This window comes from Callorhinchus milii, unplaced genomic scaffold (assembly GCF_018977255.1).
Source record: "Callorhinchus milii isolate IMCB2004 unplaced genomic scaffold, IMCB_Cmil_1.0 Scaffold10, whole genome shotgun sequence".
NCBI classification, from domain to species: domain Eukaryota; kingdom Metazoa; phylum Chordata; class Chondrichthyes; order Chimaeriformes; family Callorhinchidae; genus Callorhinchus; species Callorhinchus milii.
The window spans coordinates 18,056,788-18,128,876 of NW_024704751.1; the positions used below are offsets into that span (position 1 = coordinate 18,056,788).

The 72,089-nt window shown below is 40.6% G+C and overlaps 1 protein-coding gene and 1 non-coding gene across 4 annotated transcripts; one reads left to right on the plus strand and one right to left on the minus strand.

Annotated features, from left to right (window-relative positions):
- Window positions 1–15,026: 15,026 nt before the first annotated feature.
- LOC103179593 (protein tyrosine phosphatase type IVA 2) lies at window positions 15,027–57,630 on the plus strand. Of its 3 annotated transcripts, none has more exons than XM_042338415.1 (6): window positions 15,027–15,147; window positions 39,005–39,603; window positions 42,451–42,543; window positions 52,308–52,438; window positions 56,900–56,974; window positions 57,142–57,630. In XM_042338415.1, exons 2-6 carry the CDS (start codon window positions 39,508–39,510, stop codon window positions 57,248–57,250), a joined length of 504 nt encoding a protein of 167 aa, XP_042194349.1. In that variant the 5' UTR covers window positions 15,027–15,147; window positions 39,005–39,507; the 3' UTR covers window positions 57,251–57,630. The 3 variants fall into 3 exon arrangements, with proteins under 3 accessions (XP_042194349.1, XP_007893155.1, XP_007893154.1); XM_007894964.2 differs by lacking the exon at window positions 15,027–15,147 and adding an exon at window positions 36,557–36,614; XM_007894963.2 differs by lacking the exon at window positions 15,027–15,147 and adding an exon at window positions 36,673–36,802.
- On the minus strand, window positions 44,174–44,245 carry trnae-cuc. The gene has a single exon. It is a non-coding gene; the product is annotated as a tRNA-Glu (tRNA).
- Window positions 57,631–72,089: the final 14,459 nt, after the last annotated feature.

Sequence of the window (72,089 nt, forward strand, 5' to 3'; positions counted from 1 at the left end):
CAGAACACATAATTAATTTAAAAGCCATAGGAATCTGGAGTGGAACATGGGGGGGTGATAAACCGGCTACAAAATAGAAAATAATGAGTTCTCATGTGAGATGCAATGACAAGACTGGAGTAGGAATGTTGAGTGGAGTTCCCACATGGTCAGTTTGTGGATACGTATTGTATCCAATCTATATAAATGACCCAGAGGACAAATTAAATTTACTAACAACATGAACAAGGGGAAACGGTGAAGACGGAGAGTGCTACAAATGATTTGCAGAGGGGGTGTTGATTGGCTGCGTAAGAAGACAGATACATGACAAAAAAAATAAAACGCTAATAAGATTTGTGCAGGTAGAGAGATGTGCAACATAAATATACAATGAATGAAATTGAGTTAGAGCAGGGATACTTAGAAAGGGATAATAATACTAATTCTTGCTTTTCACATAGCATCTTCAACATCAGGACACGTCAAAGCACATCACAGGATTTGCTGTAAAGTGTAATGACTGTATTTTGTAGAAAAATGCGGCACGCGATTTGCACTCCGCAATCGCTCACAAACAGCGGTGAAGTGAATGACCAATTGTTTTCTGGGGAGTTGTAGGCCAGGGCACTCGGTTTAACGGGGAAAATTTCTTTCACTTTTCCACCAGTGACGTGGGATCTTTAACGTCCACCTGAACAGATAGATGGGACCGTGGAACTCCAATGCAGTATTCCCCCAATGCAGCGTTTTCCCTAGCAGTGAAATGGGGGGTTACCCTGGACTGTGAGTTCAATGTCCCTTGTCCCAACATGAGGCAAGAGTGAGAATTGTAATACTATTTCCTCTCCACATCAAGAATTAGGCAGTATTACTTTAACACGGCCTGTAATAGGCCTGGGTGAAATTTATGTTGTTAAACAGCTGTCATCAATACTATCATTTGTGTTGCAATTATCAGCATAGCAGATCAAATGTTATGACTGGTATGCCATCACAAAGTAGGTTTAATGGTGCAATGTGTAGTTCTAAAACAATTTAGTGGTTCAGCAATCAAACAGATTAAGTCACAGCTGGTGTCCTGACAAAGGTTCTGTCTTGAACGATGCTTTTGCAACATGTCGTAGTCTCAAACCTTGAAAAGAGGGAAATGTAAAGCCTCTTGTGTCTGAAACTTTACTCGTGAGCAGGGCCAACGGTACTGGACATGAAGAAACATTTTCTTTTGCCGTTTTCTTTTGCAACTTTCCAAACCTGTTTCAGTAAGACTCATCAAGCACTGTCAGGTTATCAATGTGAGTGTGCTTGATGGGGTTGCAGATGCATTGTGAATCAGTTAAGAAATAGAAACCTGAAAGCCTCGAGTATTTGTAATGATGCTGTCAATGAGACGTGTGAAGCAGTCAAAATAGAAATGGAGTTTATGTCAAAGCCAGCAGCGTGATGTGATAAATATCTCTACAAGGCAGCCTGACCAGACAATTCCAATTTTCCAATTTTCTCCTCCCTTTTTCTACTGAAGACAGTGACTTATCCTGGAGTTCAGTTCCACAAGCTCCAACTGGCCTTTGATACTTTGCCTAATTTTTCCACAAGGAGTTTAGACAGTGAGTTATTCAACCATCTTAACTTCGCCCATTATACACGCACACATACTTTCCAGCAGTCACCAATGAATAGAGATAAAGAACAGCTATCCCAAAATTACCATTTTGTCTGGCGAGCCCAGGAAAATTGAGTTCAACTTCAGTGTTTTCCTGGTTTGGAGCAACTAACGAAGAACAAGATGGGAAATCAACCAGAGTGAGATTTTCATGAGAAATATCCCACAAAGGGAATGCGGTTTCTTCCAAAGATGTGTTCCGTCAATGTAAAATGGAAACATTCAGGGACACAAGTGATTCTTCGTTAACATTGCATCAATGTCAGAACCAGCAAAAGGACCAGCATTTGCCCACCCGCTACACAATCAGGTCCACTTTGCATATTTTTATCTTAGCTTGCCTTAGTTTTGCCCACAAAATACACAGTCAAATCACTTCACAGTATATTCTGTGAAGCACTTTGAGACATGATAAGGCGCTATATCGAATGCAAGGATTATTATTATTATTAGCTTACTTTTACAACAACAACAGCTTGCATTTATATAACACCTTTCACGCATGGTAGCATCTTGGAGCACTTAACAATGGGGGACCCTGACCCTAAGCAGGGGATAGGGGGGAGGTGACCATACGCATGGTCAAGAGGAAGGTCTAAAGGCATGATCTGAAGATGGGGAAGGAGGGGGCAAGGCAGATGGGTTGAGGGAGAGAGTTCCAGAGTTTCGGCGTGTAGTGGCTGACAGCAGAGCCGGCAATGGTGGAACAGAGGGAACGAGGGCAGTGATGTGTGGAGTAAGCAGGTCAGAGAGGTAGGGAGGTGCCAGGACGTGAAGGAATTTGTAGAGATGTGTGAAGATACCTTACCTTTCACACAAAAGAAATATCTCAAAGTGTATTATAGAATTAGATTAATCAAAAACTAAGTGATGTTAAGCAGGCACATGGAAATGTAGCCTGCAACTGTACACAGTGTGTGAATTCTTCTTAAAATAGCTGGCATACTTTACTCTTATCATATCCTAAGAACATTCCCTCCATTGAACCCTTCATGAACTGCAGCATTACCCTTCATCCAGAGCCAATTGCACACAGAATGCATATATCACACAAATTTGTTTTTTATACATTTTTTGGCATACCAGTCTATTAATCAGCAACAAACAGTGTTAACAAGCAGAAATAACATCTCTGCTGACCCTCCATACAAGCCACACTGCTTACTAGATTCTACTCTCCAGTCGTTAACACATGAGCTACTGCAACTCTTCAACATGTGTACTATTAACCCATACAAATCCTTATTTTATGTTCATTTAATTTAATTTAAGTGTCTAGAAGACATGATAAGGCGTTATATCAAATGCAAGGATTATTATTATTACTATTCACCTCACTGTTCTTTGCTGGACATTGCTGGCGCCAATAAACTGGTGCATTTGCCTGCCCCCTCCCACCCCGAGGCTCGATGCCAGGCTCCGAGATGCCATGGTGGAGTTTTATGATGTTCACGATCACTTGTAGACAAAGGGTTTCAGAGTTGAATGAAGGTGATTCATTGCACCAATGCTGCCAGTGCCACCTTAATATCCAACCGACAAGTGGGAAAAGCATTGGAGGAACTGAAGAACAATGCCAAGGTAAGAGCCACAGCTTAAGGTGGTGTGTGTTGCACACAAGGAAAACAGCACCAACAATTTGTATTTATATAGTAAAGGATGTGTCTTCGAGTGCCAGCTGAGAGCCGGGAAGCAGAAAGATACACCTTACTGGACTGACGGTAGACACATTGGCAGTAGTTGTAAATGTGTTAAAAAAATCAACTGTAAAGAAGGAATTAAGTGCCTTTTGCTTCCTCCACTTACATCTCTATTATATGCTGCACTTTCCATTTATGTTTTCAAAGGGTCTTCAGATATTGACTGAATCACAGTAGATGAAAAAAAAGATACATGCAACAATATTGCTTTATTTAGTTTATGACTGTAGACATTACTTTGATCCATATATGTTTCAACACTGTCTACGCAAAAGGTACTATAGCTTCAGAGGTGAAAACCAATGAAATAAAAGCAGCAATACTAACCTTTGTTATCACTGCACTATATTTTATATTGGGGTAATTGATGATTAATTCATTAGTCCTTAACTGTATTTCAACCTTAACAATAAATTTAAAATATGGTGATTATTATTTGTGTTTCAATGGTGAATGTTGCGATAAAGGCTTGTTATGCAGCAACTGTTGCTAAAAACTCACAGAATAATAATTTGATATAGTGCCTTATCACGTCTTCGAGGCACCTCAAAGCGAAATTCTGCAGCCAATTGTTCTCGGCAGTTTCTCCACAAACAGTCGTGGATTGAGTGATCACATTATTTTAATTATTTTTCTTTAGGAATTATTCCCCCGGAAAAGCGATCTGCCAATCGACCAACTCGACAGTGATTCCCACTCAGTGCCAGGCAAACAGAATGTGTGCAATAACATTTATATTCATCCACACTTTCACAGTGAAAGACTATTGATTTTGTTCAAGAGCATTGATCAGGCTTCTTCACTCTTAAAGGTCTGAAATAATTTTCTACATGTAGTGGATGTTTTTCTAACATAATCACAGGTGAGCATTCCACACGGCTCTTAGTGATATTTTATGTGGAATTTCCTCCATTAATTCGATTTATTATCATAAGCACAAAATAAACCCAATAACAGTCTGAAAATACTTCATTAGAGATTTGCAATGGATTTTTTTTTAAGGATAGGGGTGATAGGATCGCGGAACCTGACGCGGGAGAGTTCTGGATGATCTGCAGCCTGTGGAGGGAGGAGTTGGGGAGGCCGACCAGCAATGAGTGTGCATAGTCGAGCCTCGATGTAATGAAGGCGTGTATGAGGGTTTCTGCGGCCTGCAGTATGAGACAGTGTCTGGGCCGGGCGACGTTGCGGAGGTGGGGGAAGGCAGGGCGAGTGATGGCGCAGATGTGGGGTAGAAAGGATAGTTGAGAGTCAAACAAGACCCCAAGGTTCCGGACTGGCTCAGTGAGGTGGAGTGTGCGACCATGGATGGTGATGCTGTCAGCGCCTGAGGTGAGGAGGCGCTGACGGGAGCCAATCAGGAGAGCCTCAATCTTGTTGACGTTCAACTGAAGAAAGTTAACTCTCGTCCAGGACTTGATGTCTGACAGACATTCTGTCAGCACAGCAGTGACCCTGGAGTCCAGGGACTCTCCAGGCAGAGAGGTAGAGTTGGGTGTCATCCACATACATGTGGAATTTGACCCTATGTCTGTGGATGATGTCACCAAGAGGGAGCATATAGATGTTGAAGCGGAGGGGACCAAGGGCAGAGACCTGAGGAACACCGCACGAGACAGTCCGGGGGCGAGAGGAGAAGCCATTTGAGGAGATGAAATGCAGGCGGTGTGAGAGGTATGATCTGAACCAATCGAGGACAGCACCGTGGAGGTTGAGGTGAGAGGAGAGGCGGTGGATGAGGATAGAGTGGTTGACCGTGTCGAAAGCAGCAGAGAGGTCAAGGAGGACAAGGAGGCAGAGGGAGCCCTGGTCGCAGATGGACAGAATGTTATTTGTCACTTTGACGAGGGTGGTCTGTGCTGTTGACGGGTGGGAACAGTACCAGAGGACAGGGAGAGGTTAACAATGTCAGTGAGTAGAGGGACAAGGAGGTGGAGCTGGGAGGTAAAGAAGGGGGATAGGGATGGGGTCGAGGGAGCAGGTGGTGGGTTTCATACGCGTTATGGCGGTGATGAGAGAGGAGAGGGAGACGGGCTCAAAGGTGTGGAGGGAGGGGTGGGTAGGGGCTGGGGTGGGAGGGGGAGATAGGAAGGGGGTAGCAGTTGCAGTAGCAGAGGCAGCTGAACGGATTCCCTCAACTTTGGATTCGAGGATCTCCAGCACCGCCTCGCAGTTGACATTTGAGGTGAGGACGGGTGAGGCGTGAGAGGGTGGGCGGAGGAGTTGGTTCGTGATGACAAGAGCACAGTTGCAAACGCTTGTTACAATTTCTACGAACCACAAATGTATTAGGATTCAGAGGCACCTCACTGCTTCCACCGGAACTGCGAACTTTGGGCATTTCCAGACTGTCAGGTTTTCTGTGGTAAATTAGACACATAGCTTAGCTGCCACCTTGTGCCAACAGCCGGAAGTAAAAAGCAGCCGACTGCATTTTACACATAGACAGGAACAGATTATATATCCAAGGCTCTAATCAGAGTTTGCCTTTTGAAGTGGTTGCTCCAAGCCAGGTATTTTATTCTGTTATCATTACCGAATAAACATTTCTCAATATAAGAAAGTTTGATTTTGCTTCACCCTGGAATCGTACTTTCAGCTTCTGAGTGGAAAGTTAATGACTGCTGAGCTTTGTCGCAGTGACTCTATGGACTCTATGTTATTCGTATGCAAATGACACCTCATTCAAACTTTGGACTCTTGTTATACGAATTTCGCAATGTTCCAGTTCATGGTTTCGTTTTGATCTGTCTTCATTTATTTGCTCGCTTTCTGACAAGTTATTTTGCTTTCATCGGAAATGTTGTGGAGACCACAGAATAATATACGAATCATGTTATTAATTCCTGAAAAAGTGATGCTATGTCAAAAGGTGATTGTTGCAAAAGGTTCCAGTTTGTATGAGGCTCAGTCTGCTTATGTAAATGGTATGTGCACCTTGAAACAGGATCCTCAGCAAGAATTTTAAAACATTTGAGTAGTATATATGGAGCTCTGTATTCCCCCAACTTCATAATTTGAGCAGGCAGTGAAAATGTGACTTATTTTTGCATCCTGTAGCTGTAGGTCAGTGGTTAGAGCGCTCGCCTTGGAAGCGAAAGATCTGGGTTCAATTCCCGGGAGGGTGAAATATTGGGCAAGTTTCCTTACTCCACACACCTCTGTTTACATAGCAATAAGTAGGAACCCGGTTGTTAGTCGATTGGCGGATCGCTTTTCCGGGGGTAATAATTCCTTCAAAGATAATAATAATAATAATAAAATTTGGTCACTCAATCCTTGACTGTTTGTGGGACACTGCTGTGCGCAATTGGCTGTCGCGTTTCGCTCAGAAAATATAGTTAATTCACTTTACAGTATATCCTGTGAAGCCTTTTGAGACGTCTCAAAGACGTGATAAGGCGCTATATCAAATGCAAGGATTATTATTCTGTAAATGTTGAAACCACAATGCTATTCTCAGAACTCAGTAAAAGCAGAATTATTTTTTTGCCTTACCCGTTTTGCCCCTTTAATATTTTCTCTCTTCTGTTTAAAACAAGCTGAGGACTCTGGAGCAGTCTAAAGTCAAATTGAAACAGTAAATCTTTGACAACCCAGAGCAGTTTAATGGTAAATGGTTGAATTATAGTATTTTCCCAAACAGCTAGGGGGAGTACTTTGAACAAAAAGTGCTAAACCAAGACTTTCCAACCTCTGAAATCATTCCACTCCTTTGGTCTACATGTACTAAATTGCTTTATTTAATGTCAGTCTGGATTTTTGTGAAAAAATTTAAAATTTTATAATAAAAAATATTAACTTGCAATGTACCAAAGATCGTTCACTCAGCAAAACTTGCAATGACATCCTCATCATAAACCAGGAAGGAAAGCAACTTTTCCACACCTGCAGAATCAGGAAAATCCAGGAAAGCCAAAATAATATCATTCTTCAAACATAGGAGTGGGTCGAGTGGCCAACACTGAAGAGATGCATAGATATATACAGTACTGTATTATGTGGAAGGGGTTCTCCTGGGAACAGATTTGATTGACTGCTTTTTAGTTGTTTCTTGTCTCCGTATCACTGTATCCTGTCTAGGACTTGCACCTCCTTCATATTCCACAAATTCCTCCCCCCCAGGCAGAAAGCACTGAACCGAGAACGCAGACAATTGCTGGAGGCTAAAGGCAAAAGGTAACTCATGCCTCAGCGCTCAATCATCTTCTGACTAGCACAGCTGTTGGCTGTAAGGTGTACCCATTACAATGAAGAAGATCACCCATCCCTACATTAAACAGGTAAATAAAGCACCTGTGGGCTAAGTGTCAATTTGAATGGTTGATACACATCCTCACATCCTCCTTACTTTTTTTTAAATTCAGCCGAATGTCTTGCACAGGCAGATTGCTTAGCGAATATTCAAACCAGATTGAGAAGTTCCACGAATCTTTGCCACTTAATCATTGGAAATTTCTCTGTGTGGGACGGAATTCACACTCACTCCCTGGAGGGACTCATCACGCTAACCTAATTCTGGAGAGTATTAAACACAGGTTGGCAAAAGGCAAGGCTTGGGGACCTAAGGATGTGCACACTGGGGGTAATTGCTGGAGTTAACCAGCTAAAGCCGCACAGCTTGGCATTGTGTGTGACAAGTTTCCTGTTACTTGTCCAACTAAAAACCTCCATGCAGAACAGGGAGCGAAAAGAGAGAAGCAGATTTTATACTGAGTGGAAAATGAATGGAAAAAGGAGACACTGATAAGTAATAAGTAATTCTTTCCTTTAAGGGTAAGTGTTTAGTGGCCTTGATGTGTTGTTTTAGACTTGTAGCAATGCAAAAGGTGAGAACTTGTTGGTGATCCCAAGCTGTGGCACTCGTTCTATTCTCAGGTCTCTAGCTGCATCAAATAACAACTGGTGGAAATTCTTTTGACCTTTTCTTTGATTTAATTAGAGAGCAGAGGTTCAGGGTGTGAAAGGTAAGTTTAGGATATATTTCAAGGTTTTTTTTACTTAGAGAATAACCAACAGCTGGAACTGGATGCCAAGAAGAATAGTTGAGGCCAGGACATTGGACTCTGAGAAACAGTTTTGTTGCAATGGGAAGATCTAACTTTGAAAGGATGAAATCAATGAAGCCAAAAAGTATTTTTGTTGTCCATTTTTTGTCTTGTGATCTCTACTCATTAGTGGGCTCAGTGTTCCCCATAGATTACTGTAGCACCATGGTGCAGTTTCCTGGCATTAAGAACTTTAATAATACTACAGCAGTAAAGTTAAATATATTTTTATATATATATATATTTTTAAAAAACTTTAGATAATCATGATTTTCTGGTTTGGAAAATAACTGATCTTGAAACTCTGGCATATTTCAGGTGGTTCTGAAGCCATGTGTCAGTTATGCACAAATAAGTCAGTGTATAGTGATGTAACGTCTGTCATTAAAGTCGTCCTGCATCAATCCAGGTCTTTCTCACTTACGACCTGTCTAAGACAGCTTCTAAGACAATGATCACATTGACTAGCTCACATTTCCAGTTCATTCCTTTATTCCAAGAGTAAAAGAGAGGTTAATAATGCCTATTTTAAGGTACTTTCTCACCATTCTTTAAGGGGGGATCTCATGAGCAAGCCGGCCAGCAGGAAACATGCTCCCACTCCTTCTCCGGTGCGGATTTCAAACCAGCTATTAGCGGGTGCTTGAAATAGCTGACGACTGAATTCCCTTCCTTCTCTGAGGAAATGCTTGGGTCGGACCTGGAGTACGCTATACAGCTCTGGTGGCTGCTACAATAAGGAGGCTATTCAGACCGAGAGCTTGTACAGAGGAGAACAATAAGGATAATTACCAGTGTTAGGAAGAATGAGCCATGAGCAACAATTAAGACAAGCTGGAGCTCTTCAACCTTGAAACAAGATGTCTCAGAGGGGATCTTACAGAAGTATATAATTTTGAATGGGATTACAAAAGTAAACCCAGAACAATAGTTTAGGATACACAAAGCCAGGCCAAAAGGACATAAATTTGGAGTAGCAAAGGGCAATTTCAGGACAGACACCAGGAAGTTTTTCTTTACTCCGAGGGTGATCAACGACTGAAACAGATTGACATTGGTTGAAGCCAGGACACTGGACTCATTGAAGATTGATGTTGTGATGGGAAGGTATTAAAGTGGGTATTCTGAAAAAAAGTCATTCTTTATTCTAAACTAATCTTATTATCTTGTGCCTCTAAGTTCTTGTGCTCAGGTTTGGGGCTGGAACCTAACAGCACAACTGAAGTGCACTGATTTTTTTTTTAAAAAAGGGGAAAACTTGAGTGGTGTTTAATAACAATCCTTGCAGTTAATATGGCATTTATAATGTCCAAAATTCTCAAAGCACCTAATAGGGAATAGCTGTCAGCTGTAGTGACCATGTGTAAGTGAATGTGATGCACAGTGTTGAAAAGTTCAGAGAAAGACTCACGGAGAAAGATTGACAAAAGAGAGACTGACAGAGTGTCAGAGTAGAAAAAAGCTGAGTTGAACACGCACGTAACAAGCCTATAGGGTCATAGAATAGGGATAGAGAAGGAGACAGAGGCAGGATCTGAGGAACAGAAAACCCCAATGACACATAGAAACAAACAGAAGTTAGAGTCTCATTCACAAAGTGTAATTATGCTCATTCCAATAGCCCTCCTCTCTACTACCTATAAGGTATGAGCCACTTTTCTAGTTGCTATATATTAATGCTCATAAAAAACACCTGTTACACAACTGTCATTTCAATTAATCAGACTGCCAGACATGTGTTTCTAGAACCTGTTGAAGGTCATTTAGTCTGGCAGTGTAATTAGCTGACGTAACTGAATCATATTTAGATTAGATAAGTATTAGAGTGGAGAAGCAGGAATACTTCAATTCGATTCAAGTTAAACATTTTATTAAAGTGGTGGAACCATTGCTCTATGGATAGGGATGTGTATCAAAGCTGTGGACAGGAGGATGGTAGCAATGCTCTCATACTTTTCATGTTGGCAGTTTCTGCTCACCAGAAAACTCACTGGAAGGATCACACGCTCATATATTGAGACTCAGTGGTTACCTTGATTAGTATATAACAGGTCAGCTGCTGCTGAAGCTTCACACGTCCAACTGATGGAATGTCTGCTCAATAAGTGAGAGTCCTGACCTGTCATAAGGAGTGATAGTGTCAATACCAATTTTATTGCTGCAATGTGCTTCTCGCCATAATAATAATGTTTGCATTTGATATAGTGCATTGTTACGTCACTGAAATATCTCATGCGGTTTATGAGGCGTTCCTGTTACCTGCTATCACTCAGCGAGTCTCAAACCTACACTTGTCTTGTAACAAATTTAATGACTACCTTATGGGGGATAGGTGGTAAATGAGGGTGTACGTGAGGCTGAGGTGCTTCCAATGTGACACACCTGGTAATGGAAGATCAGAAAACATATTTAGAACTCTCATTAGTTTGGTTGGAGACTTGTAAGCACGGCGATTGATTTGTAAGACACCTGACTGACCAAACAAAAATATAAATACAGAATGTTTGAAAAGAAAATTAGCTTTGAATTATGGATCTTTTGATCCAATGAGTTGGGTTTTACATTTTCCTTGTAGGGATGGGAGGACAATAAACTTTGCCTCCCAGACTCTCAGCAAAAAAAACCTTTCTGCTCATTTAGAATTTGTTTTCCAGAAAGTGGAAAGAGAGAAAAAAAGTAAACTTAGAATGTTAGCAAAAAACTGAGTCCAGCAATCAAACCTGTAACCTCTCTGGTCTGACGTGTCAGTTATTCACTGGAGCAAAGAGGATAATCCCCAGGGTTAGATGAATGTACTATGAGCAACAATTAGACAAGCTACCACTCTTCAGTCTTTGGATGTAGGGTGTGTTTGGGACACTTGGGTGGGTTCCTGTTGGTAAAACCAGACAGTCTACCTCCAAATGTCTACCAATGCCTACTCTGGCCAGCTGCCAGGATGAATGTCATGCCAACCTGAGGACAATACCTTCATCCAAAAACTAGATCACAAAAGGAGTGCTTTGAGAAAATGAACGAGAGACCCCACCCCACACGCACACACACACACACTCTGGCATCACTAAGCATCGATGCTTTGACTGTAGTCCAGTGACTATAGGCAACACATCAGTCAAATTAATACGCATTCATATTTTTATGTCTACAAACAATGGACAACTAACATACAGAAACATTTTATAATATATAATACACAGGAAGATTTTATAATATTCCGGAAAAGTCTAATCTTGATCAAGGTGAGCGATTCTCCCTTCTGAAAGTTACTGTCGGCATGCTTGGCATGCAGTACATTTAATATCCTTAAGCACATGATGACAATATGCAATTTCGGGAATCAGGATGCAGTTCATTGATTGCTTAAAATTTGACGTGTGACCCTGAGGCACCTTGTAAGTTTCCACTACACATGCTTTAGTCACAATTATACCCGTAGAACTCGAGTTGGAAACTGTTCCAACGGATGATGAATGCCGCTTCGCAGACGATGCCGTGGTGAGTAATCAGAAAGCTCCATTTGACCCATATCGTTTCATTTCTTACATTGCTGAAGGTTGTGCTTAAAGCTGATGGAGGCAAATGAGGGCTGGATTAATAGTCTAGCTTTCTATGTGGCATCAAGATGGTGGTGGAGCGTGGTGGAACGTATGCTGGTGGTCGGAGGCAGGGGGATGGTGGGAGAAGAAAGGTCGTGGTCGCAGTGGGTGGGAGTGGAAGATTTCGCTGAGGAGGCGGTGGAGGGGGAATCGTTTTGGAATCAGTGATGCGCGTGGCAAAACCTGTTGGACTGACACATTGTTAAACCCTGAGTGAGAAGTTGGTAACTCTAGGCACACTTGAGGAGGTGGGTTTTCAGGGGATTTAAAGACAGATACAGAGGGAGCACGTGAGGGGGAGGGGTTTCCAGATGTTAGGGACATAGTTGATCAGTTATCGATAGTGGCTTTGAAGGGCACACAGCAGGACCAGGGTAGTTAAGCTGAGGTGGTAATCAGAACTGCTGTAGAAGATCGCATAATGCGAGGGCATGAAGGGAATTATAGTTGATGGTGAGGACCTTGAAATTCATCCAATAGAAGATGGAGAAACAGTGGTGTCTGATGAGGATTGAGGTGAGGGGAGTGAGGTGAGGTGTGGAGTTTGGTGTGGGTGAAGTGGGGATACTGAGGCATTCCTGCCCGGAACCCTGCTGTGCTTTATCTGCAGGGAGCAGTTACACAGTGAGGCTACTCATCTCTTCACCATCTTTAATCTTCAGGATGTCAAGCCACGATTCCACTCTCTGTTTCTCCCCGCTTTATGGAGTGGGACGCAGAGGAATACATACATTGCAGGACATAATTGAGTTACATGGTGAGCTCCTGTGTATATCACACATTATATATATATAAAATATACACTCTTATATTACAAGGCGAGTGTCTCCTGATGCCTCCCTTACCATGACAGGGACTTGGTAAGTGGGGATATGATGCTGATGGGAACAAGGTTATGACAGGAGCGTCTCCGGCTGTGGCCTTTCCCGTGGCTGAACTGAGCTTCAGCATACCCTTCGGCACGTTAGCTCAGCACGTGTCCCTCTGATAGTTTCCACGACCTGCCGTGCAGGCACTCGGTGACAATGCGGGGGACTTGAGTGTGTCAAGGAATATCTCAACAAAGAACAGAATGGGGCGTTCTGAGGCAGGTCTGCCAGATTCATCCTTCTCAACAGCAGATACAAATAGAAGCCCAGCATTTGGTGCCACACAGCGGGGCTCCATCACAGCTTCACACAGGCGGCCCTGAACCAGGTGCCAAGGACCTTGATATCGTCTGGCCCACCCGCAAAATAGGTGCATGTGGGGGGTCACACGCCAGTCACCAAAGTACATCACCTCGCTTTTCCAGCGATTGACCTCGGCGCCTGCGGCCCGTTCGAACCGGTCGCAGATGCCCGGCAGGCTCGGGACCGAGGGTGGAGCAGAAACTGCACGTTTGTCAAATTGTCAAAGACGCTTGGGTTCGTGAGGCCTTGTTCAAATGGTACCCAAGCCTCTTCCCACCTTGGGCTGACGGCTGGGAGCAGGGCATTGACGGACAGTCGGGCGGAACAATGACAGCACCCCCCAAAACCCGACAACAACTTGCACTTATATAGCGCCCTTCACTCGCCACTGAAAAGGTCCTGTCGGATCAAAGGGGCGATTTCTGCCATCCTTTATTTAAAAGAAAAAGATAGAAAGAAAAGTGAAAAACAAATTTCAAGCACCCTCTCTCTCTCTCCCCCCATCCCCCCCCCATCCCCCCCCCCCCCCTCCCGCTGGTCAGACACCTGCTGATTGTGACTCTGACCCTCACAGCTTAGGGCAATGGTCACATCTTTGAGCCTCGCCCCCCCCCCACCCTGTGTGCCGGTATTTTCTCTTGGACATACACGAAGGCTGTGTCTGGCATGTCCATCGGCGCACGGCGGTGAGGTAAGAGGACCGCGAAGCTCCGCGTTCTTCCAACGCTTCACTTCGTGCGATGCTCCCTGCCCTCGCCCTCCAGGGTGGGGGTGGGGGTGGGGGTGGGGAGACGGGGTGGGGGTGGGGGGGAGACGGGGTGGGGGTGGGGGGAGACGGGGTGGGGGGGAGACGGGGTGGGGGGAGACGGGGTGGGGTGGGGGAGACGGGGTGGGGGTGGGGGGAGACGGGGTGGGGGGAGACGGGGTGGGGGGAGACGGGGTGGGGGGGAGACGGGGTGGGGGTGGGGGAGACGGGGTGGGGGTGGGGAGACGGGGTGGGGGTGGGGAGACGGGGTGGGGTTGGGGGGAGACGGGGTGGGGGTGGGGGGGAGACGGGGTGGGGTGGGGGAGACGGGGTGCGACAACACATTTGTTGCCTAAACTCCCAGCGCCTCGGGACGTCCTCCCCGACGTGAAAGCCGTCATACTTATGCAATTTTGTATTGCGTTGTAAACTCCGCCAGACACCAGCCCCCACCCCCCCACTCCCCTCCATCCCACCCTCCCCCCAACTCCCACCCCCCCCCACCCCCACAGAAAAAAAAGTAGCCCGAGCTGACGTGTCCGCCCGCTAACGCTGAGCGGACCGTGTGGGTCAGCGGTTGGTTGTTTTTTTTTTTCTGAAACCGTCCTGCGAGGGGCCGGGAAGAAAAATGGAACATTTTGCAGATTTTTAATGGAAAAGGGATAAAAAGCGGACCCCCGCCCAAAGCACCCGCCGCCTAACCAAAAAACACGCCCAATTGGGCGTGAACCAGCCCAATTCCACAACGTTGCCCCCCCCCCCCCCTCCCTCCGACACGCACTGACTGACACACACACACACACGTGGTGTTCGGAAGCGCTCGGGAGGCCGTCCCACCGCTCGCCCGATGCCCGACAGATGTTCGGTCGCAGTCGGGTTCCTTCGGGGTCGCCAAGGGGGCTGTTCAGGGACCGCTCGGGAGTGTTCGGCCGCCGCCGGCTTTGTTCGGCCGTCGCTCGGGAGTGTTCGGCTGCCGCTCGGACGCGTTCGGCCGCCGCTCGGACGCGTTCGGCCGCCGCTCGGGAGTGTTCGGCCGCCGCCGGCTTTGTTCGGCCGCCGCTCGGGCGCGTCCGACCGCCGCCACCTCCGTTCGGCTGCCGCTCGGCAGTGTTCGGGAGCCGCTCGGACTCGCTCGCGCTCGGCAGCCGCCAGTCTTGCTGAGACCGTGTGAGACGGAGACGCTCGGGAGTCGCTGCTCGGAGCCGCAACGGTTTTAGTGGTTTTCAATGAACACGCCGACTGCTGTGAGTGTGCATTAGTTCGGTAGCCGGTGACCGGACACGGGGGGGTTTTTTTTTTTCGTTTCTTCTCTCGGAAATAAACGTGGGGTCCGCGCGGGCGGCCATTTAAGAGCGTGGCGGAGGGAGCCGCCGGATCCGTTGGCCTACCGGCCGGCGCGGGGCGCGGGGCGCGGGGGTCGGGGCGCCGGTGTGTGTCAGTGCCGTCCGGGGTTCTGAACCCCCTGACTTACAAGGACTTGGCGAAGGGCTGTGTACGTATGTACGTGTGTGTGTGTGTGTAGGGCCGAGATTGTGGCGAGACCATGAGGCGAGGGACAACCGGTCAGTTGCTCGAGCAGAGGCTGAGGCCGGGAGGGAGGGAGGGAGGGAGGGGGAGGCCAGCACGGCATTAGGGGCCTAGAGAGGTGGAGAGGCGCCGGGGCCAGAACAAGGGGGGAGAGAGAGAGAGAGAGAGATCATGACTGGGCGGAGGGAGGGAGAGAGGGAGGGAACGTGTGTGTGAGTGAGTGAGTGTGTGGTTGAAAGGAGGAGAAGGGGAGGCAGACAGAGACACACACACAGACACAGACACACACACACACACACACACACAGGATTCAAACTGAGAAAGGTGTTGGTGATGAAGGGAGGAGACACTGGGCCTGAGAGACACGTTGTGAGAGAAAGGGTTCGTGGAGAGATATAAAACCTTTTCTTTTAACTGAGTTTGATTTTGGAAACGGGTTTGGTGAGGGGTGAGGGTGTGTGTGTGGGGGTGGGGGGTGGGGAGAGATGTGGTGAGGGGGGGCTTGAAGAGTTCTGTGTGAGAAAGGACAAAAGGTTGGGTGCTGAAGGAGAGGCAGTAAGATTGTGTGGAGAGGAAGGTTTATTTGGAGAGGGAGGAAAACGAGGATGTAATAGTACGAAGAAGCAATAAACCTGGCAATGGTGGTTCTAGGGAGAGTCACCAAAAAAATCTGGAGGGTCCTGGATATACAGAGTAGGGACGGTGGTTATGTGTAGAATTGGGTTGTGAAGAGAACGGTGGGATGGATTCGGAGCTTAGCGCGGACGAAAGAAGGAGAAAGGAAGATGCAGACAAGTTACAATGCGAGCAGGCAGAAGGAATAAAAGCACAGGAGTTGGGTCCAAGAGTGATCTGGGACTGAAAAAATGCGAGGTTGGAGTCATGGAGTAAGGTTAAGGGTCAATATGAAGGTCTTGGTGATAGAATAGGGGTTGTTGCCATGAACATGACATTAGCGAACAACTGTGGATTGGTAGAAGGGCATTGAGAATGTAGAGAATGAAAGTGGCCTCAATTCCGAATGTGATGGATTCTGTTTTGGGGATATGCAGAAAGCGAATAATACAGCATTAGGCTAGTCTGATGTTTTGTTTCCTTAGGTTATGGGGAAAATAGAGGAGAGGGAATGGATAGGAACGCGCAGCACTTTGTTAAATGTATTTATGGTTTAATTTGATATGGAATTATGTTGAACAGTCATTTTCTCAAGGGGCAATGATTGACACAAAATGGAGACTGATGCAATTTTTTTAAGATTTGGAGTTTGAAAACTGGGAAGTGTATGGTGGTATGAGTGATAATTCAAGTGCTCCGAGACGTTGTCTGGCGTGAAGAGTGCTTTACAAATGCAAGTTGTTGTTGTTGATTTTGAGATTTGAAGAACCAGGCTAACTATTCTTAATGTTGAGATGCAAAGAACATTCAAGTTGAAGCTACAGCTTGAGAGTTAACGATTGGTGTTAATATTTAATATACAGTGTTTCAAGATGATGATGACCATCGTGTGTCTTGTGACATCACAGAAATACCTTTTTTGTGAAAAACAAATATTATGTGGGCCCTATGTACAATAAATTTGGACTTTCCACTTTGTGATTGTGTGTATGTGTGCACAGCACATGCATGTGCTTCTGGTAGTCGAGCAACATCTGAATTTCAATCTGCTGCTTCAGTGTGTGAGTGCAGTGCATATAGCGTGCCACAGAACATCAAGACCAGGAAGCTCCTAGGATTCCTGGTTTGTGCTGAGCTTGCTGATCATAGTATTGGGGCTGTTACAGTTAGTCTTTGTATTTCAAGGCTAGAGAAGGATTGCTGCTGATCACTAGGCAGAAATCTCTGCCAGAAGTGAATGTCGGATGAGAAAAGTAAAAGAAACAATTGGCTGAGGTGTTTGGATTTCTGATGGTTGTCCAAGCTTTAATTGGGTCCCAAAACTGCAGTGAAACTGTACCCCAGAACTATTAGCTGGAAAATTAATCTTGCACAGAAGCATTGGCATTCCACCAAATATGAAAATAATAGGTGGTTGTATTCAGTTTCTCTGCCAAGACAGCTGGCAGTACAGATGTTGACTGTCGGTATATTTTATATTGTATAGTGGCACTTCTAATGGAGGATTAATGATTGCATCAATACAGCAAGTGGATGGAGCTACAGTTTTTAGTTAATACTAAATTTTACAAATCATAATACATTACATATTATAATTTAGTAGAAGATATATTTAGATCTATGAGGAGATTTAATAAATGGATACACAAGTGAAATAATCTATGTATCCGAATAACTAGTTAAGAAATTTGAAATAACAAACTTATTTCATAGAAGCCTATTCCAAGAATGGGTCCAGAGGCACATTTTGTATGCACAGTGTCACAACAACAATAATAATGATAATGCAATCACCTGCAAACCAGCACAAGATTAGGAGGTTATCTTTTAGCATTTGATTTGTGCGATAATTGCCGCACATCTTGGGTATCAAAAAAGTGAGAAAGTCAGAGAATTTGTTTCTTTTTACATAGAATTTTTAAAAAATATTTATGATGTATTGAACGTATTAGGACTTTAAATGTCCTATCAAAGAAACGTGCAATTGCAGATATGAAATGAATCCTCTGAGTCAATCTTTATAGAATTTGCCATCCATTTTAGTGTGGTCTACAAGAATTTTTTCATAGAACATGGGGAAGTTCTAGCTGAAATTTATGACCAGAACAGTGTTTGTTTACCCCAGATTAGACAAACCATTAATTTATTTTCTAGCCTCTGTATATTCCTATGTTAGAGGAGAGACACACACTGGGAATTATGCACCCCTGCCGTGCCTCACAGTCACCGAACATATTTGTGATTGCTCTTGCTATCAAAATTATTGCTCTGCATGTGTATCTCCAGCTAGGAAGTGGTTCATTCACACAAATAAGTGAGATTGTATATCGGAGAAGCTTGATTTATAAGATTTTTAATTTTAATGGGTCCACTATATAACTGACTAGCACCTGACTAAGTGCAATTAACATTGTGCTGTAAGTGGTTAGCATGAATACCGTGTGTCATTTATATGGGTTGTTAAAGTTGCACTTAAGAATGTAATACGTGTGATTTACCGAAAAGCTCTGACGAATCCACAGAACAGATCTGTTCCTGTAAAAAGAAAAAAAAAATTGGTCATTGCTTTGCTTCGTTTCTGAAGGTGTGTCTTTGTGTAAATCTTTTGCCAATAGCTGACCAATTCATATGTGGAGCATATTGTGAATGGTATGAAATTAATTAAAATATGATAAGGGCCACTTTCTTGTGCAGGAGTTTTATAGTAAAATAAAGCATCCAGCTGACTTTAATCAGACCACATACTGCTGTCTGTTTTGAAAGGTGCTTGTCAGTGATGTAGATGCTGTTGACGTGGCATCAATGAACACTAGATGCTTACAAACATTTAATTGTAAGGAACTCCCAGTGCCGTGTATGTGTGGCAAAATAGATTTGCTCCTCAGTTACATATGAAGGCTAGCTGGAAAAACACTTAGTTCATATCTTTTATCGTGGGTGAGTGTCAGGCTCACCCATGTGCGGGTGATTCATCTATGATGAAAGATGCTAAATATGGTGCACTGGGCAAATTCCAAAATAAAAAGGGCTGTCCCAGTGAAACGTGAAATATTGAAGTATTCAGTGCTCTTGTATACCAGGAGAACACTGTGACTTTGAGTCATTTTTGCCCATTAATAATTTAGCCTGGAACACCAGGTTCTTAAGTCCAAACTTAAGGAGCCAAATAATGTTTTGTATATTAACCATAGTCTGGATGGAGGTTATGGAGAGCTGAGAAGCCATCAGCAACCTAGCAACATTGAGGTGTCAATTTCCCTTTTTTTTTGCAGCCATAAAATTATGATAAAATTGAGGTCTGGTTTTAATTTTTCAGTGACTTAGTGTTTCATGAATTTGTAAGTTTGGTTGTATTTGCTGAAAGGTAAGGAAAAACACATTATTTAGTGTTCCAGGAGTCTAAGGACACTGAACGCTCCCAAGTTGATCTTGGAGTAGGATTTGTGACCAGAAACTCCCCAAAGTAGAAACTTTGATGACTGATTTTACTGTGGAAGCTATTAAAATGTAGCCAAATAATGATTTTTACTTTGCCTGTAACGGTTTTTATAGAAAGCTGATAACTGTAACCTTTGGTGTAACACTCTGATGATAGAAATAATTAGTTTAGAGTGCTACAAGATTGGTACATTTTTTAAAAAAAAGTTTGGTCTTTGCGCAGTGCTACAGAAAGTTCATGGATGTGAAAATTGATGGGATAAATCGCGAGAAAGTGATAAATGTTTCATGCTTTGTTTCTTGATTTAAAATGCTGTGAAATTATATTTCAAAATTTGATGAGGACTGAAAATGTACTGTATGTTAAATTTCAGGTTTGATGAAAATGTTTCCAACTGCTTGTTCACCAGATATTAATCTAACATTTAATATCAGACGCATATCAGAACTTTAAACACAGCCTGGGCTCCATTGTAGCGCTTGGGGTGTCTTCCTTCGGATGAGATGCTGAACTTTCTGTTTTGGAAAGTCCGTTCAGGTGGATGTTAAAGATCCCATGGTACTATTTGAAAAAGGGAAGTTTCTCTCAGTGTCCTGGCCAACAATCCCCCTGGTAAAATTGGCCGTTCGTTTCATGGCTGCTTGTAGAATATTGTTGTGTGCAAGTTAGCTGCTGCGTTTGCCTACAATTGCACAACCGCTGCACTTCACAGTACAAACGTGAAATGCTTTGAGAGGTCTCGACAAGGTGGTAAGGCGCGATATCAAATGAAAGGATTATTTATTTCAGTTGTGAAAATGCATTAAACTCTATTTTCTGATTATAGTAGAAATGTTCCAGAGTTGACTACATACATAGTGGCTACACTACTTTCTGTTCACACGTAAAGAAAGCCCTGTAGCTAATGTCATGTAATAAGCTTTTGGGTCAGTCCCTGGCTACACTAGGATTGACCTGCGCCACAGAAATAATCAGTAAAGCATATGTGTTGCACTTAGATCAGCATACTTACTTGGAACAGTTAAATCTCTGTATATTACAAAGATTGAAATGAAACTCCCAACATTTTCATGCACCGACTATGCTGGAAGCTTCTTGAGAAGCATATTATAAATTACTGTACTTGCATTAAATTCTGTGTAAGATGTGCTGCCTTTTTTAGTTTCTATTATTTTGAGTAACATTTCTTACTGCTGAATATGAACATGCTGTTGTAATGATTCAGTGGCCTTTATGTTCAGTTGGTGCAATATTTACCACATCTCAACAGTATGCATCTTCTTGACATTTTACTATGTTGCTTCCATATTTGAGATGTAATTTTAGACTGAACAGTGGATCTGTGTTGATGCCCCCTGTACTTGTCTGGTGAGCAGAATCTTTCCATGTACGGGAGTGTGAACTGGTTTTGGAATGCTTGCACTGGTATATCAGACCAATTGGACTCGCACTGTGATTGTGCGAGGCGTCTAGCAGTTCAGTGTTGGAGCGGTTTGCCTTGACAGAAATACCAAGTGTGGCAGCTGCAGCTGTTAATGCAGGTGATTCATCAGCATGTACCCGACTGAGGAAGGAAAGGTCAGAAATAATATTTTGGCTGTAAGGCTGGCTGCCTTCAGGTAGATCCTGTGGAAAAGAGCTGGTAGGTTCTCAGAATAGAGCACCCTTAGTTCAATTGTGCTACATGTGCATGTTGAGTCGATAGTTAGGATATTCCTTGCATTTGATATTGTACCTTATCACATTGTTTGAATACCTCAAAGCACTTTGCAGGATTTATGTAAGGTTTCATGACTGCATATTTCGGAGCGAGTGTGGCAGTTGATTTGTGCTCAGCAATGTCTCACAAACAGCTAGAACAGCACCTCCGACAATGCCCTGGAGGATTAGTCTAAACTGAGCTCAAAATCCCGATATGGGGCTTGACCCCACAACCTTCTGCCTCAGAGGTGCTCAGTGAGTGGGCCAACTGAGCCAGGTTGACCCTACTTCAAAATTTGTCCAAATCTAATTTTTGGTCCCCATATCATGGCTAACAGTATTTTTAAAGGGATGACCCCAAAGCTTTGACTGTATTAGCGTTCACTGGTATTGTCCTTTGCACCATCTACACTATTGGGTAAATATTTAATTTTTATCAGTACCTTGATTAATTTTTTCAGTGTACTAGCTAGGAAAGCACCTTCAGTGATTCACTATTCTTGTCCCTTCCCCGAAAAGGTCTTCATTTATCAAAGCAGTGAAAACATTTTGAGAACTCTTAATTTTCCATGGAAAGAATAATTGATTATTTGGCCCATCCAACCTGTTGCACCATATTAATTCATGAGAACTATTTTTCTTGAATTCATTTCCTTGTTTATTTTTTCATAGACTATCTTCTAAAATATGCATCTCCCTTGAAACACCTCAGTTGATTCGGTTTCTTTGGCTTTCTGGGCACTGCATTCCACATTCTCACAATCCTTTGTGTCTCTCCATTCCATTTTAATCAGGTGCATGTGCTTTTGATCACCGGGAACTAACTGCATTTAAGTGTTTAAATGGAGGTGGCAATTAATCTGTTTTTTTTGAGTCAGTTGTTTTATCCCTCGGGATACTATTTCATTCAAGTTTCATAATTAAGTTAAAATTATATTGAAACCAAACAATCACAAAACTCACGGTGACTACCTTTACAATACATCATGTGAAGCGATTTGGGACGTCTTCCTGACATCAAAGATGCTATACCAAATGTAAGGATTATTATCATAAACTGAGCATCATAAATCCAAATACTGTAGCACAATATACATCTTCTATACATTATTGTACAGCATGCTTTCCAAACTTGGGTCCACAAGATGGTTCAGTGGAGGGCGCAGAGAGCCAGGAGACACCGGTGGTGGCTGGAAATGCAAGGCTGCTGAAACCTCGTTGGACTACGCAAGCCCGTGCATCCCGAGGAACGGATGAGAAATGCCATTCCCAAAGTTCGCATGCGATAGAATAGTCAAGTGGTCAAATCGCTGACCTGGACATGGGGCTTGACCAACTTTGCAACTTTGAGATTGCTACCAAGTGAGTCAGGCTGACGCCTACAGTTTAGATTGTGGACTTGTTATCATTTAAAAAATCTTGTCCACCATAATTGGTTCACTACTTGTAATCGGGAGATTTTGTTGACATGTCAGTTTGTATTTTGTATAGTTCGCGAGGGTCCAAAATGCAGCTGCAGTACTATCAGCAGCAAGCTGTTAGTTGACTAAGTTACTGGACTTGCTTGTGCACAGAGAGTTAACTGTGAGACATTAAACAGCTCTGTGGATTTAATGTGGTTGTGAACTGTGAGGGTAAACGGTCCTAGTTTGAACAAGAAGAAGGTGTGTTTGTGAGTGAGAGAGATAGTCTGGGACCAATTTTGCTAGTTTGACAGTATATTGAACAGTGTTAAAGATACACTGGAAGCTCACTTTATGAAGACTTAATCAGATGACTATCCAGCCATTTTTTTTAGCGATTTCTGTTACATTTTGCATTTGATAGTGACCAATATCCGAAACTCACTGGTGAGGGCGCACAAAATTGCCAATTCACCAATCCATTGATTGCCCATAATTATGAGTTTCTGCTGGATTGCACTGCAGTGCTCTAGAGATGATAGCCGTGATGTGTGTAAACACGTTGCAGTGAATAAGGCATTAGGCCATCAGAAAGTGTGTGGATTGTAAAGATAAAAGCCTGAGGTCTGAGAACTACCTCATTTTTATAGTTGAGCGAGTGTTGGCTGTTTTCAGATCATTCTGCTGTGATCTCAGTAATTGAATGGATTTAAACATGATGGTAGAATAGACTATAATACTAATAACTTTTGTGAACTTTGTCATTAAAAAAAGCATGAGATTACTTAATTTGGCATTGGACAATCTTTAGTACTTCAGTTTTGTTCTCTTTCTGAATAGATTTGAGAGCTGATTTCAGTCTGCAAAAATAAAGTTTTGGCGTCCATCACAACACCTCATTAAATCTATTTCTGATTACTTTATTCTATGCTTGCTTTCAGTCTCTGTAATTCGCTGTTGAGTCAGTACCGCTAAACTGCGGACAGGAAACCAAGAAGTAAAATTTGTCCAGATGACTTAAGTAAACCTAGAATAGATATTTTTTTGTAGAATTAGGCTTGATTGTGTTTTCTTCAGCAAAATGTAATTGTAATTTTAGAACTTTCATTATTTAGAAAGCACTGTTTTTAAACCTGATGCTGGCAATGGTGCACGTTAATATGTTTCAAGCTGGTAATGTAATAAATTGACTCAGTACATCTCCAGATTTTCTGGAGGCAGGATGGGTGGGGTAGTTGGGTAGTTGAGTAAGGAGGTGGTTGCCAGAGCTGAGAAGGATGGCTTTTGTTTTGCCAGAACTAAAGGAAGTTGAGATTATTCAGGACTTAATGTTTGATAGGCAAGTGGTCAGAATGTCAATGGATATTGAATCAAGGGTGGAGGCACATAAGTAGATTTGGGTGTTGTCAGCATACATGTGAAAATTTACGCTATATCTGTAGATGACATTTCAAAGAGGGAGGAGGGACAGATGATTAATTAGTAAATATACTTGAAAGGAGACTACGGAAAACTCATTTTTACGCGATAAGGCTCTGTATCAAATGCAAAATTTATGTAAGCTAACATTTAAAAAGAAGTTAAGCAAGGTTTGGCAAGCACTTGCGGTACTGACTCAACAGCGAATCACAGTAAGAGAAATTGCTAAGATTGTTTGGGGACATGGTTGCTGGTTTCTTTACCTGATCAGTTTAAATGCAGAGAATAGGGGCTTGTAACTAGTTCATTTTTAAATTGTTCAGTTTGAGGCAATTTTTCAAATTGAGGTGGTCTAGACAGGCATTTCTTTGTTCTTTTCTGCTTGTCTATTTTATTCCAGCAAGATAGATGTAAACTAACAAGTCTCACACAGCAGGGGCCTGAACTCATGACAGTCTTGGTAGTCAAGAGCACACAGCTTGATGTACTGTGTTGTTTGGTGATGTTGATGTTCTTTGTTGATGCTGATGATGTTAAAGACGAGGTGAATTTAAGTGAATCGCATGTACACTGTGTGAATTGTATGCATTTAGCTGGATAGTGGCGGTGATTCATTGCAATCTTTCTGAAAAACGTAAATTCCTTCATCTTTTTGTCATATTTTGCACTTATCTTCCTTTTGAAGTTTTCTGTATTCTGCCTCCATCATAGTTTATGGCATTGTGGAAAGTATCTTAGCAAAATCTATTAATTACGTGGTAAAATATGATTCTATAACTGGCAACAGTTCTGCTTGCAGACTGAAGTAAAATAGTATAGTAAGAAGTTGGCGAGAGTTCCAAGGGATACTTGTTCTATTATAAATGATTCACTCAAAAGGGAATCTATTGTAAACTTTTGCAGCTACTTGTCTCTGGTAAGGTAAATACTAGTTTGTGCTGGACTCTGAGGAATGTGTTAATTACTCAGGGTCCAGGGTCAGGATTGTTAATCTAGTAATTAATTGTTTTTAGATGTTATTGGTTATTTAGTTTAGAGGACTTTGAAACAGCAAAGTGCTGACTTGCCCGTGTGAATAATGTGGCATTGTTCAGTTAATTGAATTTGATTTTAAAAGAATGTACTCATGATTTTACCAGAAATCCACTTCAAGGATAAAACAGAGGCTGTCATACATAATTGTGTTTTGTGTGAATTCATTTTATTAGTCACGTAAAAAGCCATAAAAAGCAGTCAATATGAGTGAATGGTTCCTGTAGAGAGACATTATATTGGCCAGTGTTAACCTTTACATTACAAATAAAATTCCACTCCTTGTACTTGATAAATAATAATAAGCCTTGCGTTTGATATAGTACCTTAGCATGTCATTGAGACGTCTCAAAGCGCTTCACAGGATACATTGTGAAGTGGAGTGACTGTATATTTTGTGGGTGAAACATGGCACCCAATTGCCCACAACAGTCGTGGATTGATAAAGCATCTATAATTGAAAATACCAGGTAATTTCTGGTAAACATGGCAGCTATTGTACACAGAAAGATTCTTATAGAGAGCAATGAAGTGAATGATCAATTTACCTGTACGATTGTTGGATGGAGTGCCAGCAGTAAGACCCTCCTTGATTAACAGTACTAGGAGGACTGATTATTCACAGTGGAAAAATTACCAGAAAGATTTTTTTGGTAATTTATGTGATTTGCAGTTTTATTTTGGTGACTGCTTTTTTGGAACGCCTGCTTTATTTGCATGTTAATATTGTAAGGTGCTCCTGGACCTGGTTCTTTGCTCTTGAAAATTGAAATCCTCTTTATAATTGAGCAGTCATGACAATATAACAACACACATTTACATTTATACATATCAGGAGGTTGTTCCAAAGCACTTAACACTCCTCGCTGGGAATTCGGGCTGGAGGTCGGAGCAGGTGAGGGAGGAAGGGCAAAGTGAACCAAAAATGTGGTCAAAGAGATACCCCTTGAGACTGACGTTGAACCAGGTGAGGAAGGGAGTGATTTAGAGGGACATCCAGACAGCGGGGCAAAAAGACTGAAAATCTGCCTGCTGATAGTGGGCAGATGGGGCACATGAAGGGTCAGTAGGGTTTCAGGAAATTGTGGAGGTAAGTGGGATATGACCATGTAGGGATTGAAAGGTGAGGATCTTGATCTCGATCTGCTTGGAGATGGGGAGCCAATGGAGCCAGTTGCTGTGGCACTGATTGTATAGTATCCTTCTGCAGTTTTGGCAGCTGTATTGCATTTAATATGAATTAAATTTACTCAATGAGTGCTCCAAATGTAATTACAGTGCTTTTTTATTATAGCTTCAATCTAGGTCTGAAGTGGATTATGTGAATGGACTACTGCAAGTTAAGTAGTCTACTACTGACCCTACAAGTTAAAAATTGTGAATTTTTCAGAATTTGCCAGTAATAGTAGGCTTTGAAGAACCTGACTTGTAAAATATCTGAACTGCAATCTTCAGATACTGATTATCTGATTTCTTGGTCAATCTTTGCTTGCAATCCACTGTAAAATTTGAAGAGTGAACTAGAGAATTGATGCTTTGTATTTTTGCAACTCTAAAATTCTGAGAGACGATCAAATTTGCAGAATAAAATATTCTGCAATTCTTTAATTTTTACTGTTGAGACATAATTTCTATTGTGACAGAGTGAATTTGACCTCGCTCAAGACTGGGTGTGTTGCTTTTCAGAGATTATATGACTGAACTGCAGTACTCTCTATAATAGCATGTCAGGGAATGACTCACATTATGTGCAACTAAAGCATATGCTGGGTTTAGTGGGTGCAATCACTACTACTCTGGAGTTTTCTTTTGAAGCAAGAGCCAAGAAATTATCAATTCTGCCTGGTTAACTGGGTCAAAAAGAAAAGCTCAAGCTAATCATTTTCTTCCTACTTTGAACAATTTGTTAAATATAGATGTCACGGTCCCTTTTTTTAAAAAAGTACAATTATAAGTGACTTGGAATTGGTTGATGTTCAAGGGAAAAACTGTTTCAGTTGTAACAGATCTAGGGATATATTTGGCAAAAAATTCAACATGACAGATGGATGCATAAAAGCCCTTCAGGTTCTCAAAAAAATGAACCTGAAGGGTTTTTCTGGCATCTGGTCATCATGGAAGCTCATTGCCATACTTAAGAGAACCCAAGTTTTATCTGTGCTTGGAAATTTCTTTGTCTGGAATGGTGTGTGTAGTTATACAAATTTATATGCTGTCAATATTCCAGTGTACACTTAAGTTTACACTCTAATCGGCTATGTCCAGTGACATTACAATTGATGGATCTGATGGTAACCTGGGGTGCAAAAAAAGAATTGCACAGCATAAATAACCACTAAACCCAGCAATTTGATGTCGCAGATCCTGTTAAACATTCAAGATCCTTAAAAAGCATGAAACACACTTGGTTCATTTAACCTGTTCTTTTTATAGCCATACAAAGACATACCCAATCATGAACTTAATGCATTTTTTTTGTCCTGGAGGCTGTATTGAATGGATAGTACCTGATTGCCAATGGTAATACAAAAAAAACCTCTAGAATATTAGTTCTTATTTGAAAGAGTTTGATAACATTGACTGATTGACATATTCAATATTATGGGTGTTCTTTGCATAATTGGTTCTATTGATCTGATTTCCCCCCCCCCCCCCCCCCCCCCCCGCCCTCATTGTTGCTAGATTGCTGTTTTCGAATTGAGTTCGGGCAGCAGGGATAACAATAATTTTACTGACTTCATTTAAGAAAGTCTATTGCTCACATGTATATCACAGTTTTTTTTTATTTAAGCAAACTTGTCATATGGGCCATAACTGAGCTATGGCAGTCTTGCTAGAAGATTTTATTCCTTAAACAACCTGCTTTATATACCTAGTGCATCTTTGGATGTTTTCAAACTTTGCAGCAGATGCTATGGTTTAAGATCTGATTGGTGGTCGTGTCATCACAACATGACATATTTTGGTCAATAGTTAAGCATGGAAAATAATTTACCAGTGTCTCTTTTAATTATTTCTGTTTTTCAGATCCAATAGTTGACAGAACAAAATGCGCAATAAATGTCAGGGGCAACCTTTTCTGACCAGCTTCCTTTCCAAATGGCCATATTAATTTCTTTTTGTGAGGAATATTTCATTCATTCATTTAATCTTTCTGATGGATTGTAAATCTGGATTAAACATCTATCAATCATGTTCACTTAACAGTGGTTCGGAGTTGAAAGATGAGGCTTGATGGATTATATTTTTGTCCTATTTTCTCTCCTTGTGATGGTGGAGACTTGTGTGGGCTTTGGATACACCAGCTGTGGCAGCTCGCCAATATCCAAGTGGTTGTTCATTCAGTGAGTCTAGACAGTGAGTGTCAGTAAGCTGTTGACCATGGGGAGTGAAAAGGGTCACAGGATAGCAGCCGAAGCTAATATTGTTTTCTTACAGCCACAAATGTACTTTTTCGACCGTGTGTTACTGGATAACTATCAAAATCTGGGTGATTCACACGTGCAGTTATGACTAAATCCTTCTTTAGGAGTAATTTCAATTTATTTTGTTTGTGAATGTTACTTTTTGTGGTGACAAACATTTGGCATGTGATCTGGCAAGCACGTTTTCAGGCTTTCAAGCATGCCAATTCCATCTATGTGTGGATGTGACCTTAAAATTGCAGGCTTTACTTTGAGAACTAATGTTGCTTTTCAGCATGCAGGACACTCTTCAAACCAGCCCACCCATCTGTTATCCATGTCATAGAAATGCATAACATCCATTATTAATGCAGCTTTCAGGTTAATAACTTTGAGAAAAGCTAATAGCTTCAATGGTTTCTTTGTGCAGCAACCGAAAGATGTAAATCTACTCGATTGTTATGTTAGCATTCAGTTTGAACAGGAGCTCTTTTCCTCTACAGCTATTATTTATAAATTGAAGTCTTTTTGAACATGCTTCATTCTTGCAGGTTAATAGATTTCCTTTTCTGTTTTACGTTCAGTTGATCCTTACAATGCGTCAATAATTATTAGGCAAGGCCTCACCAACATTTTATAACTGAAATAGTTTGCCAAAGCTTTGCTACTTACAACTCCTATAGAGATGTAATATCCACCCACTTTAAATGTGCACATGGAATGATCCTGATTATTTGTGCATAAGCAGAATAATGAGAGTCCTGTTGTTTTGCATGTAGTTCTTTCTATTTTTGTGTTTTTGAATAGAATCTGTTCTGCTTGGTCAGTCCATTGTGAATTTGCTCGCAATTGGGAATCATTCCCAAAAAACGGGTGGTTGCAGCAGCAGCAGCAACAACAAAAAAAAACCCTTTTTTATATGTGTGAGTGACAAGTCAGTGCTTCTCTGAGAACTCCGTGGTTCCTAGCTTCCCTGGCAATTTGAAGCAGTTGCTTAAGTTAAATTCTGAGCCTTGGCTCTTATTTGTTATGTGAAAAACACAAACGTGTGTGGTGATTGGGGGAGAGGATTTACTAACTACAGTAAGTAATCATTGCAACTGCCTTTCACTGTTTCAGTTTAGATACTTTGAAACAGCACAAGCTTTGTCACAGTTTGACATGAATCCGATTGCCTTGTAATCCCAGGTATCAGTTATTCTATATATAAACCATTTCAGTCTATGATTAGATTACATCCTGCAATTTACTCCTTGGTATGTATTCTATTTAATCACTATTGATGCCTAAGATCATGGAATTATGCCACGTTTGGTTCTTATGAGCGAAATGACAGAAGTGGTTCACATGTCTGAAGGAGGTTGTTGGTTAATTTAAAAACAGATTTTGCCCATCATTACTTGGGCAAACTTTTTGATCAGGTTTAAGATGAACTTTAATGTGTGTGTGTGTGTGTGTATATGTATTGTCTTTCATGTGGGAGATCCTCTCTGTTTTACAGAGACTAATTGGAAGCCCAGACTTCCACTCAGAGATAAGTGGGGAGGTGGGAGGTGTCTGAAAACATTGTCAAAATAGAGGTTTTTAGATTGGATTTGAAAGCATTGTGGTGGTGGGATGGGAGCGATCCAGAGGGACTTAGGAGGGTGTTTCAGAGAATGGGAGCAAAGTTTCTGGAAGCTCGCCCACAAATTGTAGGGGGTGGAGATCTTGAAGCAGCCTGAGTTGATGGGGAGAGAGAGTAGATGGGAATAGGACTGCAGGAGATCACAGACAAAATATATAAAAGATCATAGATAAAATAGGAGGTGTTTGAAGGTAAGGATCTTGGTCATTCACCTAAATGGCTCATATGTGTTTAAAATGAACTGAAGATGAAGGAATGGAAGAGTATCATTAACACTCTGATTACTGTCTCGATTCCGGCGATATGTATAGTACAAGTATTAATTTCTAATACTGAAATGCGCTGAATGCGATAAATCTGAGGGTTGCTTTGCATGCTACCTACATTTTATGAGAATTCCTTAATTGTCATGGATTACATGAGCTAAAATGACACGAGTAATACTTTAAATCCCACCATAATACTGACCTTAAAACCCCCTCCTTTTTGATTGGTGTCCATCACTATGAGCGCTCAGACTATGTGAAGGATGCCGCATAAACGCAAGTTGCTGTTGTATTATGCCTTTTACTGTGTCTTTGTTCAATCTAAATTGTCATGTACTGTATGCCTTTCCGCTATGACTTTTGTGCCCTATTGAGGCTGTCTGCCCTGCCCCAGCCAGTTTACTAGCCAACTCAACTGAACTAATAGAGTATTTATAGCATAGAATCCACAAGTCTTTTTATTGATAAATAGATAATAACCTTTCCCTTTTTAACCACTTGCTATTTCAAAGCTGGCACTTGCTCTGCCAGGGATACTTGAGTCAGCTGCATGGAGATGCATGTGACAAGATTGGCCTAGCTCTTACTTTTTTTTAAAACATTAGATTGAGATTTTTGTCTGCCACTGCAGATTAATAATAGCTCAAATCCTGTGAGAATTTCAGTCATTTCTGCACTAAAGTATCAGTTTGGACTAAAATGATTTGAAAACTAATTTTGGATATGCACTAGTATAATGCTGCTTGCACTGTAGATCAATGAACCAGATTATTTTTGTCAGTATTGTATGAAGCAAGTGATATACTTGTGTAATCAGCTGATTGAATATCCTGTGTCTTTATACATCAAGTTATATCAGGATATTCCTCATCAAATGCAAGGAATATTATTGTTCCCTGTTGTCATAAGCACTTGATGTTCAGCATACATGAAAGCTATACAGTGAGTAGCGATGTGGGACCAAACATTAAATGCAGCAAACCTTTATGGAGTAATATTATCAAATACTGTAGTTGTATAAATTTGTTTCATATATAGAACAGAGGATATGGGTGAAATCCTAAAAGTTGAGCAGTTTAAACTTCTAAAGATTGATACGTTGTGTTGAAAAGTATTTTCAAATATTAGTTGTGTATAATGTAGGTGACCCAATGGTGAAAAAGGGTTTTAATTCTAGATGGATAGACTGCACTAGCTGGTGTAGTCCACAAAATACACAGTCAATTCACTTTACAGTATATTTTGTGAAACGTTTTGAGCTGTATGAATGGTAAGCTGCTATATCAAATGCAAGGATTATTATTATTTATTATTATTAACTGTGTGATAACCAGACAGATTCTTGTCAAAAAGGGGATACTGTTGGAGTTTACAACAGCTGCTCATTAGTCAGAATATTTTATAGGTTAAAACCTTAACCGTTTCACACTTAATATAAAATAAAATCTCTGCGGTAATTCCAACTGTTGCTCCTTTATTTCAGGGATATAGACAGCTATAGCAGCCTATTGTATAATGAAGACAGTTGGCCTGAGGGCCTTTTGATACCAGCTGTGCTGTTTATATACATTTCAGTATAATCCTTGTGTGTATGCATCATTTCTAACACCTAGATCCCATATATGAAGTTCAAAATAAAAAATAAGCCACTTCTAGTTTGAGTGATTCACAATAAGAGAAAGAGTGGCTGAGCAAATGAAAGCTTCCTATTACTGGGCTCATATGTCTTTTGCCCAATACACTTTGTTTCCAGGCTTTTTGCAAACAAATCCTGTGTGAATTTCCTCAAACAAATCCTGTATGAAAGATGCAGAGATTCCATTATGTTAGTGAATGAATGTTTTGAGCCAGATACGGCTCCTGCTAGCTAAATACAATCTTATGTTTTGAGCCCGTAATGCTTATAAGCTACATGGAAAGTAATTGCGTAGCAGGAATTTTCTAAGGATGCCTTGCTTATTGGGTTAAGATCGCAGTATTTTCGAGTTGGCTTTTTTGGGGGGTGTAGGACTTGGCAGCAGAAAAATTAATAATCTAAAGAATAATAGCTGCCTTTGTCTGTATTAGAGCAACAACAATCTAAGGTTTCAGGTAATGTTGCAACCCATGAGTGTAAAGTATGAGCACTTTCTGAAGCCCTCAATTTCATTACTGCACAACTCGTTGATTTCATAGCTGGAGCTTGTGGCAACCTTGTGACGAAAGGATTCCCATCAAATTGAGTGCAAATGTATTTAAGCTGATGTTTAAAAGACTGAAATCCCTAAAACCCTCATTCATTCCAGCATTGGAAGTGAAACTGTGATTAGAGAACATCTGGCCTTAATATAATTTGATTTTTTTGTGGCTATTTACTCTCCATTGTCTTCACTCTGTTCTCTTCCTTTTTCTCTCCATCTCTCTCCCCCCCACCCCCCCCACCCCAGCCATTGAGTAACTGGAAAATATTGTTTAATATCATGAACCTGTGCCTGCCATCATGCCAAAAATATTGTGAATCTCCTGAACTATAGCCCGACCTTTTTCAGTCACACTCGGTCCTTTTTTTATAGTAGGTTAATGTTTTTAATATGATCTGGAGACATAAAAAGCAATATTAAGCTTCCACTTCGTAGATTCTCTGCTTTAACTCTTCCTGGTGAGAAAAAAGCAGCTTTTTATATTGAGGAAAACGAATACTTTGGGTAGGGCAGTATTTACGAGCGTGTGTGAAATATGTGGTATATAGTGTGTTATCCTGGCTCAGTTGGTAGCACTTGGCTCTGATGGTTATGGGTTCAATCCCTCTTCGGGATATGGAATCCATAGTTTTTTATTGGCTAGTTCAAAATTGGCCAAGGATTTGGAACAAGTCATTGTCTTTCAAGAATTAAACCTTTGAAAAGTATTAAATTCCAGCATGCTGTCCCAATTGTGTGCAATGAAATTAGCTTAAGTTTGGTTTGTAGATTTTGAACTTCACACTTTTCAATAAACTGTTTCCTGTAAATAAAACTATATACTTACTTTAAAACCGAGTTAACACTTGTCAAGCCTTTTATATCAAGGGAGCAGAAAAGCTGCAGAATGCATTGAGAACTTTCCTTCACAACTGTAATAATGGGAAAGACGTAAACTAGATTTTAATTAGTGGGCTGAAAAAATATTCTGGAGGTGCTTGATTGAGGAATTGTCCAAGTGGAATTTTCCCCTAGGAAGGAGCAAAGGTAGGAACGTGTGATGGGGAGCCAGGCCTGAAGGGCCTAAGCCCTTCTTGTTCTGATCTGTTCTGGTATTTTGTCCTCTCTCATTACGATTAATAGTACTTTGCTTGTACTTCATCTAACCAGGTTAAATTGGAAATGCAATTACGGAAACAAAGGGATGCCCGAGGCATGTGTCATCATGACTTGCCTATCTGTATTGATCTGCTTGCACAGAAACTTTAAGCTTGGGTATCTGTTGATGAAATCTTTAGTCTACACATAAGAAATGAGACCGACCAGCTTTGTAGAGCAGTTATACATTTGGTATATTGATCTGCTTGATGCAGAATTCAGAGTGTGGTTTATGGTTCAGAAAATCTTTGCGCTGGCAGAAAGTCTATATTTCAGAAGTGAGAGTAGCTGTTTAGAGCGGAGATATATTTGGTTTATCAGCTGGTTCCTAATGAAAACTAACTGTAGCTGATAACCAGAATACTATAAGCTTGAAACAAAGCTTACACTTAAGAATTGGGCACAATACTGCTTAAAATCTCTGGCTCAGAAGATTGTGGGCTCAAGACCAAACAGTGGGTTTTGTCCTCATTGCCCAGGCTGATATTCCAAAGCAATACTGTGGACTTAGTCTGCCTCATTGGTAGATATTGACGCAATTATTCTGTTTCTCTGAAATTTAAACTTGAAGCCTAACTGACTTGACTCTCTGGAAGAGTTTTTCTCCTTGTGGCACATACATTTGTTTTTGTGAAATAAAAATAATTGAGTGACTTAAATAAACAAAACGTTCACATTGTAGTAATAATACAGGCCATAAAGGAAATATAACTTTCCTCAATGACTGTGTGAGCCTCAAGCTCCTTACAATTGGTGAGATCTTGAACTTTTTTTTCCTTTATCTCGGGTTGTTTTGACATGTTTCAAGGAAAACAAAGAGAAATCCAAACAGAAAAAAGCAAAGAAGATATTTGTAGGTGATCAAAATCTATTAAAGGAATCAGCAGTCATGAATTAATTAATTTTTACTTTCGTTTCTCCAAAACTTTTTTAAGAAGAAGATAAGTTTGAAATTTTGTTTAATTCAACTGATCCATAAGGTTTAAAAAAGGATTGTCAAGTCTCAGTTGCTGGATGCTTATTCCCCCTTCAATGTGGCGAAGCAAAACAGCAAATGTTCTAAAGAAGAAGCAATAAGATCAAATGTCAGTCCAGATTCACTTTGTGTCAGATTCCCTCTATATTGGAGAAATCTTGTTTGCATGATGTCAGCCCGGCTTAGTTAATAGCATTCTTGCCTCTGAGTCGGAATGCTGTGGGTTCAAACCCCACATGGGGAATTTGAGTTGACACTGCAATCATTGCTGGGGAATGCTACACTATTGGTGCTATCCTTCAGATCTAACGTTAAACCGAGGTCCTGTTGTCTGCTCTGGATAGCAATTTGTTAGGTCAGGGTATTAAGGGATACGGGGCACGGGCGGGTAATTGAACTTGACGTACTTGATCTTATACAATGACGGAACAGGCTCGAGTGCCTGAATCTCGAGTGCCTGAATACTCCTGTTTCTGTGCTTTATTCGGCTAGTATGCTACTATTTGAAAAGAGAAGAGAGTTTCTCCAGATGTTATGTGGCCAACAGTCCTTCAGGTAAAATTGGTTAGTCACTTCCTGGCTGTTTGTGGGACCTCGCTGTGTAAAGACTGACTGCTTCTTTTGCCTACAAATACTGTCAATACGCTTTACAGTAAATCCAGTGAAGTGCCTTGAGATTTTTAACATGTGAAAATGCTGCATACAACACAGGAATTAGTTAACTTAAATATGCCAAAAACAAATTGAATGTACAAATGTTGATACTTAATTGTGACAATTTCTATTTTCAGTCACCATGATGGGAAATGTGCAACGGGTACACTTTAGAACGTAGAAAAAAATTTAGTTATTGCATATAAGAACAGAATGGAGATTTTCGGGGGCTACTACATTACATAATTACTTCAAGTTGTGATTGTCCAATATTGCTTTAGGGTCCTAGTGCTTTGTATCTGCACTATTCATATTTTGAGGCTATTTTCACAATCACAGTTTACAGTTTTGCTTCTGACCACCAATTTCCAGGAATGTCTAACAGACTAGTAAGCAAGACACCTCACTGTTCTTTTTATACGGTTTTGTTGAGTTGCTCAGCTTGCGGTGACCCAAAAACCTCCACTAGCAACATTGCTTCTGGAGACAGACAGTCTGTTTATCTCACTGAACTGCCACCGATGCTGGGCCTGTCAACACAACAACAAACTAAATGATTGTAAAAAGACAAGTTTGTTGCAAAAAAAAGAGTTTTTTCTCCTGGGTATTCTAATTCCCCCCCAACCACCCATTCAGGCAAATTGGCTGCTTATCTCACTACTTGTAGGGTGGTTTTCGTGCAAATTAACTGTGGCATTTTCCTAAATTAATTACATTTCTCATTATTTAAACCACTGATATAATTATTTTAAAGAGAGGCACTATAAATCTATATTCATGTACATGATTAATCAGGATTCCTATACATACAAACCATACAGGAAGTCAGCTTGAACTGGAAGCTGGGGATCAATAGTAGATTGTACTATGAGCGAGGCAGTGAGGTATCGAAGGAAGCAATAACTCTTTGTTTTCTCCTGGGTTTGGAGTAAACGGATCTATTCAACCCAAATGCAGGGGAAGTGCTCCGAGATGCTACCTCACGTGAAGGGTGCTATATAAATACAAGTTGTTTTTAAAAGGTACAAATTGAATCTGAGATAGTGCTCACAAGAGGGAAATATTTTGAAAGCTGATCTACGTAACCTTTTCTGGGGCACAGGTGTAGCGTAATAGTGGAGAGTGCTCAGCTGTTGCTGTCCGTGTTGGAGACATATTCTGAACACACATTGGCAGTGACTTTCTAGAAGTATGAAACACAAGCAGCTTTCTAGTTTGCAGCTTCTGCTGAAAGGATGTGCGGTGCATATGTGTGGAATGTAACTCATCGAGACAAGATCTTGCCACGTAATTGCAGAACTTGAGCTGCTTTCCAGATCTGCAGCAGCTCTGTGAGTTAGTGCCAGCAAAAAGGTTGAGCATGAAACTGAGCTTCACACTGATGGCTTTTATGGTTAATTTCTGAACCTAAATAATTGAAAGCAGGTGATAACTTTTAAGATCAGAAGTACAGGTTTTGCATTTCCCCTATGTCCATGCTTTGGAAATGACTTATAATGAAGAGGGCTTGCAGTAGAAGGTAGGGCCAGGATACTTGTTAAATCACACTTTTGAGAACGCCTGTGCTTTTGGCGTAGTTGCCACTTGATTATATGTTTAATGCAAGGTTTATTATGTTTAGTGCAATTGTTTTTTAAATAGTTGTAGTATTGGCCATTTCCTGTGGCTTTTCTTACTTTGAGATGGGAGGGGTTAGCATGATACCGCATCAAATAACAGATCTCTTTTTGCCCAAATTGTGAGGTGGAAATGATGGGGGTTTTATTATTATTATAATAATAATAATCCTTGCATTTGATATAGCGCCTGATACTGTTTTCAAGACGTCTCAAATCGTTTCACAGAATATACTGTAAAGTGAATTGACTGTACATTTTGTGGGCGAAACGCGGCAGCCAATTTCGCACAGCAGTGTCACACAGGCAGTCGTGGATTGAGCGACCAAATTATGTTTTGACATTTTGTTTTGAGAGTATTGATCTTTTTCAAAAAATTAATCTGTAGCTCATTAATTGAAGTGTCAAAATATTATACAATACCTTAGATGGGAATAACAGTTTTTGGTCCTTACGTGGAAGAAACTGCTGCATTTGTTCCCCTTCCACCAATTTACAATTTATATATGATGATATTAAATTTACTATCAATTGGTATTGGTGGTAAATGTATTATTTGATATACTTTTTGGTTAAAAACAAAATGCAATTGCAGGTCAGAAGATGGTTTGAATGTACAGGCTTCAAATGCATATTTTATTATCATCATATAAGATGTTTGTGCACTTTGAGACTGGAGTGGAGAAAGATTGTTGTGTGTAATTGGGAGGGTTTGGGAGCAAGGTGCAAGAGTAAGGATTGTTAATTACCGACAGTTAATATCTCAGTCGCTCTAACACTAGTCCGCTTTTTTAAATGTAGGTTATGATAGCTTTGCTTTGCTAGTGTCTATTTAGAAAAAGCATTCAAGAAACTGAGCATTTGTACAGTTATAAAAACAAAATATAAGGTAATGAGATTCAATGTTAGTATTTTGTTTCGATCACAAATCGCGATTTCTTTTGTGGTTGTGATGATGTCTGTCACGTGATCGACAACTTCGCACCTCAGTTGTTGGTTGTGGTGGTTATCCCAAGTGCCTCCCAATTATAATCCTGCATGTAATAAAACTATCAGGGTGGCATGTTTAATGATTATAATATTACACTTATGGGTCAGCCTGGCTCGCCTCTGAGTCAGAAGGTTGTGGGTTCAAGCCCCACTTGGGGATATCCAAACTGACACTCCATTGCCGTTCTGGTGGGGTGGGTGGAGTGGGGATTGTCTGAGATGCAGTCCTTCAGATGAAATGTTAAACCGGGAACCTGTCTGCTTGTTCAGGTGGACGATAAATATCCCTTGGCACTATTCGAAAAGAGAGAAGTTTCTCCAGTGTCCTGGCCAACAAATCCCCCAAATAATATTGATTATCATTCATGATTATTGGCCATTACTTCATGGCTATTTGTGGAACGTTGCTGTGCACAAGCTAGCTGTCAAAAACGGTTAATCCTGTGAAGTGCTTTGAGACATCTCAACAATGCGCTGTATTAAATGCAAGGATTATTATTATTACTTGTAATTTTTCAGTTCCAAAATATTAATGTTAAGATATCTATTTCAGCTGGTAAATTAACTGGTTAGAAAATGAGCTTTCTAAATATTGAAGGACTTGCAAGACATTTAAGAGAATAGTATTTCAGGGTTAAACTTTTTTTTAATACTTCAATCTTTCAGAGTATGATCTACGAATTCCAGCCTTCTGAATTTTCATGCATTAGTTTCAAAGTGGAGTCCTGTAGCTCAGTGGTTAGAGCATTCGCCTCGCAAGCGAGAGACCTGGGTTTGATTCCCAGCAGCGTGAAACCTTGGGCAAGTTTCCTTACTCCACATGCCTGATGATAATGCCTCAAGAAAAAAACAATAATAATTCACTCAATCCACGATTGTTTGTGGCACATTGCTGTGCGGAATTGGTTGCTGCATTTTGCGCACAAATATACAGTCAATTCACTTTACAGTATATTCTGTGAAGCGCTTTGAGACGTCTCAAAGACGTGAAAACCGCTATATCAGATGCAAGGATTATTATTGTAGACATGGTTGAAATGAGTTTAACTACAGTTGAAGGACAAATTACTCTGAATTTTACAATTGTATACTAAGCCGCTCTTTTTCTTCAACAGCAATTCAGTGGTGTTTCCGGTTGCTCATTTATGGAGTTTCTGAAGGGCAGCAGGGACTATTGCCAGGCACAGCACGGCGTCCTTGCAGACAAGTGAACTGCAGGCCCCTCCTCTTTCAACTACTCCACTAGGAAACCACCTTAAACGGAAAAGTGCCAACGACAAACTGGGATTCATCTGGATACTGGATTTCAAAATTGGATAATTCTGTGAGAAGCAAAGTACGTTTGTTCTTTCGATGACCTTCACGCCTGGATGGGGTAAACCTGCTCGATGTTTTATGTGCCATTGGCTGCTTTAAGGAGCACCGTTGCACGGAGTGACCAGCTGAAGAGTGGCAGTCACAACTGGACTTTACATCACGTGCACTTAATTCACTCGTTTGAGTCGAGGGTGTAAAAGCACAAGTGCCAGCAGTGAAAAGTAACACATTGTGTTATTTCAAAGCCTCATTTTTCCCTTTCATTTTTTTAAAAAAAATTCTTTTTGACTTTGTGGCCAGAATGAACCGTCCGGCCCCAGTAGAAATCACCTTTAATGGTATGAGATTTCTCATCACACACAACCCAACCAATTCTACCCTCAACAAGTTCACAGAGGTAAGAAAATTGGTGTTGAATATAAATATTGGATGATCAAAATTTAGTTAGGCATTGGTGCATAGTTTTAGGCTGAAATCCATATGCAATTTGGACTTAGTTCACCTTTCCATTTTGGGCTGAATCTAAAACTATCTTCAATTGCATAAAGGCCTCCTCCAACAGGTGTGAGGATGCGTTTTATGCACACAATCCAGTACTTGTGCAGCACAAAGATATACTCATTCAATATACCCAGTAAAATAGGCAAGAATTGGGGTGAGCAGGAACGGTTTGTATGGTTTGAGAAGGTCACAGAGGTAGATAGGGCAAGACCATCGAGGGATTTAAAGGTTAGGATGAGGATCTTGAACTTGATCAACAGTGGGACGGGGAGGCATCTTGATCTTAAAATTAGAGTTTAGCCTTTTTGGAGTGAAATCAGGAGGCATTTTTTCACACAAAGCATTGTGAAAATCTCCCTCAAAAGGCGGTGGATGCTAGATGCATTCAAATTTTAAAGAGTGAGGCGGATAGATTTTTGTTAGGTAAGGGTATCAAGGTATGTGGACCAAAGGCGGGTAATTGGAGTTGAGGTACAGATGAGCCATGATCTTATAGAATGGTGGAACAGGCTTGAAGGGCTGAATGGCCGACTCCTGTTCCTATGAGTCAGTGAAGCCTGGCAAGGATAGGGGTGTTTTGTCTCGCGGAACCTACATATCATTTATATATAACGTCTTGTGTTTCAAACTCAAAGTGCAGGGCACCCAGTTGGAAAATAGCTGATCCTAATCAGACCTGGGTGAATTCTAACTCATTACTTCCCACCCTCTCAAGTGTTTGTGCTGCATCTTGCCTTCTATCAAGAGATCAGATATAGATAAGACATTTGTGTCAACTGCCTGGGCACAGTGCTTTTATTTTTGTCGACTTTCTTGTGAGATTAATTCTGCTACTTAATAGTAAACGCCCTTCGGTTGAAGTCGTTTCCGTGTGTCATTTTCCTTTTTGAGCCTTGCTGTCAATGAGGTAGGGTTGAGTGGAGATGGCAGAAAAGAACATGGTGTTTATATAGTCAAGTTCATCCGTTTGACTGAATTATATAATTTCACACTGCATAATTTGTATCGAGTTTGAAACTTGACACTTTCCAAGCCGAACTTCAAAAAGAATTTTACGTCTATATCCCGCAGTCTTTTCCACAACCATCCACATGAATTGGTAACATTTGCCATTTAGATTTTGTGTAAAAATGTTTCATGTGTAATTATCAAGGCGCTGGGGATAAATTTGATCGAAAATCTGCACAATATTAATGATCCTATCTTTAAAGAGAAGGGAGATACTCCCTGTATCCTGGTCAACAATTTTTCCAGAAAAAAATTAATCGTTCACTTAATTACTGTTTGTGGGGCATTTATATGTGCATATTTGCTGCCAACGTCCTCCTACAAATTACACACAGCCACTATGGTTTACAGTGAAATCCTGTGACGTGCTTTGAGTCCTTCTGACATGAAAGGCACTGTATCAAATGTAAATATTTTTATTTATTACAGTCCAATATAACGTGTTTCGATACAAAATTCTGAAGTTGCATTTATGACTTGCCCAAAGTGCATTCAAATTCTTTTATTGATTCTTAATTATTGCAGGCAGTCGCAAACAGTTCATAGTTGACGTCTGTTGGGAACATGAGGATTGCACTCACTTAGTTTCCTAATGAATGTATTGTTCTAATAAAATACATTAAGGTTTTATTAATTGAAAGAGTTAGAATATGAAACCAAAGAGGTAATGCTTAACAAGGTTTTGTATGTCTTTATGCTATGCAGTTTTCTTTACCACCATCCATTATAATCCGGATATAGCTGAACCAAGGGAAAAAGGGAAATAATTCCCCTTTCTGCATCATATTTGCATTTCTACAAAACTAGCTTATGGGAATCTTAGTCAATTTTTCACAGATCTAATTTCAGCCATGACTCTTTGTTTGAAATGCTGATGTTTTTACTGCTTCACACCACGGACTACAGAGAGAGAACATTGGCGGTAGGGGTTGTCAGCAGATAATAAATTGCATAATACTGTATCCATTAGTAAAAGGTCACATTGACTGTTTATCTGCCACATTCAAACTTTTGTGACTACTTATTTATTAATATTTACAGAGATACAGGTTTAGATTTCCTTCAAACGTATACGATCCTCTCGGAGAAATAAACAGTTGCTGGCTCACAAGCAAGAATGACTTGCATTTATAAAGTGCCCCTCGCTCAGGGTAGCGCCCAGAGCTCTTGGCACAAGCGCAGAAACTCATCACATCCAGGTGCCACAAGCTCCCAATCCCCATTATATTAATAACTAACCTACCATGCACATCTTCATTGCACATTAATGACACAATATGACAATGTTTTTGCAACCAAAACAGCTTATAAATATATAAATATACTGCCACATTAAGTGTTGTAATATGTTGTGAATGTTGTAATATTGTGATACACCGCGTGCAGTGTGTCAAAATATTACAAAGTTCTCTGGTTATGTGCGTGTTCGCTTTAGCACGAATATACTGATGCACTATATTGGAAGTTCCTGGGTTCCAGTGCTGACTAGCTGACACCTTGTCACTGCTGACATTACTACCTGCTTGCCATGTTATAATGGAAATTCCCTTTATTAATATCTTTGAATTTATCACTTATATAATTACTATTTGTATAAATCTAGGTCACGCTATAATATGTTTTATTTTGATCGGGATAAGCCATGGCCAGTTTTTGCAAAATACACTAAAACTCTGTAACTTAGCTGAATTTTCTTTAGATAGTATTGCTTTAACATAAATCTTTATTCTATCAGGAGCTCAAAAAGTATGGTGTTACCACATTGGTTCGAGTTTGTGAGGCAACCTACGACAAGTCTCCGATTGAAAAGGATGGCATCCAAGTCTTGGTGAGTAGCTCTTCTGAATTATAACTAAGAAAAACAATATTGATTTAGCGATGTTCTGCCATTCTGTACTGTAGAGTAGTAAAATAAGGACTACCTCACTGAATTTCCACCTTAAAAGGATGTGGGGAAAGAATTGAGCAGAATTCAGTAGAACCAGAGGACATGGTCTGTGATTGAAAGGGGGTAAATTTAGAACAAATCTACGGAAATACTACTTCAGTAAGTGAGTAGTAACCTAATGGAACAGGCTCCCTAGGGAGACAGTGGAAGCAGAAAATGTCATTTGTTTCAAGAGCAAATTAGACCGATTTCTGCTAGAAAATAATATCTCAGGATAAAGTGTATAGTTTGGAACACGACTGCCAGGATGTGGAAGGCGAACTAGATGGAACTTTAGTCTTCTTTCACTTAGCAAATTCTTATGTCCTTATAATTGGTAGTAAGAATCCCAGTTTAATTTTGAAATCATATGCACTAGTTAAATAATTCTAACTGTCTTGGCCAATTATTTAACTAGTGCGTATAGGGCAGTGCGGAACCTGGTATGTATTACACCCAGCGCAATACTTTCAGATGTACCAAGCCTACAGAACAAGGTGTAGGATTGCAAAAGGCAATTTCAGAACAGAGAAGAAACATTTCTTTACCTAGATCTTAATTAATGACTGGAAAGGTTAACAGGAAGAGTTGTTTAGATAGGGACACTGGGCTTGTTTTTATATTTAAAGAAAAGCTTGATTCTGTAATAGGAGGATGATAAGATGGGTATTTTGAAAGGATGAGCTCAAGTGGAAAGGCCTTCTACATTCAGTTTTGTGATCTTGTCAGCATTTCAGCGGGAATGTGTTACACATAAGGTATCGTTCAGACTATTTTGTGTTACACATGGTACAGCGCTCAGCCTGGTATGCGTTACAAATGAGCCATTGTTTAGCCTGGTTTATATTACACAAAGGCAATTGAAAAAGCACATATGACAACATTCAGGCTGGTTTGTGTTACACGTAGAGCAGAACTTGCGCTGGGCCTATGTATTGAGCACCCTCAAGGTGAGCCCTCTGACTTATACCACATACTAGTTAAATAGAACAATCCATGACTGGCATTATAAGCATCTCTTGTCCATGAAGCTGATTGCAACTCGCTTATTAATTGTAAACCTTACAAATGATATTTATTCAGTCAAACTAGGTTATGGCAATGTTTATTGAGATTGGGTCAATTGAATATTTTTTGACTCTTCACCAATGTTGACCAAATTTTCTGTCAAAACATTATGCTTGACTTGTGCATCCTCTGCAATCTTGTCCATTCTTGCAATGATTTGAACTTTTTTTGCAGAAGATAGTGAATGTTCCTGATGTACTATGGTTAAAAACATTCTGTAGCTTTTAATGTCCATGTTATTGGACCAAATTATAATAAAATAATAATAATCTTCCAGATGCCTCAAAGGGCTTCACAGAATATACTATAAAGTGAATTGACTGTATGTTTGTGGGCGAAACGCGGCAGCCAATTGTTCACAGCAGTGTTTTGCAAACAGTCGTGGATTGAAGTGACCAATTTATTGTTTTTTTCTTGAGGGATTATTATCAGGCGTGTGGAGTAAGGAAAGTTTCCCAAGGTTTTGTCCTACTGGGAATCGAACCAAGGTCTCTCGCTTGAGAGGCGAGTGCTCTAACCACTGAGCTATAGGACTCTACAATTAATTTGCTCATTAATCAATTTCAAAAACCAATGTTTCTGGATTACTAATGGTTTCTGGTAAATGCTATGGGTTTCCGACTATGGTTTATTTGCGTATACACTAAAACTAATAGGGGGGGAGATCCAGTCCGCCAGGTGGAATTTCTGGCAAATTACGAATCTGGCACCGGCATTTTTCGGCACTTAATTGGTTGAATCCCATGAGCAGAAGATAGTGAATGAGCTATCTTCTGCTCATGCGATATAATCTGACTCATCCCTGGTCACTGTGAAGTTTGGCACGGACAGTGAGGCTGCTCAGTGCGGCAGTGTGGGCCTCGCGGAAATAGTTCTTTAAATTTTTATTTCAGATCTTGTCTGGCAAGATACGAATTCCAGCTACCCGGAGTCAGTAATCCAGGGGTTTACTGTATTTTCAGCCCTTTCATTTCCATAGTCTGATTCAACTGATTGATAATTCCTGCAAAACATATTGTGTGTGCTGAGAGATGCAAAGTACCTGTAGCAATCGAAGGGTTATTTGCTGAGTCCTGTAGTTTGCATGCAGAAAACGTTGCCTGCACACGCAAAGAAGTGACGCGCTCTCACAAGGATGTGTATCTGCATGTTGTAGGAATTTGAATGTTTCTTGATTTTAAAATTTGTGGCTTTTTTTTTCTATCTCCACTTTCAAAAAAGGCTCCGTTCAGAGCTTTTGCTGCCGCTTGGGAATGTTGAACCACCCAGTTCCATCAATGCAATTTCCTGATGCAAATATTTTTAAACTCGTATGTTACAAGGAGCAGCTGCTGAGGGATACAGCCACCTGCCTTTTTTCCAACTTGTTCTTATTAAACAAATCTGTGTGGTCTCATTGATACTTGTGTAAATGTGTCTTTTCTGCTGTCTAACAAGCTAATTGAAGTATTTTTTTTCAACATCACCTAGTGAAGATTTGAATCTGTGCTTGTCGGACATCAAATGACCAACCAGTTTCTAACTTATGTGAGGTGATCTGTTTGGCAACTGAACGTAAGAATTGAGCCAACCCTCTGTGGCAGTCTCGGTAGTGCAGTTCCTGAGCCAGGTGGGTCTGCAGTACTCCAGGGCACTGTTGATGACAACACAGTCAGCCTGGCTCATCGATGGGACTTGGAAGGGCAATCCAGTCACTGGGGCCAGGGAATCATCTCACTCAGCTTCCATTAACTCTGCAAGCCAAAGTCTTAACTAGTAGCTGGTCCTAGCTGGATAAGCAGTGGAAAGTTTGCCAGGCAGTGTTCTCAACGGCAAGCTCTGCGGTTTTAGCTGGTTAGATGCCAGCAGTACACTAGTGCAGACTCTTGCGTCTAATACTCTCTGGAATCAGGTAAGTGGGGTGTGTCCCTCTGGGTAGAACTGCTTTCCATTCCAGCGGCGGAATTTCCATGTGTAGGTGGCTTGCATGAAATTCTGGCTTGGAGACTTGAGTACAGTAATGGGAATCTGCACGTGTCCGACACCTGGCTGACAAAAAAAAAATCAAGAGGACGGAGAGTGGATTGAGACCTTCAGTGCTCATGACATAGATCTAAATTTATAAATGCCTGTTCCAGTAAAATACTGTTGTACTGCTTGGACATTTTCAGTGCTTATACATAAGGAAATCTGTCTACAGCAGATTACCAGATTTCAGTTACTCTTCATTAATTTAACACTGGAAATCTGACTATACATCTGTTAAAGCTGCATCCTTCTGGTGCGATAGCTCCCATCAAGGCATCTAGCTTTCAGTAACCCAAATATTTTGCTTCCATTTCTTGGCAGATAGTTACAAATGTTACCTGATATTTGGTGTAAATTTACCATTTATTTATTTCCACTTGTGTTTGTGGTGCGGTGAGTAAACAAACATTTCCAAGTATGGTTGCAACAGTACCTCTAAACTTTAGTACCTAAGAGATAAAACACGTTCGATTTTCAAAGGAGGGCTCCTGCTGTTGCAGTATTACAAAATGATAAGAAAATCTTAGCTTATGGAACAAACCTAAAGTGCCATATTTCTCAAGATTTTCTTTTGTGCAATTTTATATTTCATTTGAATCAGGAAATTAAGTTCTAATCATTTTCTACTCCTCCCAGCAGTAGAATACAGAGCAAAATTGGTAGAGCCCCAGAAATCAGAATGCCGTGGGCTTTGGCTGTGATGTGGCACAGGGGAACAAAACTATCTTCAGTCTTTCTCTCAAAGTCAAAAAAAAATTAAAAAGCCAAACTGACCAAATTAAGAAAGCTTTGGCAATATTTATATTATTATTATAAAGCAGGATTTTAATTAAATCCTCAAAAATCAATACTTTTTTGTCATATACGCTCTGTTTTTATTTTAAGAATTGATTGAAAGGTTAGTATACATTACAGTATCTTGCAAAGGTATTCAACATGCAAGGCATTAACTAACAAAATTCTTGGAAGTTAAATGGTCATGTATTTTTAAGTTGCATTAACACTATTTTCCAGTTCAGCCCCCCCACTCCCCCCCACTGTGTTCTCTGCACTTCCCTTCTTGAAAAAGTTGCTGAATTGTTGATAGCTGATTATAGCTGATTGAAATGGAATTTCAGGTCAATGCCATTTTTTTTCTATCGGGCTTTTGCAGTACATTTGAGTGGGAGTCTGTTCATGACGTCTATTCAGTAGTCTCCTTGGAATGACAGAATAAAGGAAAACTTGAAAAATTACTGACAGTCTTTGAAAAACATTTTTTTTTTACTTTAGGTGTACGCTGATTCATGCACTCACAAAACTGTTAAAAATTAAATGTGGCCAATTTACACAAACTATATTCTATATATAGTGCAGTGAATAAACCTATAATCTGCTAATGCTCAGGAATCGCACATCAACCAGTAATCAGCTTCTGCCAGCTAATGGCATGCTGTACTGTGATTTGTGCCTCAAAGGGATAAAATACACTTTCTGAAAATATTTTTCTGTGTTTCTCTTCCCCTCCCCACCCCCTTTCCCAGCCACATAAGTACTGCAGAATAAGGAATTATAGGAGTCATTTTTTGCTTCATTGTATGAAAGAATTGGTATTCTGGGAATGGTCAATGGTTTGAATGTACCCTCTGTCAAATTAGATTTATTGTTATAGTTTGACATGAAGACAGATGTTGCCTTAGAATGCGCTGCCAGCTGGATATTGCATGTTAACAAGTCTTGAAATGCATAATCCTGGAAAGGAACATTGCTGTCTATCTGGTCAGTTCTAGAAAAATACATGTGCAGAACTCTGTTACACCATTAAATTGCTTAATTAGTCAAAAGTTGACTTGGTTCATTGTTTAACCACAGTGTTTAATATGTCCACCAATGTTTGAAAGTGCAATACATTTGGTAGTTGAATTTCTGGTCAGACTGGTTCCAATTCCCTCAGAATTTTAATACTCACTGACTAGTTAACTTATCAAAGTACTAATGCCTGTGGAAGTAAATAGCAGCATAAATTGCATTTTCAGGCAAGGTGTTCAGAACATGGAAAGGAGTGGGGGGAGAAGAGAGGAAAACTATATTTAAAAAAAACTGCATCTGTATTGCTTTAGCCTTTAATTAAAATTCCAGCTTCCAAAATTAACACTTACATTTAATTAAGTGGATGAAGTGGCCATCCTTTATTCCCCTTTTTGCCAATGCTTTGACATTTTCAGTTGAACTTGGAAGCTCTTCCAGTTTTCACTTTGCAATATTGGTTCAGGAATTTGTAACTAATGCCACTTGAATCCAGTGGGGGCAGAGCCACGATACACCACTGAGCTGATCCTCTTTACCTTTTACAGCATTGAATGTCATCCTGGATAGTGACCATGCCTGTAGTAATGTTGTTGGTAAGCCAAATCACACTCTCTGAACATTGAGTTAATCTAGCTCTCCCTTTGTCTGAACAGAGATAGCTTAATTCTGTGAGTCATTTTTACCGTATATTCCTTTCCATGATCTACCCAGTGATAGTGACGTCTTGTGCTTAACATCTGTGCGAAGCAGTTCTTGCAGAAAAGCTTCAAATCTTGTGAAGGAGAGGGCATTTCTCTATTCGGTCTGTTAGTTTATACCACTTACGTTAAGATATATCACAAGATCATGAAGGGTTTGCATGAAGAATGAACCACTGCCCATTTGGTCATTCACTTTGTAATGGTTGCTACGTTTGCAAGTAGTCCCTTCTCTTCAGAAGGAATTACACTGTAAATCCTGTGAAGCACTGAAATGTTTTGATGACATGATAAGGCGCTAGATCAAATGCACGGATTATTTTAACTAATTGCATTTATATAATGACTTTCAGGTAGGATATCATCTGTTTTATTGATCATGGCGGAGTAGGGTAGTGACTAAGCTTGGGTTAATCGGGTAGGGGCTTTTAAATACAGCAACAATTTGCATTGATATAGCTCCCTTCAGGCAGTTTCACAGAGCGCTCAGAATCCTGATAAAGAGGAGAAGGTTTGACTTAACAAGGGATATCCACAAACTAGGGGTATGGTGGCTGGAGGCTTGACCAGTGCTGTGGTAGAGGGGATAAAGAATCCAAGTAGGCCTGAGTTTCTTGGATGGATGAAGGGGGTGAGTAGGACTGAGTGTGAGAAGGTCACATAGCTAGGGAGGGTGTGAGGAAGTACAATTTTGTAGGTTAGCGTAGTGATCTGAGAAGGTCTGCTGGAAGGCGATGGAGCTTGGCGAGGATGGGGCTGAGTGGGTGAAAATATGAGTGGCCACTCTTTAGGGTTAGGTGAACTGAAGCTTGTGGATGTGGAGCTGGAGAGGCTGGTGAAGAGTGCATTATAGATGGCAAGGTGATAAATGGGCTTTGGTTAAGGGGTTTGGATCACATTGAGCATGAGATAGGGACTGAGACAAGGGAAGGCAAATTAGTAATTGTCAAATGGGAGAAAAAAATTAAAATATCCAGGAAACAGTAATTAAAAACAGTAAGTATTCTTATATAGAAATTTTCGGTAATTGTAACTAATCATAAATTAGGGACTAGCAGAAGGTTATGTTCTCGGAGCTTACTGGTTCAATGCCTGGTCTATGCTGAGCTTGCTAGCCTCAGTTGGAGCTGCGTGGAGAGGCTAAATTGGTTCCAACTTTCCCAGGTTAAGAGAGAGTAAAATCAGCGTTCTACTGCTTGTCTCTGTGACAGCCAGGTGAGGAGAGGGGATGATTCTCTCTACAGTTGAGCAACCAGCTCATGCTCACTGCTAACACTTGCTCGTGAGTAATGGCAACTTGGATGGCATTCCAATGGGCAACTAAGCCTCAGCAAGAGGAGGCCGGGGACCAGGAACAGAGAGCCACTGGAGGAGAAAATTAGAAAAATAAATAATGAATATTTTGATGCAGCACCTTCCACGTCAGGAGATGATCTCAAAGTGATCACAGGGTTTAGTATAAAGTATAGTAGCTGTATTTTGCAGGTGAACACGACAACTAATTTGCACACAGCAATAATAGAAATATTTTTGAAACTGGCTTGGCTCACCTTAGACAGAAAATCACAACCTGCTGTGTGTGTAGTTCCCTTGTGCAATACATACAGTTTTGCTGAACTGTGGATTTCAATACTTCCTTGTACAGTGTATATTTAGTCAAATATGTGCTTTTAATATAGTTAATGCATATTCAGCAGATTCATTGGGAAAGCCAGAAGAAAGGCTCAAATGATCGAATGAAGTTAGATGGATGGCCTTTTCATGCTGACATGTTGCTGAAAGGAATGGATAGTATTAAACTCTGGCCTGTTTTAATGCATTGATGCAGTGGGAAGAGAAACCGCTCATTGATTCAACCTCTTTGCTCTTGTCCTCTTTGCTGAGGCAGGAAAATATCACAGCATTGAATTAGATTACTTATCCAATCATTCCTTAATAGTTTCAAGAATTGTACCAGTTTCTAAATTGGGATATTCCTAGAAATCATCCCTCCTCGCACCCCATCAAAAATCACTTCACATCTAATAATAACTTGCATTTATGTAGTGCCCTTTACGTGTGGTAGTGTTTCAGAGCGCTGAACAGAGGCAGACTTTGAGCCGGGAAGAAAGGGACACTGATCATAGGTACAGTCAAAATGGAAAGTGTTCAAGTGCGATTTGAAGATTGTCATGAATTGAGGCTGCCTGCTTGTGTTTGGTACGTCATTCACAAACTCAGGACCAGGATTCAGTTTCTGCTTACTTAAAACCATGCAAATACTAAACTAACTGAGGGCTTCTTCGTAATCTGGGCTGTGATCCAGCACTTTAAATAGTAGCCGTATTCTGATTCTTGACTGCGTGTTACAGAGCATTCTTTGTACCTAGTTCCAGAGTGATCGTATTAGCTCAATGTGAGTGAGTGTGCCATGTAAAAGATACTCAGAGCGACAGAGTCGCACTCGTTGGTTCTAGTCTCCTAGCTAAGTATTTAATGCTGTCAGTTTTGTTTTTAATATAATTATTAGCAATTGAATCTACCAAGTACTTCAGTGCTAATATGTTCAACTGTAATTCACAATCTATTATCATTCTATTACAGGAATAATTTCTGTAAATTTCTTTAGTGAATGTTATCACAAGTATCACGTGTTTGACTCTGTGGTGCTCTGCCTGAGCTGCACAGTTAGTTGCATGCTTCAAATCCTTCAACTGTAGGATTTTTCTGCTTCAATACATCTGATTACACTTTCTATTAGGGATATCTCCTCAATAGTAAATTTATGCCATCGCTAGTAAATTGTGTGATATTTCCAAGAAAATCCTGCTTTGGTGTGGGCAGATGATAACTCATTACATTTATAATAAATAAATAATAATCCTTACATTTTCTAGACATTTCAAAGCGCTTCACACAATATACTATAAAGTAAATTGACTGTTTTTCTTTTTATATGTGTGGGGAAACGCGGAAGCCAATTGCGCACAGCAGTGTCCCATAAACAATCATGGATTTATCAGTTAAGGCTTCAATATGTGAGAGAGAAATAATGGCTGTCGCAATGTGTTGCTGTTAACAGATGTAATTCTTAATAGATGACCATTTTGGCTCGCAGTAGCTGCTGTGTTTTCATGATGCTTATTTTCACACTTGCTTGTGCGCAGTGGGGTTGGTCAATTAATGGAGATAACATTGATTCAGTATTTTTGCATCAAATTGATGCTAAAATTTTAGTATAAATAGGGTTCAGAATACATTGATTCAGTTATAAGGGGATTTGACCTTGTACACTGACTGTATGAACATGATTTTACTATATGTAATTTTAAAAGAACTTTTAAACAATCTTCATTAAATCTTTAATAATTGCTGCTGTTTAGTGGAGCTCTTTGAATATGCTGAGTTGCATGTACACAAATCTCTCCTATACTCTTTAACAATTATGGAAATATGAGTGCCTGTTCTCTCTTTGAATCACTACTGTTGGAACTGAGTCACATTACTTCTAGAAGTATAAGTGAGATCTGTGATCGAGGACACTGTCTGTTTTTTAGTTACTTTGAAGAGCCAATATACTCGGCTGTTGGGATTATCATTTATAAAAGCAATATCCCAAGTATGAGAAGATGACTGCAGCGGAAGGAGTGCAGTCGTCTTAAATCCTAGACACCTTTAAAAGGGCAAATTATAAAATGCACATTACGATACAGATTGACAGTGGCGTTGCTCATCTTATTGTGGTGATATTACAGAGTTGTCAGTCTGGCTCAGTTAGTGGTGCAGTCTCCTGTGAAAGCCCCACATTGGGACTCGAGTTCATAGGCTAAATGCCTTTTGATTTAGGATTTGAGGATAATTTGGTTTTATCTTAATTGTACATACAATCTCATTTTGGTTTACATTTTTTGCTTTGACCCGTGTTAGCACTTCTGGTGTACATATTGATCTCAAACCAGCTCTTCACTATACAGTGTTCATCTGTACCTGGATAGACCAATCGTTGCAATAAGGAAAGCTTCATGTGTTTGTTTCTGTTTGAGAAGTGCTAAATAAATGCAAGTCGATACTGGTGTTTATTATAATCCATGCTGAGTGAATCTTATCATTTATATTGTATTTTAGGATTGGCCCTTTGATGATGGTGCCCCACCCCCTACTCAGATTGTGGATGACTGGTTCAGTCTGTTAAAATCAAGATTCCGTGAAGAGCCAGGATGTTGCATTGCTGTGCACTGTGTAGCAGGATTGGGACGGTAAGTCACATTTAGTTTACGTATACTATATTGAGTTGACTTTATTTAAACTTGTGTCCTTGGCATTGCTAAAAGTGGGAATAGGCGATGGTGATACTCGTGTTTATGTGTGTGTGTGTGTGTGTGTGTGTGTGTCTCTCTCTTTCTTGCTCTTTCTCTCATACACCATGGTACTTTGTCATATTTATTTTTCAGTGGGCATGTAGGTCCTTAGTTAATTAAATCATGTGTATAAGATGATGGTCCAGGCTGGTCTGTACTGAGTTGATTGATAGCTGTAGTGTCCGAGCCTCGGTGTCATGGGACTGAGAAAGGGGAAATCATCCAAGGTGCCTGATCACTATCCAATGGCCCATGATGAAAAATTTGTGTAGCCTGTTGACATGTACTTATTGGCTAGGCTCACCTGATAAAGTCCTTGAGGATACTTGAGTGTAAGTCAGTGTCTCCAAGAAAACGAAAACAAAGGCATGAGGGGTGACCTTGGATATGGCTTACCATTCTATGAATCCTGGTCCTGTGCCAATTGTTCCAGTTTTTTTTAAACAACTTATTTTCGAGTTTGAACTCTTTCACACCTGATGCCTCTTTTCAAAACAGCCTGCCGGAGATTGTATCAGTGTATTAGTGCATAGCCATCAAGTAATGAGCTGCCCTTGCCTCGTGAATTTCTGATCTTGGTGAGTTATTGACTAGTTTCCCCATTGAGATGATATAATAATCCTTGCATTTGATATAGCGCCTTATCACGTCTTTGAGACGTCTCAATGTGCTTCACAGAATATACCATAAAGTGAATTGACTGCATATATTGTGGGTGAAATCTATGAATATTGTAATCTAAGGCTGTGTCATTTGACCTGCCTGCATGGATCCCTCCTGTAGGCTGGCATTTGCTGTCTGGCTTCAAGTTGTTTTCTCTCCCAATTCCATTGAGTATTGGAGTACATTTTGTAAAAAAAACAATACCGAACATGAACACCTGTTTAGATTAAGACAGTGGATGTGCTGGGAACCATTGGTACATTCAGACCAACAGATATCTGACCAGTTCTGTCTTTGCCCCCTTAATGACAATGGTACCAGGTTTTTACCGTTTGATTTCTTTGGGGTGTCTGAGGATTTGGAAGAGAAGTCACCCTTGCAATTGTTGCATTAGCCCATAATACATCCCAGCGTCTGTGTACCATAGAACCACAACCTCAGTCACTTGCATTGAAGAATCTATTATCTGGTGCAGATGAATGAGAGGGCAAAGAGAATGGACGGGGAAGGAACAAAGTATTCTTGAACACTGATTTGTTCTTGCACATGCTTTGTTTTCTTTGGAAACAATGGAGATATTGCTCATCAGATCACTTGAGAAGTATATTTAATCTTTTCTAAGTATTATGTATACATTTTGAAAAGTCAAAGGAAATGCCAGCCATTGCTGGTGATATTTACATTATTTTACACAACTTGCGCAGACAACAGGGCTTCTGTCCTTTCTCCTCTGAAGTAGCTGCATGTCTCCCGAAACAGAGGCATTGTTGCTGCTGACTTCTGATCTAACTTGCACAATAATAAGCAGCTCATTTATCTGACCTAGCACTCAAATTCTAAGACACAAAACTCTGATGGAAGGGTCGTACTCTGTTAGCCCATCACTTACTTTTGGATTGACCTATTCGATTTCGCCCCCACCCATTAATTTTTGTTTGAGATTTCCAACTTTTTTTTTAAAAAAATATTTGCTTCTACAATATGAATTTATACTTATGGTAACTGCCTTCACGTTGGGAGGTTGCCCAAGATGGTTAACAGTACTGGAGGCTGGGAGCCGAGGTGGGTGGGGAGGAGAAAGATAATTTAAAGCGGGGGTCAAAAAGTTCCTTCTTGAGATAGACTTTGAACGAGTTGAAGGAGGGAGCGTGTTGTGGGACTACGGGATGGAGTTCCAAAGAGTGTAGAAGAAAGGCTAATATCTAATGAATTGATTTTGCATTCTGTAGAAAGTTTAGGAAATCCTGACTATGCTTCACCTTACACAATGTTTTATTTTACCTAGTTATACATGGGCATTGACCCAGTGCAGTAGCAACCAATGCATTCTAGATCCAATGTGTTGTGCAACAGCATGACAGATGCTTACTTGTAATTACACACAATAAGTTCCTGATTTCAGCTAAGCTGTTGTATGTGACGAGGTGCTGTCCTGTGAAGAGCAGTCGGCAAAGATGATTATTTCATACCTTATAGCAGCTTGGTTTTATGCAATTGCGTTCGAACAATTTTCCATTCTGTCAGGAGCTACAGGGGAGAAGACTTAGATGCACAATGGAGTTTGCAGAAGCTGAATCACCAGTAAATTGAACTTGTGTTACATCCTCTTCACGGGATTAGAAATTGTACATTGTATGAGACTTTTTTCTGATTAACTGCCAACTACCTCACTAAGCTATGTTTTTATTCTTTTGACCATTTTCTCTCCTGCGGGTCTGAATTCTTCAGCCTCCCTGGGCTCTCCCTCAGACTCACCGAACCTGTGTGCATCTTGGGCTTCAGGTTCGATCCCCAGCTTTCCTTTTGTACTCCACTGTCCTTCCCCGACCAAGACTGCTTTTTTCCATCTGCGTCACATAGCCCACATCTATCCGTATCTCACAATCAAAACAGCCAAAACCCTTGTCCATGCCTTTGTCACTTCCTGGTTGGACTATTCCAATGTCCTCCTCGCTGGTCTCCCCAGCGCCACCATACACAAAATTAAATTAATTCCAAACTTCGCCGCCACAGCAGTTACTGTGAAGTAGAGTGACTGTATTTGTAGGTGAATCCCACAAACATCCATGAAATGAATGACTTGATTTTTATCTGGACATCAGGAGAAACTCCCTTCTCTTTTCGAGTAGTGCCATGGGATCTGTGACGTCCACCTGAACAGGCAGACGGGACCCCAGTTTAATGTCTCATCTGAAGGTTGGCACTTCGAACAACGCAGCACATCCCCAGTACTGCACTGGAGTATCAGCTTAGAATTTGTGAGTTCAAGTGGATTCAACTCACAATCGTTTGACTCGGAAGCAAGAGTGCAACCAACTGAGCTAGGCTGACACTGGTGGCAGCGTGCGACTGCCATCAGTTCTTACATCTACAACTACAACTGTCAGTAACATTGAGGGATCACTTAATACCTACAACCACTGCAATTACAGATAGTATTTTACACTTGACCATCTCATTACATATTGATCGTGAAAAATTCAGCCTTATCTTGTTGAAGTAAAGGATGAATGACACTATTGTTTCTTACCTTTTGTCCCAATTGGGTATTTCTGGATTTCCACAAAGGTTTAAATTCACCATGAAACCTTTTCAGTCTCGCTGAGCATTTGCACCATTCACTCCACAGTGCGCCAGATATATAATGCTTGTATAATCCTTTGTTACAGGTTTAACACCATTCTCTGACATTTTTAAAGATTGATAGTGCTGCTGCTGTTTTTATAAAGGACACCATGTGTAGGGCGGGAGCAACTTAGTTAATGTTCTGCTAGTGATTGGATAATGAATTTGGCTTGATTTATGGAATTTAATCGTACTTTTTGGTAAGCATTTTTTTTAAACCATCCTCCACAAACCACAGGATTAAGTTCTCATTGGATCTGGATTGCGGGGAGATTTCTTAAGAAGGAACACCTCCCCTTTTAAGAAATTCCTTTTCCACCAAATGATTTCTCATGTGACTCCCTGCTGTGTACATAACTTGAGTCCTCGGCGCTGCTCAGTTTGCTTTGTGTCAAAGCTCAGATTTCAAGCTGTGAATCACAATGAAGCTTTCAAAAGACAGAAAAATGACTCGGGGGGTTGTAAGAAACCTGTGTTTCAAGTACCTTGTAAAGTGCGCTTCGCCTTTACAATACCTGGAAATGATTATCGTTGCTTCCAGTCATGATGGCAAACATTGAAACACTTTAAAGAATTTTTCAATCATAAAGTCCATTCCCCAAATCAGTGTTGATTCTTCAAGTACACCGTCCCTTACCGAGAATATTCCTGCTCCCTCATTTTTAGTGGAGGTTCTGAGGTAAAGAAGCCCACCGAGCCCTTTGTTGTTTTGCAGCCAGTGCACAGAATTTCACAATTCACTCGGGTCTAAATGCAATGAGTGCCTGCCAGTGAGTTGCACCTGCTGGACACAGTACGGTTGGGACGTTGCCTGACACATTGTATAGCGACAAAGAAATGACTTAAAAGGGGAGTTATTTGAAAATGTCCAATTGCAGTGTGAACCCTATAATGTATAGACGATGTATAAGTACTCTACAGGTAAGTAGCCTTACCTATTGGTTTTCAGGTATTTTTAATATGGTCTGCTGAATTAAAAACTGGAATAAGTTAGCAATTTTCGCTCGTCTCTTCAGCCCGTCTTGTTCAGAATGAAGTTGCTGACTTATTTTTCTTTTTCTTGTATTGCAGAGCTCCAGTTCTCGTTGCACTAGCTTTGATTGAGTGTGGAATGCTGTATGAAGACGCAGTTCAGTTTATACGACAGTAAGTAAACTGTACAAGGCTGCAAAAGAGAATCTATCGTTTTCAATTTAGTTAACTGACATAGTCCTTCCTGGACATTTTTAATGCAGAGCTTAAGAATGCAGTTAGTACTTTTCACTTGTTTATTTTATTACGTGCAAGTACGAGAACTCTTTTTTTCATTTAAGGAAAAGACGTGGAGCTTTTAATTCAAAGCAACTACTTTACCTCGAGAAATATCGGCCAAAAATGCGTTTGCGCTTCAAAGACGAAACCCCCAGCTGCTGCATCCAGTAGAGATTGCCTCCGGATTGTCAACACCCTGGTGAAGTGAACACAGAAATCGAGCGATATCCACGACGTGGTGAAGTCGGGACTGTTCAATCTTGGAAGCGAATTTTTAACAAAATCTTGTGTCTTTGTGGTGAAGGAATTGTGTATTTTTCATATTACGATCGATCTTATCAGGGAGGTGTTGCATCTTAAACGGTCTGTAATGAATTCATTGCCTCTGTGTAAAAGAGGCTGAGATTATGTCTGTGCAAAACTCCGCTGTCATCTTTTGTAAAACTCATTAGCGTTGCACAAAGACTTCCTGAGGATATGGTTCGATGCAATAGTTTATCCCTCTGGTAACAGCAGGCAGGAGAAATAAAAGATGAAATCTGGCACTGTAATTGTATTGTATTTGATTTCTGGACATTGGTAATGCCAATTTTTGAGAATAATCTCTGTTTTGGTGTCAGTTTTTTTTAAAGAAAGAATTAAATCTGTACAAATGTCTGTAATTTTAGGTTTTCTTAAACAATTTTTCACCAGAAACACTGAGGTCATTTCTGTAGAACTCCTATGTAGTGACAATCTTCACCATTATGTGTGCAAGATTACCAGGCTGCAGGACCTCTGTGAGTTAGTATTTTCTGGAGTTAATTGTTGAGTTCCAGCACTGACTGAGATCTCAAACTATACGTGAATTGTGTGTGTGTGTTTGTGTGTGTTGAGAAAGAAAGAGAGATGAGTTCAGTCGTCTTCAGCTGGTTTAACTACACAGAGTTTCTCACTTCATAGCAGAAATAGTGACTTGACGCACTTGACTGCGGTTCCAGCGTCTGCCTTTGGTGAACTGGCACACCAGATAAATGTCACAATTGGTAGGTTACTGCTGCACTTATGGCAGCAAGGTTATTAGGGGGTATACTTAGGTTGAACCAATTTTATATGCGCATTCATCTAAAAACATTGCGGTAAAGTACTCGACTGCATTGTTCTTTGGAGATGAGAGCAGAAACGCCCATCTTTTGGTCATGAACAAGCAATTTTTTTTCAGTGGTTAAAATAGTAAGTGGGATAAGAAGACACAGCAGTATGTCTGGTCTAGTTGGCAGTGGGGGGGTGGGGAGGTGAAGTTTTTTTTAAAAAAGGTGGAAACTGGCAAAAACGCCCCTTAATGATTTAGTCGATATAGTGAATCCATTTAGCACTGCGATTCCAAGTTCTAAAATCCAGCAGCAGCCATGCAAATTGTGAACCATGTGTCCACTAGAGAGGAAGCTAAATGTGAATGAATGCTGAGAATCGTGTTTCCATGTCAATTTAAACATACAATTACTGGTTGCCTACTGTGAAAGCTTCCCGTTTTGTGCACATTCTTGGGTTGGAGCAGTGAATGCCCCTAGAATCTGCAGAATTGCCTATTTATAGATTTAATTATCTATCTTGCAGTGAGATCATTCAAATTGCTTCAAGAAAACAAAAACAAAATACTAGGCTTATTATTTTTTGCTCTCAATTTAGCGAATGGCCAGGAATATTGCGAGGACACATGTCAAAAGCGCCTCATCTGTTCTACAGGAGGGAGGAAAGATCTCGTATAGAGGAGTATTCTCTTCATTTTTTTGTCCAGTGGTACTTTGTTTTTTAACGTGCTCTTTCATCTTCCCACACCACCTCTTTCCATTGATCTCTTATCTATCTATTTAAGATGTTTATTCTCTGAGCAGGTACTTTCATTCAGGGTATCACTCCCGGATGGTAAAATAGGTGTGCCAGCAGTGCAGCGTAAGCAGTGCAGAAGCTTAGGAAAACAGGTTTTTGTTGGCAAAGTTATGTCCATTCTGTGGGTCGCGGCTTGCCCAAGAGTCTACACCATTGCTGGGGTTAACGTGCGCACTGCATGCACAGGTGAGACTTTGCAGAGTGGTTTTGCAATGTTTTTTTTATAAATAAAAATACTTTCCTATTCAACTCTAGTTGGTACTAATTTCACGGCAAGAAAACGTGACAAAATGAGACACTTCATTAGGATTACTTTGCTGCCTGCCTTTTTCTTTGCCACAAAACCAGGTAACCACCAATAGCTAGTTTAAATGACTGTTGTTTGAACAATGAATACCCTACTACCTGAACTGCTGCCACCCACTACCTGAGACTCATTTCCTCTCCGTTTGTTGGCAGCTGCCAACTTCCCCTACTTAAACAGATAATAATGATCACATGTTCAACATCTATGAAAGGTACCAGTAAATTCTTTGTTTGTGTAATTCTGGCTCATGCTATACCGATATATATCTACTGTAGTGGTTTGTGAGGCAAACAAAACCCAACTGGATAGATATCTAAAAACGGGTAATTTACAGAATTGTGGGGAAAGGGCAGATAAATGGGGATGGATTGATTGGTCTTTCAAAGAGACAGTACACACAATGGGCCAAATAACGAGTGCTGTTATCTGTTGTATGAAACTGAACAGCTCAAAGTTGAGAACTGACCAATTTGATCAGTTAATACCTGACTACTAATCTCAACTGCAAGGATTATTATTACTATTGTCTTGTTTGTAGGTTTCAAACAAGTATTATGGTCTTGTAGTGTTTTAAACCCGATTCAACCATACTTGTGTCCCTTCTCATTTGATGATTATATAACACTTAATATAATCTGAAAAATGTTAGCTGTTTGGTGTACGTTTTTAAAAAATATATTCACATCCTTCACATTAGGGCTGGTGAAGAATGTTCTGATCCAAGTGAATCTCATTTTGTGTCTTAATTTACAAATCATTTTAAATTATTTATCTGAGCAAATGGGCTATGATGAATGAATTAAATTAATCTTTACAACCCTAAAATAAAATGCAAACAGATCATGCCTTAATTACAGCACAATGACTGTCTGAATTCTGATTCTACCTGGTCCATATTCACGTGCAATTAAAACAAAAACTTTCATTTATGTAGCGCCCCTCACACAGGGTAGCGTCCCAGAGCGCTTGACGGTGTCAGAACACGACACTGAGCTGGGGAGGAGGTGACCGTAGACGCGGTCGAAGAGGAAGGTCTTCAGGTGCGATCTGAAGATGGAGAAGGCAAGAAGTGGGATTGAGGGAGAGTGCCCCAGAGTTTTGGGGAGTAGTGACTAAAAGTGCGGCCACTGATGGTGGAATGGAGGACATGAGGGACAAGCAGGCGGTAGAATGGACCACAGTGTTTTTTTTTAACATGTTCAAAGCTGTTATTCGTAGTTTGAAGCATCTATAAGGCCCATAAAGCCTAAACCTTTGTTGCAGGGAAGTTACCAATTGGGGCTGTTAGGCAGTGTGATGGAGGAAGGAATACAAATCCATAGAGAAGCTTGCCCAACTGCTTGCTGTAAGGTACACATTGTATTGCCTGATATGGTTTAAAGTTTGTAGCCAAACTATTATATTCCATGTCTCTGAAGCAGGTCACCGCGGGGAGCATTAGGAGTGAGGAGATATGGAGGCTTTATGAGCATGTGCTTCAAAGGACCTGGGTTAAATAAATCTGGCTGTGCTTTCCATCTCGATGTAAGATGGTTTTATTTGGGCGAAAAATTTTGAAACCACATTTTGTCCTTTTTGGTAGAAATTGAGCACCTACCACATTCTGCCATGTGGCAATGCACAGAGTGTTAAATTATGATTTTAGCTTCATAGCGGACATGCCTGTTTGCCAAGGCCCCTCATGTGAGGACTCAGCTGACGCACCCCATTGGACGTAGATCTTGAGAACATCAAGGTGACTGGCACGTTGCAAGATATGCTATAAAGGTCTACCCACTACGCTGAAGCCAGATGTCCACCAGATAGCTGATGAGGACACTGAGGCTTGGCCTGCAGAGGTAGTAACCAGCTGATGCTTAAGCGCCGCATCTTCAACTGGTGGAACCATCACTCAATGGGAAGGAACGTGTGTCAGAACTGCGGACAGGAAGATGGTGGCAATGCTCTCACAGGTTTCATACCGAGCTGTGTTGCCCACCAGGAAGCTCGTAGGGAGTTCTTGGTGCCTAACATTCACCTAGTGGCGGCTCAAACCCACACTTGTTGAATAACCTAACTAGTGACTCCTTAACTCGTCTTCCTTATGTGTTTTCTCCATCACAATATAAGAAGCTTGTACACGTTTCAGTATGGCAACTATTTGCATGAAAAGTAGAATTGAGTTCAAACCATTAATTTTAATGATAGATTAGTAAAACTAGGATATTATAAGAACATAAGAATTAGGAGCAGGAGTAGGCCATTCGGCCCTTCGTGCCTGCTCCGCAATTCAATAAGATCATGGGTGATCTTCTCACCTAACTGATTACCTGCCCTATCCCCAAATCCCCTAATCCCTCTATTTTTCAAGAAACTATCAGTCTCAGCCTTAAAAATGTTCAAGGACTGAGCATCTACAGCCTTCTGGGGTAGTGAATTCCATAAGTTCACTACCCTCTGAGTGAAGAAATGTTTCCTCAACTCTATTCTAAGAGGCTGACCCTTGATTTTAAGACTGTGACCCCTGGTTATAGATTCTCCTCCAGGGGAAACAGTCCCTCTGTGTCTACTTTATCAGCCCTTTAAGAATCTTATAAGTTTCAATAAGATCCCCCCTAATTCTTCTGTACTCTAGAGAATACAGCCCCGGTTTATTCAGTCTATCCTCATAGGTCAGTCCCCTCATCCCAGGAACTAACCGAGTGAATCTACGCTGCACCCCCTCGAGGGCAAGTATGTCCTTTTTTAAATGAAACTAAAACTGCACACAATACTCCAGGTGCGGTCACACCAGGGCCCTATACAGTTGCAGCAAGACTTCCCTACTCTTATATTCTAAACCTTTTGAAATGAACGCTAACGTGCTGTTCGCCTTAGTTGCTTGCTGATTATTGCTTATAATCAGGTGCTGGTTTGGGAAATTCACAGACACACATGTAGGTAGATTTCAAAACCACTTCAGCACTGATTCTGGGGCACTCGATTTATTTTCTTGCGACACAATTGCCTCAGGGCTTGCATACTACCAGACTTCTGGATTTGGATGCTGAAAGAGATGCACATGACAAATGATCGTTCGTTTAACTACTGGTCTCACTATTTCACACTCATCATCAACAATTACAATCAATTTTCTGTCATTTAAAAAAATATTAACATCATGAGAGGTGCTGAATTATAAATTTAAATCATGTTTGTCTTCAGAAGATCGCATCTTTTAAGTGTCAAATGTTAGGGGAGTAAAATGTTTAATGTGGGTTTTGAACTAGGCTGCAGTCTTTTTGCTGTGGCTTTTTGTCGACATCTTGAGGCTGATGCATGCATTTTGAATCACCTGAAAAATGCAGGCTTTTATTTGGAAAATACAATTTATTTCTGCGCTGCATCTTTTCTACCATCAGGCCACAGATCTTGGAAGTCCCATGGTGTATTGGTTAGAGCACTCACCTCGCAAGCGAAAGGACCCGGGTTTAATTCCCAGACGGGGAGAAACCTTAGGCAAATTTCCTAACTCCACACGCCTCTGTTTACCTAGCAGTAAATACGGTTGTTCATCGATTGTCAGATTGCTTTCCAGGAGTTATAATCCCTTTTCTNAAAAAAAAATTTGGTTATTCAATCCATGACTGTTTGTGGGACACTGCTGTGCTCAATTGGCTGCCGCATTTTGTCCACAAAATATACAGTCATTTTACTTCACAGTATATTCTTTGAAGCGCTTTGAGATGTCTCACCGATGCAAGGATTGTTACTCTAATTATATTTGGTTTTGAGTCTGCACTAGCCTTCGCTTATTCACAGCTTTCAGGTTATTTTTTTTTAAAAAATAACTTGCAAAGATTAGCATTATTGCTGCCGGTCGTGTGATGTTTACAATAGGATTGTGGCTCAGTGTTGAGTAGAAGCTGAAGGAATTGAGTACGTTCACGTTTTCTTTGTAGACTAAAGGGATGCAGTCTTCTTGGATTAATGTTTCCAGCAGCAATTCTGCTTTCATTGATTTGATATTAAAAAGATTGTGTTTTCAGTATTAGATTTTTATTCTGCGTTTTTATTTCATTATTTGTTTATGAAGGCTTAATCATGATTTGATTAGATGGTTAGCCATGCGGCTATTTTTATACTTAGTTTTGGGTCAGTCGTCTAGTTGATATCATTATGCGACACCACACTCTTATATTGTCCATAGCTAATGAAGGGATCTCTTGATATTGGCCAGTCAATATTCACCTGCTCGTTGCTTATAGGATCAATATGGTCCAATTATTTACACATCCAGCGTGGTCTGATTGAACAGCACAGGAGAAGTACACCGTGTGCGTTCCCGAATTCAGTAGGAATTTATAATATTTAAAGTAAAGTCTGTGACAAAGGTCTGCATGTGTGCAGTGTTCAACGGAGATGAAAAACGACCAAGCCGTTTTCTATTTGAAGCATTACTTGCAAAAACCAGCAAGTAACATATTTTGACTCATTGTACACTGACCCAATGTTAAACTAGCAACTTGGCTGCGCTGCCTGTCGTATCAAAATGTCTCAAGTGACTGCAATATTACAGCAAGCATTCTCTCTTAAAGTCACTTTCTTTCACCCATTCCCCACCAACCCCCGCCCCACCACATCTCTCCTCTTGCTATTACTTTTGTTGGACCCAGATACATGATTCATCCTATTTTAATAATAATAATAATCCTTGCATTTGATATATCGCCTTGTCACGTCGTTTAGACGTCTCAAAACGCTTCACAGGATGTACTGTAAATTGAATTGACTGTGTATTTTGAGGGCAAAATGCAGCAGGCAATTGCGCGCAGCAGTATCCTACAAACAGCATGGATTGAGTCACCAAATTATTAGTTTTTTGGAGGGATTATTACCCCCGGAAAGTATCTGCCAATTGACTAACAACAGGGTTCCTACTTACTGCTAGGTGTGTGGAGTAAGGAAACTTGCCTAAGGTCACTGTAATGAGGATTGACTGTTTATTTTGTGGGCAACATGCACAATTTACATTGGATTTATATAGGGCAAGAATGCAATTTTTTTTAAAGCTCATAAAAACAATGCTCAAGTTAATTGATTGATGCAGTTTAGTCATCAAGTTAACTGTGTAGTGCATGAGCAAAATGGTCTGTTCTACAAATAATACCAATAATTGAAAGTTTTTCACAAGGAATTGCCTTAAAGGCCGTGTGTCTGTGTGGCAGCGAATTTGCACACAGCCCAATACCCAGGCAGGGAATAATCAATTTGTTTGGTGAATGATTGACCAGAACATAATGAGAATACTCCCTGAGCGTCCACTTAAACAGGCAGATGATTTAACGGCTCATGCAAGGACAGCACCTCCGATGATCAAGTTCTTCTCTGGATTGCGATCCTACGGTGTGAGTTCATAGTCCCAACCTGAGTCATGAATTTCACAGGCTTTGAGCTGGAGGAGAATGCTACCAATCGAGCGCAGCTGCCACATGAAACAAAACTGGATCAAATAGCAGCAGCTGTTATTGCTAAAGTTTCCTTTTTCCCTTACCCACCCTTTTCGGCTTGCCTTTCCAGTAGAGCTGTATCAGAAAGATTGCAGACTCGGTGATATATTCCAGCGTTTACTAACGAGTGGGTCAGACTAGATAGGTTTCATGTGTTTTATCCAGATGAGATTAAAACTCCACCCACAATGACATACAGTAATATAGTGAGCGCAGCAGTGAAATTTAACAAGTGGAACCACGTCAGCAAAAATATGGTTATGTTTTGAGTATTAACAGCTGAAATGTAATTATGTAAGACGAAACATGATTCAATACTTCTGCTGTAAATTCACCTTGTCTTCCTGAGTGATCTGCGCACTACCAGAAAACTGACATAATCCCATCTGCTTGGAATTTGTAAACTTGTAAAAGTTGTACTGTGGAGGGGATTGCCAGTGTATTTTTGTAAAATTCTCAGTTTCCTTCTGGGCAAATGTCTTGAGATAAATTTCCACTGCAATAACATTCAAGGAGAAACCAGACTGATGCAAGCAACCATGCTGTGAGCAATTAGCTGCCTCGTTTCGCCCACAAATATACAGTCAATTCACTTTACAATACATTATGTGAAGCGCTTTGAGACACACCTAGATGACATGAAAAGCACTAGATGAAACCAAGGATTATTATTATTTTAAGTTTCAGTCTTGTGTGCCAGAGGCGTGATCCTGTCACGAAATACAGAATACCAATGACTAGAGGTTTTGATTTTGTAACTCCACATAGAGTCCTAATGCCACACAAATAATGCATTAAAATAATATTTGCTTCCCAGGGTGAAGAGAGAAGTGGACAGTGGAGATGGAATGGGGACTATGACGAAGTTTTCACTTGTTGAGGGCTCTATATGGTACTTTCATGGGAAATGATGATGGTGGTGGAAAAATATGATGGGAGTATCTATCACACAAATCAGGTGTGATGGGCTTCAAACACTAACGAATGGTTTACCCATCCCCTGTTTTTCCAAACTGATTTGGCTGCTGGACACTCTCACACTGGAGTGGATGCATTGAATGACATTGGGGGAGTGGGTTTCAGTTGAGCCCCAGCTTTGTTTTGGAATAGGATTGACACATGGGGTGGGGTTTAAGAGACCACCTGAGAGTTTGCAGGTCCATAATGCGGGGTTCGCTGCAGACAGGCGTGGCTGGGATGGGCTAAGGTGTAAACCTGCTCAGGTGAGTTGTGGGGAGGGGGAATCAGAGGGTGGAGGGAATCCTTTGAGCTGTTTAATGTGGGGAACCTTCAGCAAATTGTCCCAATGCATCAGGTTGGCAATACGTAAGGTGGTTTGGAACTGGGTTTGGTGCCCTGATTTGGTGGTGGATTTCATCAATTAAAAGGAAATCACTTCTCAGGTTTTCTTTTAAGTCCAGTGACAGCATTAATAAGTCTAATAATAAGTCTGTTATTCATAATAAGTCTGCAGAGGAAACGAAAAACGAAAGTAATTGAAAGAAACGTAATACAAAAAAAGTGGGGTGGGGGGAGGAGAGAGAATCAGCCCATTTTGCCTGATGTGCAAACACTGGTGCAAATTTCAAAGGATAAAGTAACATTATAATGTCAAACTGTCAAATGGAGAAACAAAAAGCTGTACATATTAGGCAAAAAGGGCAATGTGCATTGTCACAAAACTACCAGATACAAATTAAAGCAACAACAACTTGTATTTATTTAGCACCTTTCACATGGGACAGTGTCTCAGAGTGTTAAACTGTATTAGTCTCTTGCACAGCCTAGTTGCACCTCATCTGTTACCTTTGATGAAAGTAAGGAAGTAAGAATTATATCTGTGTAGTGACTTTCTTCTTACCATGTCTCAGCCTCACTTCTACACTGTCTCTATACATTGCTATCTCTATGCAATTATTGTCTGTGTACAGTACCTTACAAGACAGACGTGACATCACCAAATTCGTCCAGGGAGAAGATACAGACTCCGTGGCAGAAATGAATCCAATCTGAGCTCTGCTAGTAGTTAAAAAGGTTAAGAGTAGCAAGCTTAGAAAGAAAAGACAGCTAAAACATAATACAATTTGTAGCAATCCCTTTGGTTGCCAGTCCTAATGTTACGAAGCAGCACTCTCATGAGCGGGAGCTCAATTTCCCCAAATTAAGACTAAGAACGAAAGAGATTGTGCCAGAACTCAGGGAGCAGATACATACACCAAATCCTTCCTCAGTCTTGCGGAGATACTTTCTATGGCTGAGTACAATTTGTACATCCTTGTTCATAATAGTCCAGGAATGGAGATGGGCTTCTTGGTGTCACCATTGATATATAATAATAATAATCCTTGCATTTGATATAGCGCTTTTCATGTCGGGAGGACGTCCCAAAGCGCTTCACAGAACACACTGTAAAGTGAATTGACTGTATATTTGTGGGCGAACGCGGCAGCCAATTGTGCACAGCAATGATCCACAAACAGTCGTAGATTGAAAATGACCAATTTATTATTGTTTTTGGTTTTGGAGGGATTATTATTAGGCTCTGTGTGGAGTAAGGAAACTTGCCCAAGGTTTCGCCCTCTGCCTGGAATTGAACTCAGGTCTCTCGCTTGCAAAGCGAATGCTCTAACCACTGAGCTACAGGACTCCTGCAAATGTAGTGAGCAAGCCAGTCAGATCTCTAGAAAATAAATATGGTTGAGTATGGGACTGAGTATGTTGTGTGGCCTGGGTATTCCTGCTGAGATTGGTTAGCAGAATTGGCCTTCACTTAAGAAAACTTTTGCTGGAATAATTGATCCTTAGTGTTTTATTATATTCTTAATTCAACAGTGCATACAACTGAGAATCGACAAGCCAAACCCAATAGGATATCACTACTATTTCCCAGAAAATATGGAAGCCGAAGTTCCCAAAGTGCCTGCGGAGTCTGTGAAAGGAGATCCTGACTCAATATTATCGTCAGCTGACACATCGGCCGAAGATAAGAGTGTAGAGAGTACAGTAAGTGTGGACAGTGCTTTGGTTGAAATGAAGATCAATTCTTCGGACAATACTGCAATAGGATCAGAGGCACTGTGCTGTCGATGGGGAGGAGACCTGGAGAAGGCGAAAGAAAAGGAGCTGACGTCAGTGTTTCTGGGGAGGGAGGTCTGGGAAGAACTCTATGAAGCAGAATTAAAAGTCAAATGGGGGTTATTGGAAGATGGATGCAAAGAAGCAGATCTGGAGATTGCCCAGGAAAAGACTGATGCTGAAAAAGCATCCGACCAGGCAGATAAGGTAACACAAAGGGAATACAGTAAACCTCACATATGTCATATCAGTTGGGACCCAACATTTAATATGACTTATGCAAAGTATGAGTTATGTCAAACTTGCATAGAATATAAACTCTTGAATGGGACTTGGGCAGATATACAATTTAGGAGATTATACAATTTATACAGATCAGACTTATATGAGTTTTACTGTAGCTTAATGGAAAATGAGACAAATTGGAAAATGCATCTTTCACTCGGTTACATGACTCACTCTTATTAATGAGATTTTCTGACTCTTTCCCACTTTCTTTTAATATTTTAATGCAGTTAAAATGCTTATCCAGTTCCTTTTGAATGCTTCTGTTGACCGCAATAAAGAGTAATGAATTTCACATCCTAACAACTTTCTGAATGAAGATTCTCCTAACCTCACCCCTGATTATTTTGCTAACAAGCCTGAAATTATGCCGTTGTGTCACCAATTCCCCAACTAAAGAAAATAGTTTTTCCCAATTTACTTTGTTGTGCCTCTTAGCAATATTATTGTGTATAGACGGCTCCATCAATTTGATTAAGGTCGAATAACAGTGAGGTTGGAAAAGTGTAACAGAGAAGGCAACAACAACAACAAAATTACATTTATAGAGCGTCTTTCACGTCGAGAGGACGTCCCAAAGCGCTGGAATTGCCAGTTGTTTCATCATCATCTACCCATCAGTTTAGCCCTTGTAGATCAAACAGTCAGTGTTCCTGCTGATGCACAATACATGGTATAAAAAAAATCGTGTATGCAAACTTCTAGATTGGCACAATAGCCCTTCCTGTAACAAACTCAATGGGTAGGCATATGTGTCCAAGCTGTGAAGAGCAAGTTGGTAGCAATGCTCTCTCGCATTTCACGCTGAGCTGTGCTGCTCACCGGGAAGTTCGAACAAAGGTCCTGGAGTCTGCCATCCACCTAGCGAGCCCTCAAACCTGTTCTTATCATTCTGCTCCTAATGGCTGGTTAGATTATCAATTTGATTAATTGGGGATTAGGATTGTTGAGTCAAGAGGGTAGGAATGGCATTCTCTGACTTGAATTGGGGTTGAGTTGTAAAATAAACCCTGCATTTGATATAGCGCCTTATCACATCTTCGAAGTGTCTCAAAGCGCTTCACAGAATATACTATAAAGTGAATTGACTGTATATTTTGTGGGCAAAACGCGGGAGCCAATTGAGCACAGCAGCGTCCCACAAACAGTCGTGGATTGAGGTAATTGGGACTGGGGCTGCAGAAGGCAGGGAAGGGTCACATTGTTTTGATATTTAATACCCTGTGCACGGTACATTTCTTTTTCAGGATTGTGTTCATCCTTACAGAAGCAGCGGAGTCCTAGAGGTGTGCTATGTAAGTGTATTGCCTTAGATAACAGTATAATAATGATAATACTTACATTTGGTACAGCGCTTTCAGGTCAGGAGCTTTGCTTCAAAGTGTTTCACAGCATCGTTAGTAAAACAAATATTTAGCTCTGTTCCCCCTCCCCCATGTCCTTGTACTATTTTCCACAGAGTAGTTGTCTGCCTTGTTTCAGCTTAAGTATAGGTGGAGGCACATGCCAACTCCAGGCTTTCAAAGAAAGATTGAATGTGTGGATCAGCAACAAATAACATTTGTATAGTGCCTTTCATGTCAGGAGGATGTCTCAAGGCGCTGGACAGATCACTGATGGAATCCTTTGACACTTGTGTCCTCTGGTGTCCACGAAGAACAATGATTTCGAAGTGTTGTGCTTACGGCAGACTTGAGTCACAGCTCAGTGCTGCAGCTTTACGAAAGATGATTCCACAACTATTATTATTATTATTATTAACTCAATGATAACCTACCATAACCAATTGTGGGTCATCAATGTAAGCTGAAACCCCACCCCACTGATCTCTCATATGGAAAGATCTTAGTTTTTATTGCACCTTATCACATCGACATATCCCATGACTGTCATGTGTAGTGAGCCAGTTGGGTCAGCAGAATACCATTAGTTCCATTTTCCATTAGTGTCATGGGATTGTTGATGCTCACTTGAAAAACACACATACAGAACTTCGGTTTAACTTGTCATCCAAAATACCTCCAGCAATCTTAACGCTTCCCCCACGACTCCACTGGACTGTTGTCTAGACTGTGAGCTCGAGTTCCTGTGCAGAACCTGAACCCAGTACCTTAAGATCGAGAGGCAAAAGTGCGATCGACTGCACTGCACATCTGGAAAAAAAAACACCTTAGCTTATCTAATACCACAATAATACGTAACTGTCATTAACTGTGTGATCGGACTATTAAAAGGAGAGGTTTTACCAGCAGAGGTCCGTAAAATAGCATAGATAGTGATGCTGCTTTTCAATTAGGGCCCCTTCTTTACATTGCAGTTACCCTATTACATTTGCTGTTTGAAAATAACTGTTGTTTTTCCACTTTAGATTAATGAAGGTCCAGTGATCCAGCTCCTGAATGCTAGACTTCAATCGGCCATAGATTATGATCTATTGCAAGAGAGCAAAGAGTTTATAAAAACCACAAGAGACCCACCACAATCCTGTGCGGTCAAAGGTAGAGTCAAAGATGCTTGGAGTGAAAGTATTCTGCATCTCCATTCACTTCCTATTCATGGAATAGAATGACTGTCCAATTACTGTGAAATTGGTTCCTGTTTGTAATGAAATCGATTATTGTTGAGCCTCTGGTGGCAAAGTAAATTCTGGTGGAATCCATCTCTCAAATTAATGAGAAAGATTCTGTGCTCGCCCACTCTAACTTCAGCTTAATTTACTTCCACTGTTTGAAGGAGTTCATTCACATTCAGCCGCAGGGAATCATATCAGGATCACAGTTGTTAGGCCAGTTGGATCAGTGAGTCCTTGAATCATCTACCAGTAGGGACCGCAAGCTGAACTGATTGAGCACTGCAACTGAATGTGAACTCTCTACCTTCCCCTTCATTGGAATCTTGTCAGAATCTTCTTGTGTCCTGTAGCTTTGAGGTTAGAGCACTTGCCTCTCAAGTGAGAGGTCCTGGGTTTGATTCCCAGGCAGGTTCGAAACGTTAGGCAAGTTTCCTTACTCCACACACCACTGTCACCTCGCAGTAAGTAGGAGCCCAGTTGTTAGTTGATTGGCGGATCGCTTTTCGGGGGTAATCATTTTGTTCCAAAAATAAATACATAGATAAATGGATGCATAGATGCATAGATAGATAGATAGATGCATAGATAGATAGATACATAGATAGATAGATGCATAGATAGATGCATAGATAGATGCATAGATAGATAGATAGATAGATAGATAGATAGATAGATAGATAGATAGATAGATAGATAGATAGATAGATAGATAGATAGATAGATAGATAGATAGATAGATAGATAGATAGATAGATAGATGCATAGATGCATAGATGCATAGATGCATAGATGCATAGATGCATAGATGCATAGATGCATAGATAGATAGATAGATGCATAGATAGATGCATAGATAGATGCATAGATAGATGCATAGATAGATGCATAGATAGATGCATAGATAGATAGATGCATAGATAGATAGATAGATGCATAGATAGATAGATAGATAGATAGATAGATAGATAGATAGATAGATAGATAGATAGATAGATAGATAGATAGATAGATAGATAGATAGATAGATAGATAGATGCATAGATAGATGCATAGATAGATGCATAGATAGATAGATAGATGCATAGATAGATAGATAGATGCATAGATAGATAGATAGATAGATGCATAGATAGATAGATAGATGCATAGATAGATAGATAGATGCATAGATAGATAGATGCATAGATAGATAGATACATAGATAGATAGATACATAAATACATAAATGATTTGGTCACTCAATCCATGACTGTTTGTGGGATACTGCTGTATGCAACTGGTTGCTGTGTTTCGCCTATGACGTGATAAGGTCCTATATCAAATGCAAGGTTTATTATTATTTCACAATAAAGTAAGAAATGCAAATGCATTTATAAGGCAAAGATAGAGATATTGATTTTCGCACAACAACAGCAAACTGCATTTAAATAACGG

What these genes read in the sequence shown, in the direction of transcription:
- LOC103179593 (XM_042338415.1), top strand. Translation starts at nt 39,508, where the DNA reads ATGAACCGTCCGGCCCCAGTAGAAATCACCTTTAATGGTATGAGATTT. An exon ending in TGTGTAGCAGGATTGGGACG is followed by an intron (nt 52,439 to 56,899) that starts GTAAGTCACATT and finishes CTTGTATTGCAG; the next exon opens with AGCTCCAGTTCTCGTTGCAC. An exon ending in GCAGTTCAGTTTATACGACA is followed by an intron (nt 56,975 to 57,141) that starts GTAAGTAAACTG and finishes TTTTCATTTAAG; the next exon opens with GAAAAGACGTGGAGCTTTTA.